The following is a 64371-nucleotide window of genomic DNA, read 5'->3' as shown; positions in this document are numbered from 1 at the left end:
CTAAAAAAGCCCTCCTTTTATTAAAAATAAAAAGTTTTATTAAGTCTAAGGATCAATGCAAATTGCTTGTATTGGCTTATTGTAACCGAGCACAATGCCTTTTGTTTGCTAGTCAGGTGGATCAAGGCTTACAATGATTGCATCAAAGCTATGGATTTGGATCCTGAGCATGGAAAGCTTTTATTTCAGCTTGAAAAACACTACACCATATGCAAGATTACTCATTAGCTTTCTATGTTGAAAACTGGCAAACGTGACTGTCTTGAAAAGACTAGCAGCTTTGCAGCAAAGCAGCTAGAGTAGTCTCAAACCTTTCTCGCTCAGAGTGGTTTCTACAGAAATACTTAATGAGTGATGACAAGGATTCGAAAGCCACGAGGATCATTCTGGTGGGCAATTTAATGGTCATGTCCTAGTGGAAAAACTCCTAAGACACTTACAAATCTTTGCAAGGAGATGTGGTAACGAAGCTAGTGTAGAGGTGGATGAGGTCCAAGGAGGATCTGCAATGAACATACACATTGCATGACTTGAATGGCTGACAAAAACAAGTTGGAAAGAAGGCGAATGGGTAATGAAGGAAGATGCCAAAATGGAGCCCAATTGAGGCAAAAATGCATGAAATCTTTGCAGATTGAGAGTGAGATGAAAGGGACCGATCAATTATTGCCTATCTCCAAGAAGCAATGTGGCTGCATGGTGGGCGTGCCAGTGTTTGGCAGAGGGGGAGAGAGAGAGAGAGAGAGAGAGAGAGAGAGAGAGAGAGAGAGAGAGAGTAGATGGAGTATTGAAAAAGAGAAATAAAGAATGGGTGTTACACTTCACAAGGGTGTGCGTGTGTGTGGCAGCATGCAGAGCTTGCAGATGACCTCATCAACAATAGGTGGAAAGGAAAGGAGGAGATAGGTTTCATGCAAACTGTAGTGTAGAAGTATGAGGTGGAGAGAGAATTAGAGAGAGGGAGTGAGATTTGGTTGGACTACAAGAAAAAAAAGATGGCCGATGGGTGCTTGTGTATGTGTGTGTGTGTGTCTGTGATGTGAGATAAAAAAGGCAGTGCCATGCCCATACTGTGTGGTCAGCAGCCGTGAACCTCACAAAAGTAGCATGGTGGTCAAAACAGAACTAGGGAGTGAGAGTGAGATGGAAAGAGAGCTCGTGGTTTTCCACGACATATGGTGAGGTGGTTGCTAAGTCCCAGAGGGGAACAATGTAGGGAAAAAGTCGGCAGGGTAGTACAACCATCAATAGCCGTCTTACGTTGTTGGTGCATACATTGGATGTTTTTTTTAAAGTGTTTGTGGGCCAAAAGAGAAAAGGGAGAGAAAGTAACTATAAGATGTCACTAGCATGGGGAGAGAGAGAGAGAGAGAGAGAGAGAGAGAGAGAGAGAGAGAGAGAGAGAGAGAGAGAGAGAGAGAGAGAGAGTGATCTATTGCTCTCAAGACATGCACACATCATGTGCCGAATAGACATGCAACGATAGGTGGGTGTAGCTATAGTAGGTAGTTGGGGAGGTTGGGCAGCAACCCTGTATGCTGAGATAACTTGAGGAAATAGTGTTGGATGGTGCCTTAAGATAAATAACAATGCGATAGTGGCAAGTTGAAAAAGGGTTGCCAGGGTGACTTGGAAGGGCTATAGTCTTTGTTGGTGATCGAGTAGGAGTGTTGCCATCTTGGCATGCAAGTCAAATGCTACAGTCGTGTGTGCATCTATACTTGACGTGTGTGCATCTATACTTGACAAGAGAGAGAGAGAAGAAGACACTTTGGCAAGGATATGTCACTCAACCTCTTGCACTTCGGCAAGGCTTCTACCATCGGGTAATATGACCTCGAAGGGGAATAGTTCTAAAGAGTCAGGGGGTGCAGTGAATGGAGTATTCACATATACATTCTCTAAGGGGATAGGGTCTACGTTGGTCATGAATGGAGAATTTACTTCCCCACCCCCCTCATTTACATCATTAGCTCCATGTTCGGAGTGAGTGGCTCTACTAAAGGTTTCCTTCAAGCGGCTAAGCACGCTCGACCCGGACCGCGGGCCCATGGCATGCATGTCTTGGCTTGAGCTATGGGGATTAGGCATTGGGAAACCCTCCATGACGTTGTAGTTAGAGGAAGAGTCACTATCCGCTATGTTCGGGTCTTGGTTTGTACTACCTTGGGTCCCCGCAGATGGCCTGGAACCTAAGGTAGGTGGATATTGAGAACTCGCATAAGTTGAAATTCTTTTTAGTTGCCCCATCTCTAGCACACGACCAGAGCGCAGATGCATGTGCCTTTGGCACCTTACAAGCGTCGGCGAATAACCTCGAAGGTTAACCGCTTATTTTTTTAGGCATCCGTTTTCTTATGTTTTTTAATATTTTTGAATGATCGGTTTTTTTATTAAAGTGTGTGATAGCTCAAAACGAGCGTGTCACTCAGAGGGTTGCGATGTGATTTACAGTACAACGTTCGGACACCTAAAGCTCCGTTGGTCCTCAAAAAAGTCGATTTTTAGCTACGTGTGAAGCTAAAATACGTAATTTTAAAGGACGGCTGAAGCCTGAGCCTGAGCGTGAGCTTGAACTTGGGTCTGGGCTTGGGTCTAGGAGATATTCCTTATCCCGGTCCTACCTTTAAATTATATGTATATATATATATATATATATATATAGATATTTGGGAATAAGGTCACCGCGGCCTGCACGCAAGCACACACACACTCTACCTACCTTCTTACAACTAATACACCTACTGTTACACACTAACACACTTCATTAGCTCTCACAGATCTACTTCCTACTTACTGTACATTACATTACACAGAACTAACAACCTTAATACTAACACCTTACACAGAGAAAACACAGTAACCTTTCAAAACTTCATTAACAAAGAAATACACAGTAGCAATACAAAATCCTTCTTCTCAACACACACAACTTCCTTCCCTACCCTTCCTACAATTGAAATTGCACCACAAAAGAAGCAGAGAGTGCCATTCAAGCTTAGTGTATGGAATTCCCCGGCAACGGCGCCAAAAATGTGCGCGTATGTCGCACTTGTCAATGCAAGGAACTTGCCGATACACTATGTGAGAGCCACAAATGGCTCCAAGCACACAACAAGCCTAAACTAGTAAGCTCAAAGATGGCGAGGGTGTGTCATTCACTGCTCTACGCTTGGTGTCGTGGAGGATTCCTCGCCGCGAAGAAGACACCGCTACGCCGCGCTCAACCGCCTCTCCGTCGTCGTGCCGCCGCGATCCCTGACCGCTCTCTCTCTCTCTCTCTCTCACGCACACACACACACACACACACAAGGAGATGAAGAAGAAGAAGATAGAGATGGAGCAAGAGCACTCTTCAATTGCACAAATGAGAGAATGAGTGATTTTTAGGTTTAGTTGACTTTTATATGAGCTCGCCCCATTCACACTTGGGCGCCCATGCTTAGCCAATTAATCCCTTGAATGTTCCAGTTAGAGTGCACCTGTCATCGGCGATCACTCTTACCCTTTTCCTATTGGACCGACAAGCCCGGTACCTGACTTTACCAAATAAATAATACAATGTCCGTTGTAGGTGATAGGAATGTGCGTGAGGGTTAACATCTAGACATAAGAAAGTTTCAAATATGACCTACGAGACCCACTATTAGCCCCCATGTCTACTCTTTGTTCTATGTTGGCTTCTAAATTGTCATGGTAATTATAGGTTTGTGGGATTAAGAGTTCCAAATTCTTGCTTGATCCATTTGCATTTTTTGGGTTGAACCTTTCTCATATTGAGATTATTGGGAGCCTAGATTCCCATTAATTGGTGTTTTTTTATAGGTACCTAATTGAGATTAGACACTCCTCTATAGGTTGCCCTTAGGGCCTTATCTATGGCCATCAATGTATAGTCATTATTAAGCCACTCTTGATACAAAATTTTAAGCAAGAATACGCTTTCTTTTGCATAAACCCATTAGTGCCCTTCTTGTATGTTAAAGTCTCAAGATTGGGAAATTATATTGTAATGTTTAGAAATTACGATACACCCAATAGTAGACCCCCTTCTGGTGTCGTCAGCTATTAGTCTGACCCTCATGTTTGATGATGTGAGAACCTCCTCAAGAATAGTTTCTAAGTCTAACTATTGGTTTGAATTGGGTTGATGTGGATCACTCATTGTATGTATAGGAGAATGAGACAAGTATTGTGATTGCATGCATTATGTGGATGATTTGATCGCTAAAGGCAATCATGAGACTGTAGTGAACATCTAAAGAGCCTCCTAAAGCAAGAATTGACTTTGAAATATTTGGGTGAGCTATGATATTTGAGTATTGAGATTTTCTGCACGAAAGAGGGCATGTGGCTGTCATAAAGGAAATAGGCATTGGATGTGCACACTACACTATGTAAGTGATACGTTGGATTATGCACTCTTCTATGAGGCTATATAGGTACATAGATACAGACTGGGTTGGTAGTCTATATGATTGGTGATCCATTGGAGTGTTTATGTGTTTGCTTGCAAGGGTCAATATCACATGAAGCAACAAGAAGTTGTAGTGTCAACATGTGCAGTAGTAGCATGTTTGTAGATGTTGCTTGGAGAGTTGGGCATATATGTATAGACGATGGTTTTTATTTACTGTGACAACCTTAACAACATATAGGTGGTGGAGAATTCAATGTTCTACAAGAGGACAAAGCACATGGAGGTTCACTACCACTTCATTAGAGGCAAGGTCTTGGATGGAAACATCAACCTTAGTTATGTCAAGATGGATGAGCGGATTGCATTCATCTTCACAAAGGCCATGGGGGGAGAGATGCTAAGGTAATTATTAGTGATGCTTGAAGTTTGAAAGATAGCACTGAGCTTGGGGCTGTGTTGAGGTATCAAGCACAACACATGGTTTTCCTAGATGACTTCTTGCCTACATTCATCACTAACATGAGGTAGCAAAAACAAGTATCATTGCCATTTGTGCTACATCTTGACATTACGACATACTATCTCTTGAGAGTGATGGCTCCTAGCTTGCTAGATTACTCACTAGCGGTTTCACATTGATCATTGTACATAGTCACTTTATTGTGTTGTATATTCACCTATATTTTGTGGGTATTTTGTAAACCGTATAGCTACTGGGGAACGTGTGAACCCGATCTTTAGCTTCATGTGCCAACAACTCATCAACCATGTCGAACATGTGCTCATCTTCAAACTTGAAGTGTCCCTGAGAGGCGTGTGGAGATTCTACCAAAGTAGAGCTAATGCCACAATCACCACGCGCCATGTCATTGCTCACGCGCTCTTGCCGTTGTCTTTCAGTCTTGCATGCTAAGCACCATCACCAAACACATACCAATGGGGAGTATCCTTAAGCAAGGGAGGGATGGTGCTCCCATCTACTTGAGCGCTTTTTCAAGGGAACAGAAGTCCCTCGTTCTCACATGCTCCAAGGCAATGCACCACAAGTGAGGGATTGCCCCTTTGCACTTGGCGCAAGGGCAAGGAATTTTTTCCTTGAGCAATCACTCCTGGTCAGGGCCGTTCGGAGGGCCACTATCATCCAAACACCCTACACACACGTGAAAGGTAACATATGCAAAGAGGATTGTAGAACATGCACTAAACTGGCACAAGCAACATAGAAAATGCTTCCTAAAGTTCACCACATGCCTTCGGAATCTTGGATCATCGACATACGAGGTCGTGTGTCACTACATTTGGCATGGAGTATGAGCGCATTCGTGCATTCATCAACGATTGCATACTTTATCACAATGAATATGCACATGCCACCTCCTATCCGTTGTGCGGAGAAGCATGCTACAAGACCAACATGAGTGGGACTCACCTATCCCATAAGGTATTGAGGCATTTTCCACTTATCCTTCACATTCAGCACAAGTTTAAAAGCGGGTCTACGGTGGAGCTTCTCACGTAGCACACCAACCACCACTCAAATGATGGAATGGTGCATGTCCCTATCGATTCACCTGCATGGAGGCACATCAAGACTCGGTGACTAGAGTTTCGGTTAGAGTCTCTGCACTTGAGGCTCATGTTGGCAAGTGATGGTGTCAATCCCTTTGGCACCATGGTGGAATGATTAGTTAGGGGCTCTTCAGAAATGTTTATTATGCAGTTGTGTGTCAAATTTGGTATACTTTGAAAAACACAATAAGTAATACATTTTTGATGAGCTTCATATCTAGGATGTGGTCCCTCGGCGTGTATCAACTACAAAATATGCCCAAGAAGAGCAGAGCGAGAAAGCAATTGCTTCTTTTAGGAAATTCACATTTTGCTGCTTTAGTAAATTTAGAGTAAATTATCTTTATGAGCTTCTTACTAGGGTGGTATCTTGGTATTATGTTTTGATTGAATTTTATGCAAAACACGAGTAGGGCGAGGAAGCATCTAGATAACTTTAGCGATTCTAGGAAGCATTTGGTCTCATCTAGAAATCTTTTATCCAATTGCTTTTAGGGAATGCAAAGTATAACTTTTATTGATGAGATTCTTGCTAATGATGTGAAGTTTTGAAATGCATTGATTGGGGGATATGCCCAACATGGGCAGAGGAAAGAAGCACCTGGTTGTTTTTACAGATTTTGAGCAAGTACAAAGAAGCTCTATTGACCAGTATGATGCACTTGCTATTCCAAACAAGTCATTGAGCAGCTTATGGTCCAAGAGGTATGATTGTAACGTATGTTCATCAGCATGGGCAAGGCCAATAAGAAGCTCAAGGTGGTTTTTGTTGGATAAAAATTGAGTGCCACTCTTTCAATGTGATCACATATGCTTGCATCTAGACGGCATGTGCTATAATGCAAGAAGTTGACATTGTTGAACATATGAATGGTGGGTCACCTGAGAAGGACACACATTTCAACAACACATTGATTAGGATCATAATACATAGCATTTCATAATGTTGAGGCCAGTGCAAGTTGACAACCTTCTCAAATGAAATGTCATTGCTTGGACTCCACTTATGAAAGGGTATGTTTACCAACCTGGGTAGGAAAAAGAAGCTCTAGGGTGTTTTGTCCAGTACGCACATCGAGTGCGGTGCATTTTGTACCGCATATCAAGCTGCTAATGATCTTCTGGTCCAAGATGTTCACTCTTGGATTGCACCTACTATAAGAAGTGTCCTGGACACTGCAAAGAAGCTCTAGGTTTCAGTCATGATCCATAGACCACAACAAGTAATGAAATTTTTCATCTAAGATATCTTTGGATTGCACTTATTGCAATGATGTTTGACATGGATATGACAAAGAAACACTAGGTTGTTTTTAATAGTATTTACGCGTGGATTGAGGTGCACTTGGAAGACGACAAAAAATCATTGACGAGCTTCTGGTCCAAGATATTTTCTCTTGGATGTGGTCAAGTGACGCGCTATTTTATGACACAGGAGATGACGAAATTATTATCATAGCTTGGTCAGAATGTATTGGCAAGTCAAAGGTTTTGAGATTGGAAAGGCAAACACAAAGGGTGTATACATCAACAGTTGAGATTATTGGGTGCCTTAATACATTGTGGCGAGAGGTGATGAGTCGCATACCATACTTGCAACCACATATTTGCTCTACATTAAATAATATCAATTGATTTGGTTGCAACTTGCAAGATCCCCCAACCCGTGACCTAGCATTGTGAATAGCCCTTTCCAAACACTATGTTCTGCCCTTGCATTGCGAACAGGCTTTGCCAAACATGATAGTCGTATACACACTCAACCATAGCTGTGAAGATTGCCCTGTACTCAGCCTCACAACTCGAAGTGGCCATAGTAGGTTGCTTCTTGCTCAACCATGATATACATGAACTGCCAAGCATGAAACAAAAACCACTTGTGGACACTCGCGTGTCAAAACAACCAGCCCAATCTGAGTCCGAAAAAGCATGTAAGTCTGGCAACAATGATCCCCCCTTGGGATAAAACAAGCCAAGATATAAAGTGCCACTAAGGTAGCCAAAAATCCTCTTGGCGGCCTGCCAATGCTTAGACCATGGGCTATGCATAAATCTGATGACCTATGAGATTGCAAATTGAATATCTGGCCTCGTGTTGCATACATAAATGAGGCAGCCAACAGCATTTTGGTAAAGAGTGGCATCAGTAGAATCGTCAGCATCATGTAGACTCAACTTCAAACCTGTTTCCATGGGAGTGGCAATAGGTTTGCAATCCTCAAGTCCAAACATACATAGCAATGTCTCTATGTAACTTTTCTGACACAAGGCAATACCACCATCACACTGCTTAAACTGTATACCCAAGTAATGATGCAACAGCCCCAAATATTTCATCTTGAAACTAACATTCAAATCAGCCTTAAATTCAGCAACATGTCTCTCATTTCGTCCAGTGATCAACAAATCATCTACATAGAGAACCACAATGAGAAGTACATCACCCTCATGCTTTACATACAATGTGCTTTCTGTTGGACTATTACGAAAGCCTCGTTTGACCAAATGAGTGTCAGCTTTCTCATATACCAAGCACGAGGAGATTGCTTCAACCCATACAAAGCCTTCTTACATCTGCACACTTTGTCCTCTTGTCCTTTTATGACAAAACCGCGAGGCTGCGTTACATAAACTTCCTCAAATATGTCACCATTCAAGAAAGTAGTAACAATGTTTGATTGATGTACATCACAACCAAAATGAGCTGCCAATGCACATAGAAAAAGCACAGTAGTCATACGACAAGTGGGAGAAAAAGTCTCTTCATAATCTATGCCTTTTTGCTGTGCATAACCCTTTGCAACAAGTCGAGCCTTATGGCGATTGATCTCACCATCCGGCTTTCGTTTCAACTTGTAAACCCACTTTGTACCAATGGCCTTTTTGCCAGGAGGCAAATCACATAAAGCCCATGTGTCATTTTCTATAAGTGCATCATATTCTGATTGCATGGCAGCCATCCAATTGACTGAATTCTGTGCTTCATCAAAAGATAGAGGCTCCTCAACATCATGTAAGCTAGACACAACCAAAGCATAACAATATGATGCATAAGATGCATGGCAAGAGCCAGAACGAGTACGACTAGACAAAGGTGCATCCAATTTACTGTCACGCAAAGTGTGCACCAGCCATTTTGGCATACCTCTAGCCTGCTCATTTTCAGCCGTTTCCTCATCAAGTACATCATGTACATCTGCATTAGTAATAGGCTGATCTGTAACATTTTCAGACACCCCCATAGGCTGTACATTTGCCTCATTGGAACTTACATTCGTATTTCCACCATTGAAAAGAGGCAACAAAGTGTCATAAATGTCCTGTGAGCTTACATTACTGTCTCTAATACATGACAGCAAGGGCTGAACAGAATCTTCGACGAACACTACATCCCGTGAAACCAGAATACGTTTTGTTTGCGGATGATACAACCTGCAACCTTTGCTTTCATCACTATAACCAACAAAAATACATTTGACAGCCTTATCATCCAATTTTTTGCGCTGTGTTTGTGGCACCAAAGCATATGCCAAACAACCAAAAACACGCATGTGCTCAATAGAAGGCTTTCTATCATGCCATGCTTCATATGGAGTAATAGAATGCAAAGCTTTCGTAGGACACCTGTTTAGTACATAAGTGGCACACATGATGGCCTCAAGCCAAAAAGAATGCGGCAAAGCTTGACTTTTGACCATACATCGTGCCATTCCTGTAAGTGACCTGTTTTTCCTCTCAACAAGACCATTTTGTTGAGGTGTATAAGGCGCTGTACATTGGTGTTTTATCCCACAACTAGCCAGAAATGCATTGAATTCATGAGTACATTTCAAGGCATTTTCAACCATAGCAAGAAATCGTTTGAAGCACATAAAAACTTCGGACTTTGCTTTAAGCGGAAATACCCATGCATGCCTGTAGTAATCATCAATGAAAGTACGAAGTAAAGGTAATTGCCCAAGGACGGAGTTTGCATGGGCCCACAAACATCACTATGCACAAGCTGCAACCTGCATGTGGCCCGAACCGAACCATCCTTTGGAAACTTAGAACGTTGCATGTTGCCCAACATACAGCCTTCACAAACATGTTTGACAGGTGCTTCAAAGAGGCGGCAAAGAAGCAACCATATCAGATTTCTGCAAACGCAACAAACTGGCAAAATTCAGATGATCAAAACGTGCATGCCAAAGTTTTGCATCTGAAATAGCTCTTGAATTTGCAACAGCATTTGCAAAAAAATTTCCACACTTGTCATACAAAGTGAGCTTATACAGCCCACGGCACAAAAGGCTAGATGCAACAATTTTTATCACCAAAACTGAGATCATGAACTGTACATCTGTCATCCACAAATTTGACTGCAAGTGCAATTCTAGCAAGTGTAGGTACAAACAAGAGATTCTTCTTGATCCCAGGTACATATAGTGCATCAAATAGTGTGAAGGAACTACCATTTGCAGCAGTAAGCACAATCTTTCCAATTTCCTGAATCGGATAAGAGGCATTGTTGGCACAAGTGACTGAATTCCCATGAGGGACAGAATCGAGAGAGGTGAACAATTCACGATGCGAGGTAATGTGCTTTGTAGCACCACTATCGAAATACCACACATGTGAATCTGCAGCAAATGATAAGCATGCATCATGGATAGCAGGATTGTAAATGCACTCTGTGCTAAAAGCCCATTCTGCATCAACATCAGCAACACATTCTCCTTTCACAGAAGACTCAACAATGGCTGCATTTGTAGTGGAACCAGCATTTGCAGTGGAACCACCCTTTTTGGCCTTCAACTTAGGACACGACTTGATCAAGTGATCATTAGCTTTACAATAATGGCAAAGCATTTTCTTTTTGCCCTTATCACCAGAATTTCCAAACGAATTGCTACCAGTAGAAGCATTAGAAACATAATTTTTTCCACTCGCAGCAGAACCATAAGAAGTGGTTGTATTGCTGGTACCACCCTTTCTCTGAGAAGCAATAAAAGCCTGTTCAACTGCATGCTGCCTAGTCCTGTTTTTTCTAGAAAGTGACTCTTGCAACAGCAATGTACATAATGCATCAAACTTGACAACTTCAGGATTTCCTTGGGTCATAAGTCTCCAAGTACTAGCAAAAGTCTAGTAAGGCATCAAGAACAGTCTGCACAAGGGAACTGTCTGAAATGACTTCACCTGCAGAAATAAGTTGCTCATTGATATCCTTGACACTAGCAAGGAAAGTGTCCATATCATCTTCCTCATGCATAATCTTTGACTCCATCTCTTTACGTAGCAAAGCAATTTTAGCCTCATTGCGGCTTGCATAAAGACCTGTTAGAATATCCCAAGCCTGTTTTGCAGATTTTGCTGAACAAATGTAAGGAACAATGGTGCGTTTCACAGAAAACGCTATCAATGCATGAGCCTACGCATCCTTTACATCCCAACGAGCTTGTTCTACCGTAGGCAAAACAACTCTAATAACAACAATCCTTGCAACAAGACCTGCAACATCCTCAACATCGACTACATCCTCAGAACCAGGACGTACATCAATGCCCTGCACAATGTTCCAGACGCCCTTTGACACAAGAACATGTTGCATCATGTAAGCCCACATAGGGTAATTGTCCCCATCCAACCTGTCCTCAGCAGCAAACATCTTGAAGACATCTGTGTTGTTGTCAGCCATGGTAAATGTTGCACCTGATGTGAAAACTGCGCGAAAAGAGGAGAAATGAAGCGAGCACAACCGTAGAAGACTGTAAGGCACCTGTTATGCAAAAAATGGCACTAACAAAAAATTTGCACAAAATGACAAAATAGCCTGTGCAGACCTGCCTGTAGTGGAAACGGACACCGAAATGAGCATGAATAAAAAATCTAAGCAAACTAAGCTCTACGAGCTGTCTCGAAATTTTTGTCAACTTGCTAATGCTTGCTAAACCTCACTATAATCGGAGAAAGTGAGTAGGCGTGTGCTGGAGCAGCTGGCGACTAAGCCCGGGAGGACGTAACCTGCTCGGATACCAATTGTTGGTATTAGGGTTGCAGAGAAATGCATATATCTTGGAGAAGATGAAGGAAGCTCAAGGCACACAATAAAGAGTGTGTTACTTTGTGTGCAATGGAAAGATAGATAGCCCTAGAGTGATGGGCGTATATACAATGCATGGGGAAAAAACCTCCTAAAGAGGGAAAAAATACCCCGGCGGTCCTAGTGTGTTCACACACATCACTACCACATGTATATGATAACATACTTGAGGCCCTCCTCCACTATGCCATCCTCATTATCACATCTAGTTCATGTAAGCTCTCTCTCTCTCTTGGGATAGTTTCCTACGACGTTAAGACTCTCTTCTTCTTCTTCTTCTTCTTTCTCTCTCTCTCTCTCTCTCTCTCTCTCTCTCTATATATATATATATATATATATATATATATATATATATATATATATATGTTTTCATGTTAGATGAAGCACATGAAAGGACAATACACATTGACGTCCCTTTGGACCGATGAAGGACATATGAAGGCGACAAAAATATTTTCTTCTTTTAATCGTGTTAGCTACGCTTCTTGGAGAGAAGTTTTCTGGGTACACGTTTGATTGTAACATTTTCACTTATATTGTAGGAAGAACGCTACCAATTGAGATTCTATATGCAAAGCAACCAAAGCGTGACTATCTAGTTGTTAACTTGTCAATGTTATCCAAATACATTTGATTGAGCCAGAAGGCTATCACCTTCTCTTTTTGGGAGGATAGAAAGAAAATGATACAACGTGCTAAATTGTGTATGAGAAAATGAAGGGGCTAGGTCCCAATGTTCTAGAGTTGATTATACTCCTAGTGAAATGCAAACAATAATTTTGTACCCAACACAAGCACGAACAAGGAAAGTGGTCGTTGCAAGCAACGTTGGAGAGGCATCTTTAAGAAATAATGGAATTTGCTTCTTAGTATATCTAGGTTTTGCTAAGAAAAACATCTATAATCCCAAGCTTGGGTTAGATTCATTTGTCATCACACCCATTTCTTAAGCTTCTGCAAAGCAAAGAGCAAGGCGAGAAAGCAAATGAAAGTACTATCACTTCTACATGGAGAGTGCATAATAGAATGAAATGTTTCCAACATCTTTCCTTGAAATTAAGAGAATAAATTTGGGCAATACAACTTTACAACTCAAAAGATGGGTATTAATGATTTATTGGCCTTTGATATTATGGATCCATCACCTCCTCTCGCTCTAATATCGACCATGGAACAACTCTATAGTTTAGAAGCCCTGGATAAGGGTGAAGGGCTTTCGACAAAGTTCAGAGTGCATATGAATTACTCATCAATGTGGACCTTGGCTACTTTCAGCCATCATGGCCATGTTATCTACACCGAACATTTGCTATAGGTCTTGAGAGAAATAGACATATGCTAACAAAAAAAAGAGAAAAAATTTTCTAGCAAGAGGGGACCATATGACCCTTTTACTATCTATATGAGGCACAGAAAGCTCAAAACCTTTGTGAAAATGTCTCCACTCTTTTTCTCTCTCTTGGTGTTTCTCACCATGATGCTATGCATGTTAATGATTCCATTTGAAGTTAATGTTACTCCTTTATGTTTGTTTCTAATCTTGACCTCATGCCCTATGTGCCAGAGCAAACATCCACAACATGCTTTGCAAATCGATCAGCAGCAACCTGTCCAAAGCCACCAACAAATTGGATAACGACAACCTCTCGAAAGCGACCAATTTTTTTTTACATCAAGAAGTAATAAAGGTCCATTATTGCATCCAAATTTTCATGTGTATGCATTGGCTTGGGTACAAACTAGACTACAGAGCATGGAACGGCTTCCGTCTTCATTATTTTTGGAGAGACACAATGCCAACTCTCCACCATACTTGTGTATGGCACTTTTAAATTTCTTGCACTAGTTGGTCTATGTTTTGTGTCATTTCCTCATGTCATAATGAAAAGTTTAACTAGTCTCATGGTTTTTCTTATAGCTAGTCAAAACATCATATTTGGCATTGCACACTCAAACGAGACACTTTTCACCTAACAGGTCGATAGACTATTTTCATTTGTGCATTTTGATATCACTTCCTTTAAATTACTTTAAACACATGTTTTCTTCAATTAGTAAATATTTTATGTAAACTTTTGATGGAGACACATATTTTTGCTACCTTTTGTATTAGTGTTATGTGGTACATAATGGTAGCTTTGATATTATAATCATTTTTACACTTGCGCCAACACATTGTACTGCAATTGGCAATGATCCAAGATTCAAAAAAAAAATCCACGAACTTTGTGCTTGCCACCTCCAGAGCAACTCTTAGCAGGCAGTGGGTCCTCCCTTGGGATGTGGAGTTTGCTGCTCTTTCCCCTGCTTCGACCAATTCCTCCTGCAACTCTCGGTGCTTTCAGCTTCCTGAAGTCCAACCTCCTTGTGTCTCCTTCATTTGAGCCCTATTAATCTCCTCTGCCTAATCACCTGCTCCTTATGCATATACTATACGTCTTGATTAGTTCATATGGCTGTCGGATGCGAAGATGGCTTTGCCAAAATAGTGAGGCAATTTTGCACATCACATCTTACTTGATTCTTCTGTTTTTCTTTGTTTTTAAATTGGATCTAATTACTTGATTCCTCTATTTATTTTTTTCAATCGTATCTTACTTGATTCCTCTATTTTTCTTTTCTTAAAATTGTTGGCACATGCCTATTGGCTCCTATGAAATAAAATTCAATGGATACTCAAAAAGATCCCCCCCTTCCCTTTTTGTCTAGGCTCCCTCTACGCTCGCATGCGCCCTCTACAACCTATGCTCTTAAGTCTGTGTCTATGGTTGCAACTGACTTGCCCTTGTCTCAACCGCCCTTGTCCCTTGCCATGCCTAGCATCTCCTCCATGGCTCCCGTCTCCTACTGTGGTCTTGCTTCCCCTCCTCTCCTCGTCCTCTTGTGCCTCCTTCACACCCTCTTCTCCCCATAGTCTTACAAACCTGCGCAAAGCTCTTCTCTCCTTTGCATTGCACCCCTTATGCACACCTGCTATGCATGCAAGCGGCACAAAGTGACACTCTGCATTTCCATTTGTAGACCATCATGAGAGGCACTCACGTACTGCATTGCCATGATACAACTATGTAGAGCAATTTATAAGACTAACTCTACTTAGCACCCTTCCACTAATGTTTTGTTTTTTTGCCCTTCCACTAATGATGGATTTTTTATTTTATTTCAGCTGGTACTCCTACTTGGCTCTAAATTAATAAAAAGCCTTCATGTATAATTTGCATTTCTTATCTGATGTTTTTGATCGTCTTGGCATGGTGAATAGAGTTTTTCAAAGTGAGAATGTGGATGTCATTGCGGTTGCTAGCTTTATTGAAACATAAATAAAGGCTTTAGAGGTGTACTTCATTGATGACCCCATTGTTGATATTAATGCAATTACATGATCTAAGAGTCTCCATTATGGGTAATTATTATAGAAGCAATGCAATAACTAGAAAAGAAGATGGCTCATATTTAGATGCATGCATTGACTTACAAAAAGCATTTGTGAGATGCGTCATTGAAAATTTAAAGCAAAGACTTTTTGACAATGGCACTACTAGTTGTTTTAAAGCTTTAGCACCTGCTCATTCCCCCAAAAAGAGAGAAACATTTTAAAAAATTTGAAATGTAGAAATAGAGAAGTTGAAAGCATTCTATGGGAAGGGGAAGACAGTGCGACAACTATGAGATATGACTCTTTGATTAGGAAGCTTAAAACCAAAAAAAAGAGTACCAATATCTCAAAATCTACGCCCCATTTGAGTAGCATAAGTGGAGTTTAAAAGATACATGGATGGCCATTGGTCGAAACTCCACCATGCGAGAAAAATATACTATGTTGCTTACATTGGCTAGTATTGCATTGCTTCAATGTTGTAGTATATCCTCTTGTGAAAGAGGTTATAGCAAACAAAATTTGATCAAGGTCAAGCTTCAAAGTCGCTTGAATGTAAGGACGGTGGAAGCTTTGCTAAGAAATTATCCTTAGAAGGTCCTCTTCTATGAGATTTTGATTTCTTGGATGTGATTGAGAAGTGGTCCAAGATTCAAAGTCACTTGAATGTAAGGATGGTGGAAGCTTTGCTGAGAATTTGTCATAATAACTAATATCTAATTCTCCTAAATTATTTTCTCATGTTAAACTGACCATTTAATATGGGGAAGTACCAGGGGAGAAAAAGCTAGATTATTGGTAAGGCTAGCAGATTGGTCACACTAGGGATCCAAAGGAGGGAAAATAAGGATCCAAAGGGGGACCATCTGTTGCAGAAGAGCAATGCGCAAGCAATGGGCTTCAAGGACCTAAGGTTCAACCCATTAAGACTTCCAAAATGCTAAGGTTCCAGATTTCAAAGGGTAAGTCCAATGGTCAAACCTTAGGGAAATTGGATGCTTTGTAAGTGTACACAAAGTCTTCCTAGATCCCTACATAGGAGGGGGCGAGCCCTTTTAGTAGGGTATGAGAGAGAAACACACACACACACACACACACACACACACACTCTTGCAATCCCTTTACACAAAGGGAATAGGGGACACATGTCAGCTCCCTAGCCCAGTTGCCCCCAAGGTACACTCAAATCCTATTGGATGGCCATAGAGGTGGACCAATGAGAATTAGGCTAGAGTACATTTAGTTTAATACATTTTAAAACACTTGATAAAAGAACCAATAGGAACTAAGCTCTCTAGAAGACTATTGGACAGTCTCCTCCCAAGGGGTCTAATGAGCATTCAATAGTCCAATGGCTTGCCTGCTTCCTATTGGCCAGAAGACAAATGGGTCCAATGAGAGTTTAATTGCATTCTTTAATTACCTAAAGCTCTCACAAAAGGGGAAGGGGGACGCATGTCACAATGCTATCACTTATACTTCTCAATTATGATTGGCTAAGCTTTGCAGGGTCCAATGGGGTGCCAACATGATTAAATTGCAAGAGGGGTCGACCAAGAGAGAGAGGGGACCGATTTTGGCAAGGCATTATCACACACACACTCACACAATCTCATGTGTGAAGCAAGAAGACTCTCTCTCTCCTTCTCAAGCTTTAATGGAAAGCTCATCATCTACTCCAAGCTTGTGAGAAGGGAGGCCTACACCAACAATTCTTAGCTTTGTGATGCAAATCCAACCAAGAGCCAAGCTTCAATGCATGCTCATCTCCTCTACCATTCTAATAACTAAGCTATGCTAAGCTATTATGAGTGATTATGAGAGGAGATATACTTCTTTCTCGTAAGACTACTCCTTCTTCCTCTCAATCTACTCTCATACCCCGCTAGCTCTCACCATCTTTGAAGGTGTGTGAGGTCTTGGGTCTGAGACCATGAGGGAATTGATGTTGTGTTTTATAAGTGTGTGCATGGTGCTTGAAGCTTCCATCTTCATTGCACCAGCAAGTTATTGAAGGAGCATAAAGTATTGTATTGTAAAATGTATCCCTTGATGGGGGAAACCTATAATACAAAGCCTTTTGGAGGGGGGGACCGGCTCCATGTAAATTCGGTCCTCAACTGTTGTAATTTCTCTCTCTTTTGAAGAATTGTTCATGCCTATCTAACTAGGTATTATGCTTTTTGTTGCTCTCTCCATCCAAGCACTCTTGCTATGCTCATTAGGAATATATTCTAATAGAATGCTCACTATGTTTATGCTATTTCCGCTACACACAAGTTACTAGGCCATTAAATGTTACATTGGTATCAGAGCACAAGGTTTCTCTTTTCTTGCTCAAGAAGGGAGGTCCTCAAGCTAACTAAAAATGGTTGGAATTATTAATTGCAATTGAGTAAGTAGAATAGGGATTTTTCAGCCTTGTAGTGCGTCTGCTTCGTGCAGATAACGGGGCATCACCGTCGAGAGCTATGGTCTTAATAGTGGAGTCCTACGGGGCTTGCCTACGACTTAACCACTATTGAGCTATTAGAAGCTTGACAGGAGCCGATACTATTTGGTGTTGAAAGACCCTCTCTTTTATTCTTTGCAATTAATGATATTCGAGCCACGAGTATAGGAGCTTGAGTGCTTTTCTAAAGGAGTAAATAGGAGTAGCAACTAGGGCTTGAAGTGCCAAAGTACACCTAAAAGTTGTTAGAATGGCTGACAATAGTAAAGAGAATGAATTAATGTTGATAGATTTGATTTTGCTAATGACAGGCTACTAATGATGCCCCTATGCCTGTTAACTACCTTGTTTCTAGGCTTCAACAAGCCATGGGCAATCCATCCCTCCAAAGTGAAGTGCAACAATAGCTTCGTGCTCATGGGATTCTCCAAACTCCTCACCAAGAAGAGAGAGTACCTAGGAAGCCTCCTTCTGAGACTTCCAAAAGAGGCCTCTCTCCGATTTGGGAAGAAGAAGAGGATCCGTACGAAGGGCTTAAAAATTTACTACTGTATGATGGATCTCCTTCCCAAAGGAGAACTCAAGAGCCCCCACCAAAAGAACGAGAAAGAAGTGAGTTCCTGTCACCTCGACGGAGACGGCTCCACAAAGACAGCGGGCAAAATGCTCTCCATCACCTCCTAAATAGAGAAGACCATCGCACACCTCTCCACACCATAATTCAAAGAGGGATGATAAAAAACAAGAGAAGAAAAAGGCGAGAAAGAGGTCACCCTCTTCTCCATCTTCTTCATCCTCTTCCTCTTAGGAAGAAAGTGATGGTCCATACAAAGAGGAACAAGGCAAGAAAAAGGCGAGAAAAAGGTGACCCTCTTCTCCATCTTCCTCAAATTCTTCATCTTCTGAAGAAAGTGATGGTGCAACTTTTGAGCCACCAAAAAGAAGATGCCATACGAAATCCTATGCTGCGTGGAAGAGGTCATCCAAGCTCAAGAAGTTCAAAGAGGGAGGAAATAACATCTCTTTCCTTACCTACAATGGCACCTTTGGTGCTACGGACAAAGTCTTGGCTTTCATCCAACAATTTGATGCGGCGTTTGGAGATGAGTGATTCACGGAGTCCTCTAAGCTACTCCATGTAGCTATGCATTTTCAAAAGTTCGCCAGGCAATGGTGGTCTAGCCTACGGGCAAACGGTGAAGCCCCAAGAACATGGAAAGCTTTAAGAGCTTCCATCATGAAGCAATTTCTGGCCACCGATGCCAAAGATAACGTACTCACCAAATGGTGAAGCTTGAAGCTCTCTCCCTACGAATCCATTCACAAATATGTAGACAAGTTTTGGGACTTACATCTCAAAGCCGCTGTCGTCAAAAAGATGGATTTTGAAGAGAAAAAACAACAATTTTATGCGGGATTAACTGAAGATATGGTGGAGTATGTCAACTCCCAAAGGCCACACACCATATCTGCGGTCATACACCATACCGTGGTGGCTTCACGAATCAATTTCCAAACAAGGGCTAAGAGAAATCTTAAGCCCATGGAAAAAAAGGGTTCCAATGAGCCTAAGGGGAAGGACAATGTCCAAAAGTCTCCTAAGGGCAATTCTAATAACAACAAAGCTAAGGAGAAGGGAGTTTACAAAGGCAAAAACAAACTCTCTCCTGAAGAGCTTGAGCATTGTCGCAAGGATAACCGTTGTTTCAAATGCGGCGAGTAAGGGCATGCGTATCGTGCTTGCCCCCAAAAGAACATCCACCATGAGCCTCCTAGAGCTACCTTGGTTGAAATCCAAGAAGAGGAAACTCACCACAAAGGATCTCCTCTATGCCATGCTTGGGGAAAGCTACGAGAACATAATGCTTTTATTCTCTTTGACCCTGGTTCTACTCACAATTTCATGTCCACATAGTTGGCCACCAAGTTAGGCATCCAAGCCTATGAGATGGGAGATGTCCTACCTGCCGATGGTGCTTTCAAGGGGCAAGAACCTTTAGTCACTCCCTTAATCGAGAAATTGAGGCTCCATGTCCAAAGCTATGTGGACAAAGAGGACTTCTTTATCTCTCCTCTCAAGCATGAGGATGTAATCCTAGGGGCACCATGGTTTGATTGTATGGCTGCCAATGTTAAATTCCCTGAAAGGAAAATCTACTTTAGGTTTAGGAAAAAAGATATGTACATAGATACCAAGGAGTTGGGTAACACCATACCCATTGTACATACGCAAGCTTTTAATAAATCAATAAAGAGCTCTATTTCCGTGTACATGATTTTTGTTAAAGATTCTCAAAATGAACCTAATGCTTTAGCAAAAGAAGATATAAACAATCATAAGGAATTAGGGTTATCCAATTTTCTCAAGGGATTTCAAGATATTTTGATTGACGACATCCCTTGTGAACTACCTCCTAAACGAGGCAATGATGACCATGCAATTGAACCTTCCAGGAAGTTCACTGCCTAATAAACCTCCTTATAGAGTTTCTGAAGCTCAATAAGAGGAGATTGTGCAGCAAGTGCATGAGTTAGTTGAGAAGGGCATGGTTAGGCCTAGCTCATCTCCATTCTGCTCACTTGTATTATTAGTGCAAAAGAAAGACGGCACATACCGTATGTGTGTCGACTATAGAGCACTAAATAGGATCACTATCAAAAATAGGTTTCCCATTCCACGGGTAGAAGACCTATTTGATAAGCTGCAAGGGTTGACCTACTTCAGTAGGATTGACCTAAAAAGCGGCTACCATCAAATAAGGATAGTTGATCAAGACATTGTAAAGACTACATGTCACACTACGTTGGTCTTTACGAATACATTATCATGCCTTTTGGCTTGACCACTGCACCAACCACATTTAACCGCTTGATGGAGAAGCTATTCAGGTCTCACCGAACCTTTACTGGAGTGTTCTTCGATGATATTATCATCTACTCTAATTCATTAGGAGAACAGAAGCAACATCTCCAGGTAATATTTCAAGTCTTACGAGAGAATGAACTTTATATTAACTGAAAGAAAAGTGAGTTTTTCTTACAAGAGATTCAATATTTAGGTCACATTATCTCTCAAGATGGCATCCAAATGGATCCATCAAAACGTTAGGTATACATGGTCTGCCAAGGAGAACAAGGCTTTCGAAAAGCTTAAAGAAAAGCTTATCTCTCAACCTGTGCTTACATTGCCGGATCTCTCAAAGCCATTTGAGGTCCAATGTGACGCTTTGTGGTGATTGCCTTGGATCTGTTTTGCTCCAAGAAGGGCATGCCATAGCCTATGAAAGTCGAAGGCTCGACCCTGTTGAGCAAGCTCTAGGCATATATGAAAAGAAACTCTTTGCAATTCTACATGCCTTAGACTCGTGGAAGCACTATTTACTAGGGACTCCTTTCATTCTGCGGACGGATCACCAAAGCCTTAAGTACTTCATGACGCAGACCAAGCTCTCCAACAAACAAATGAGGTGGGAAAATTTCCTTTCGCAATTTTATTTTCATATTGCTTACATTGCTGGCAAGCATAATCAAGTAGCCGATGCACTCTCAAGATGGCTGAGAGTGAATGCAGTTTCCATAGAAACTCACTATGATCTATCTTCTATGATAGATGAGTATGCTATTGATCACGATTTTAGAGATGTGATTTCAGCCCTTGCACTAGGGAAGAAAGAGGAACCATTTACTTTACAAGATGGTTATCTTCTCTATGGCAATAGACTATGCGTTACCAAGTCACTACATGAGAAAGTAATGTATGAATCTCATGCTCCTCCTTATGCGGGGCATAGAGGGATTCAGTCTACCCTAAAAGGGATTGAAACATATTTCTATTGGCCTACCTTGAAAGCAAACATACAAGAGTATGTTTCTAAATGTGTGGTATGCCAAAAGACAAAGTTTGATAGAGGGAAGCAACTTGGATTGCTTCAACCTTTGCCAATCCCTAATTCACCATGGGAAAGCATATCCATGAATTTTATCTTTGGATTACCTGATTCTATCCATGGGAATATGGGAATATGAACGATAGTATACAGGTTCAACAAACAAGCTCGTTTTATACTTGTCAAAAAGACTATTAAAACCCATCAAATGGCAACCCTCTTCATATCACAAATCTTCAAGTACCATGGCTTGCCGATGTCCATAGTGTCGGATAGAGATCCTAGAATGACCAATAATTTTTGGAAGGGTCTCTTTGAGAATTTAGGGACAATGCTAAACTTCTCTTCGGTCTATCACCCGCAAACGGATGGCCAAAGTGAAATAGCTAACCTAACAATTCTTGATCTACTAAAAGCCTACGTAACGGAAGTATATCAAAGGTCCCAATGGGAGAAGTACTTACCCTTAGTGGAGTATGCCTACAATAATACTGTACATACCTCTACGAGAAAAGCACCTTTCAAGGTAATTGAGGGAAGATCAAAAAGTCCCTTGCTACTTAAGGTACACGGGAAGATTTTCATTGCATATGAGTATGGCCAAGACCTACAAAAATCTTTCCAAAAGATTAAGATGCTATCTCTATCTCACAGCAAAGGCAAAAGGCTGCTGCTGATAAGCACAGAAGAGCCCAAGCCTTTAAAGAAAATGATTGGGTCTTGCTTAAATTTTCCAAGGCTCGATTAAGGCACACAACGGGCAAGAATCCTACGGGACACCAAAAGTACTATGCTAAGTTAGCAAAAAGGTACTATGGTCCCTTCCAGATTCTTAGACCAATCAATGAGATGGCCTATCAACTCAAGTTGCCCTGTCATTGACTCATACACAATGATTTTCATGTGAGCCTACTAAGCCTTACAAAGGAGAGCCACCAAGAGCCAACTATTGAAGGCCCACCGGAGATCGAGGACCAAGAAGAGGTGTTGCAGCCCGAGTCCATTCTCCGACATGAAGACAAGGTATTGAGAGGCGATAAGATTATTAGAGGGTATCTTACTAAGTCTAAGAACTATCCTTTTGAAGATGCTAGATGGATGCAAGGCATACAATTAAAGGATAACCTAAACGTTGTCAATGCTTACAATGCTTCCCTAGAGTAAGCAAATGTACACATGTTTAAAATGAACAAAGTTTTTGTCTTATAAGACTCTCTTTTTCTTTTTTGTGCACAAATGTTAAGTAGTATGCGTGCTTAGGATCAAGTGTGCGGAGACGACGTCTCCCAAACACTAAGTAGAGTTTGTCACTCTACTATGGAAGATTGATAGGACTAATGCGCATACATGCTTGTGGCAGCTTAGGCTCTCAAGCGCCAAATGGATTAGTCATCCATTTTGGAATGATGTCGTAGGTAAGATAGGGATCCTCTACCCGCTAGAAAAAGGACTAATGAATAGGCCTTATCTTCTCTACCCCATAGTCGAGGACGACTATGATTTCAAGAGAGAGGTAATGTCATAATAACTAATATCTAATTCTCCTAAATTATTTTCCCATGTTAAACTGATCATTTAATATGGGAAAGTACCAGGGGAGAAAAAGCTAGATTATTGGTAAGGCTAGCAGATTGGTCACACTAGGGATCCAAAGGAGAGAAAATAGGTCCAAAGGGGGACCATCTGCAAAAGAGCAATGCGCTTCAAGGACCTAAGGTTCAACCCATTAAGAGTTCCAAAATGCTAAGGTTCCAGATTTCAAAGGGTAAGTGCAATGGTCAAACCTTAGGGAAATTGGATGCTTTGTAAGTGTACACAAAGTCTTCCTAGACCCCTACATAGGAGGGGGCGAGCCCTTTTAGGAGGGGATGAGAGAGAAACACACACACACATACACACTCACTCTTGCAATCCCTGTACACAAAGGGAATAGGGGACACATGTCAGCTCCCTAGCCCAGTTGCCCCCAAGGTACACTCAAATCCTATTGGATGGCCATAAAGGTGGACCAATGAGAATTAGGCTAGAGTACATTTAGTTTAATACATTTTAAAACACTTGATAAAAGAACCAATAGGAACTAAGCTCTCTAGAAGAGTATTGGACAGTCTCCTCCCAAGGGGTCTAATGAGCATTCATCAGCCCAATGGCTTGCCTGCTTCCTATTGGCCAAAAGACAAAGGGGACCAATGAGACTTTAATTGCATTATTTAATTACCTAAAGCTCTCACAAAAGGGGAAAGGGGGACAAAAAAAACGACTAGATATATTCCTCTAGGGACTCCGACTGCCCTGCTCATATGTAGTTTCCCATGCATAAACTGTTTGTTCTCTGTTAAAAAACTATAAACAAAACATTTCACTTGCACAGAACCTTGGCAGATTTCACTCAAAAAATCGATTGACTCCTACTCGCTCCACTTTTAAAAAAGCTATTAATTAACGACGAATATTCGGCTCCCCTCACGCCAACCCCTAACGAAACTCCTATGTACCTTCCTCCCCCTGCATCGCTGCACTACCCTGCTTCCATAGTTTTGCAGCGGCTCAACCCCTAGCCTCCATCGCTATGCTCCACACTTTCTTTTCGTAGCCTCACCTCCTGTCATGCCTGCCCACATTTTCAGCCTGCTTGCGATTGCCGCACATACGGATTGAGAGAGAGGCGAACAGCCTTGTGCGCGAGAGAGAAAGAGGTGAACAACGTCTCCGCGAGCGAGAGAAAAATGCACCCTCCTCCATTGGCCTGTGCTCCTTCTCCTGTCGCCCTTCAACAACGAAGCCTTTCCTCTCCCCAAGGCGCTACTTATGCCCTTCCTCCAGGAACTGTGTGAGAGAGAAAGAGCAGGTGCTGCAGCACTGCTGGTGGAACTCGATGTAGTCCTCATGCACAAGTTGCAGATGCTAGCGCTACTCGCTCTACATTTTAAAAAATCAATACTTCATGAGATTCCCTTCGTATCCCCCCACCCCCTTTTCTGCCTGCCTACGGACATGCCTCGCCCCTGCACCTCTCCTGTCTTTGACGGCCCCTTCCCTCCCTCAGCAGCCCCCGAGGCAGACGCCGCCTTGCTTGATGTGCTGTTAGATCCACTGCAACGAACACACTGTCATGCAACTCGTCAAGGCCTGTGGGGCCTCGCCTCTGCAACACCGCATGGAAGCCCAACTCGAGACACCGTCACCTCACCCTTTTACCTCCGTGGAAACCAGAGAGAGAGAGAGAGAGAGAGAGAGAGAGAGAGAGAGAGAGAGAGAGAGAGAGAGACTGACTATGCTCGTCTGTCTAGTTGTGCATCCTCTCCACGAGAGAGAGAGAGAGAGAGAGAGAGAGAGAGAGAGAGAGAGAGAGAGAGAGGAGGGAAAATATAAGCATGGCCTGCACGTGGCCAACCTCGAGAAAGAAAAGATATTGCAGGAGGAGATCTGTCTTAGATTCTCCTCTTCTTTTTAAAAATCGTGACACCTACTCCTTCTCGAGTCTGGGACTCTTCAAATTTGCAGGTGACGTACATCCATACGTTTCGCCAATGCGTCCTCGTCCATAAGTGTCACGGGCGCAACTCGAGGGATCAGCGGCTGAGAATCAATCGGCCGTTGATCGCCCACCCATTAAAATAAAAAATTGAGGGTTCCAGTCGTCGCGAGCACCTCTTGAACCCACAACCTCCCTCTCACGAGCCTGGAGCTCTATCCGCCTGCGCTGCTACGCGTTGATGCAAAGCATGCGATTTCGCGCAATCAAATACTAGCCCCCCCCCCCCTGTTGCGTCGATTCGACGGTCCAAATCACGCGCATCGCCGCTCGCTTGCCCCTGCCGTCGAGGGATCCCTCGAACTGGACCCCGTGTTATTTATAAACGAGGCCAATGCGTCTGTCAGCCGTCAATATAGGCAGGTGCGTATTGACTCTTCAAATTTGCAGGTGACGTACATCCATACGTTTCGCCAATGCGTCTGCATAAAAGTCAGCCGTCAATATAGGCAGGTGCGTCTGTGTATTGGGGGGAGAGAGAGAGAGAGAGAGAGAGAGAGATGTCGTCCACAGGGAGTAGAGTGCTGGTGATCGGGGCCACTGGAGGGCTAGGTCGCCATGTTGTGCAGGCCAGCCTCGCCTGCAATTGTCCCACTTATGCGTACGTGCGGCCCTCTGCTGTCAATGATCCGGGGAAGGCCACCCTCCTTCACTCCTTTCAGTCTGCAGGAGCCATTCTCCTCCAGGTTCTGCTCTTCCTTTTTTGTTTACGAGTACAGAGGAATATGTTCTGTATGCATTTTTTAAAAGAGCAGAAGAGAAGCTTGAGCTTCATGAATGACAGGTAATGGCTTCAAGTCTTTTCGCAAAATATTTAGAAACAGACAAGATAATGATCTAGCACACAATTATGTAAAGATATTGCTCAAAATGGGAAGAAAGACTAGTAGATGCCATAAACTGAGAACCATTTATGGTGTAGGGAAAGGTCTCTTGGTGGAGACCTTTTTCAGAGTACAAGTGACCAAATGTCGACCAGCGGAGGGCGGAAGCCATTGTGGCAGTTTGTTTCTTGGGGAAAGGTCTCAAGGTCTCTAGGAGACCTTTCCCGGCTGTAAAGGTTGGGGGGATGGGGCCAATAAGAACGCGGGTAAAGGTGTGCAGTGATCACTTCTGCACAGGTGTGCACCGGTCTGCTGCTAGATGTACGGTGACAAAGGGCTGCCCAACGACCCCCGACCATTATGGTACTGAACAGCACTTAAGTGTTCCAACATGTAACTCGTGTCAACAGCAGTAAATATGTCATATATTGCAAGAGACACCACAATTGAGAACTAGACAAGCCATGGACTTTGTGATCATTGCATAGTGACAACTTGAAATGGAAACGGTAGAAACGGAAATGGAAAAACCGGAGTTTTAGAGTTTTGACCTCGATCGAGGGTTTAAAAAAAAAAGGAAACCAATATAATACTCAAAACAAGAAGCCTAGAAAGATAAGTCAATGATTATAATTTCATATTCTACAAAACTTCAGAATTTACATGTCATATGACAAAAACTCAGAACCTTCAACCTACGGTCTACAAAAAACCTACTGTCAGGCATCTCCCCTGTGTGCAAAATGTGTTGGTAGGCACTACAGAGGTCTTGACCAAGCACCTTCCAGTACTCCAAGAAGAAACTCATAGTCAAACCATCCTCCCGTGGGTAACTATACCTCGGGAGTGTCGTGAGGGCCTCCTGTAGCTCCTCAATTTGGAGCAAGCGCTTAAGCCCCTGCCTTTTCCCTTAAAATTGACCCTTAAACAAAAAGGTTTGAAATGGAGTTTCTTAAGGTCTGAAACCATGAGGAAACGGCGTTTTCGTTTCGGGCTCCCGAGGGCCGAAATGCCGTTTCTTGTTATTGGATCATTGTTGGTCATAGGCCTGATCCCATATACATATGCAAGAGGACCATTTCCTGCTCGCAGAGGATCATCTCCGTGTCGCAAAACTTTTACTCAAACAAAACAGCCAATATGCGTCATGGAGGTGTATAAATGAAAAAATGGCCTACGACCATTAAAGTTCATGGAGTACACAACAACAAAACATGTCATATACTATAAGAGACCACAATGCAACTTACAAAATGGATGTCATGCCGATTCTATGTTGAAACTATAGAAGTTCTAGACTCCATGATCATCAATGGTCATAGATGATAGGTTCGAAGCAAGAGGACTGCCTCCTTTGAGGAGAAGCTCTCTTTGTGTAATGTACAATGGAAGTGATTTATGGTGATAACCCAAGATGCATACTCAAGGTCCCTTTTATTTCATGAGAGATGGGCAATAGACTAGAGAGAAAAGAGAGATACTGTGAGCGATAGAGAGGGGGGGCCCTTGGAGGGAGGTTTGGGACCTCATCCGGGTGTTAGTCTGCTTTCTCTCGCTATCACTTTACTAGAGAGGTATTTGCTTTATATTGCACAAATGCTGATACAACGGTCCTAGATGCTGAGATGTTGATGGGATCTTGCGTCGTGCGGTAAGTGCTTGGATCTATGAGGCTGAGGGCTGAAAATACAAAATGCTAGGCTGGTTTGACTTGGCTGAGCAATTTGACAACGAAGTTATGATGAAGATCTAGGGCTGAATCTACAAAATGCTGGCTGATTAGGGTTGCTAGGGCTGATCTGGTACTTGGCTGAAAATGCTGACGGTGCTGATGCAAAAACGCTGGTTGGATCTGTTGTTACTTGGCAAAAGCGCTAAGAGATTTGCTACATGAGGGCGATTGCTGATGGGAAAAACGCTGGTGGGCTGAGGTGATGGTGGAAAAATGCCATGGCTCAGGGTACTGATGGGCTGGCTGCCCATGGGGTATCGAATTCTGATGATTGAATGGTGACCCTGGGGGTTACCTTTATAGGTAATGCAAGGCTGGCTTGAGCAATGCTTATTAAAAACCCACGACTTGCTTAATGCTGAATTATTAAGTCACTGACCTACTAAGAAGAGGTGCTTCACATGCAGATACTACCTAGGCTTGGATACTGATGCTAGAGTATGCGAGCACTCCCAAGTGCCTACGCCTAGTAGACATTGGCTGTGCTCATGTGCAATCAGAGGGTATGCAACTAATCTAAAGTGCTTGGACATGCACGTCCTGCGTATAGGCTCACATGGGTGCCAGAACACTTTCTAGGCTGTCCTAAACCCTAGAAGTAGGAGTTAGCTTGTCCACAAGCACATAGGGTTAGATGTGCACGTGACACCGTGTGCACAAAATGCCCTTTGTGTTATAGTACTATCCTCAAACAAATTGGCCATTGTGTGTCACAAAATGGATTGAAGTAGAAAAAAACGAACTTTTGTATGTACGGTATGATCTGTACATCTCGATACCCGCACGGTAGTGTATGGATGGTCTGTGTGATTGTTTGTTGTTGCCTCTAGGGATTGGTTGGTCTTTTGGCCTAGTTGCTTTGATACTCTTGCTCTTTCTCCGCAGTCTGCTTGGTTGCCTGTTGGTTTGATTCTTGTGGATTTTTCTTTTTCCTATTGTTTTGTTTTTCCCTTGGGGTGGGGTAGGTTTTCCTAACCAGGTCTTCTGCAGCAATAACTTCCTTCTTAGCCATGGTTCTTTCTTCTGCCATCCTAGTTGTGTTACTCCTCTAGCTGTTCAGTAGCCACCTAGAGGAAGCGGATTGGTTTATCATATGTTTCCGGTGGTCTGGCCGTCGGGCTGTGTATTTGGTTCGGCGTTTGTTCATTTTCTCCTCTTTGTGGACGATGGGAGGATTTGGGTGGAGGTTGAGAGGTAGGTTCTCTTTTGGCGTGTCCTGTTTGGTGGGAGATGTTTATGCAAGGGTTCTTGGCTCCTTGTCCTACGCGGTTGAAGATGCTTAAGCAAGGTTTCTCTCTCGGGCGTTTCTCAAAATCTTCGGCATAAGCTCTCTTCATGGTGTGGATAGAGGATTTAGCTCTCGATGGTCATAGTTAGCCACCTGTTAGTCCGAAAGACCTAGCAGGTTGTTCTCTTCTTCAGAGTGCTTAGCACCTGCTTGGGTGCACTTTTCTATGTGTGTCGTTGATCCAAGAGATTGTTTCTGGCTCGATAGAATGTCGTTAAGCTTGGTGATTGCATCTTCAAGAGTATCCTCGTCTGTGCACCATGGCGGATGGAGTCCGTCAATTCGAACCTTCATGCCAATGGATTCTTGTAATGCTGCTTCTACTTCAATGACAATCTTTTCATGTGTTTCTCCATGGCTTCTTCCTGGGCTACTTTGATTTCCGCCTCATGTGCTGGAGCTTGGCTCTCGATGTCTTCATTTCCTCAAGCTTGCTTAAATGCTCCTTGAGCTGAGCATTCTTCTCAACGAGCTCCTGAACTTGGGCCTCTAGAGTCGTGATTCTCGCATCTTGGCGAGCAGACGGGTCCTTCTTTGGTGCTGCCGCGACCGCACGAAAAGTTTTGCGGGTGCGAGCGATTGGCATCGGTCATTTTACTCTGAAGGTGGGAACAATCCCGAGAGAGAGAGAGAGAGAGAGAGAGAGAGAGAGAGAGAGAGAGAGAGAGAGAGAGAGAGAGAGAGAGAGAGAGAGAGAGAGTCCTTAACCAAGCAACCTTGGCATTGAATAAGTGATGTGTATACAATGGGGGCTGAGGGTTGCTTATATAGCAACCTCAGTAAATTGCCCTACCCAGACTGTGACAAATAAGTAAAATAAATACTCAAAAGCCAAATTAAATAATGGGATCACATTGGGCAGTTCACTTGAGATGCCAAAACTCACACCCTCTTTGCAGCTCTTAGTGGACATCAATAGTGAGACCAAGTCGATGAAGAAGCTACCATGGACACCCCAACAACAACTCCTTGCTTGATACACCTCAGGTTTGCTACCCTCAACTTTGTACCTTGGAAGAATGCCATCTTGAGGATCGGTTGCCTTTTAGAAAATTGAACTGTAGACAACACTACGTCCAAAAATCCCCATTTGTGGACTATGAGCACATCATGTCCAAAAATAATACTCCAAGATAATGAATTGTGGGACACATCCTGTCCATGATGCGACCGACGACAATGGATTGGTGCACTCATCCATAGTGTTTAAGATACATCTGATTAATTCCCTACCAGATGCACGTGCCTTCAACTCCGACCCACGTGTTTAAAACACGGATAACTTGAACTCCAACACAAGGGTCCACATGAATTATACGGAGCATTGTTTGTCCCTCTCTGCCACTCACAAGCCTCTCTCTGGCTGAAGCTAGTGGTGGCAATTGCCCCTCGACTAGAAATCCGGTGTCGTGGCCGCTGTGGTGCGCCGGTCTATTTTGTCAAATATTTATTACCGTAATCTCTGTCCAGCTTGCCTTTGTCTTTGTCTATCTGTGAGTTCCTGCTCTTGCCTTTGGCTTCAAACTCCTGACCAAACAAAGCGTCATGTCACATTCATAACAACTGTGGTCGGACCTCGTGGGTACCGAGGCAGCTAATTGAGTACTGGTACTGCCATCCTTGTCAAGCTTACCTTTGCCTGAACTCGTCCATTTGCTTTTGGGTTCACAAACTCGAGCCAAACAATCTGCCGATTTCCTTGACAACCTTGTCAATGCATAGGTCGCTAACTGGATGGTGGTTGATCTGCTATCCATAGCCATTTGTTGTCTTTGGTCGATGTTGCAGGCACTCGAGAAAGGGGGGCCATATTGAAGCTGCAAGATTTGGAATTTGCAGGTCCTTCTCGCACTCCAAAGGGCGGCCGTACAATCTCCAATCTATTTCACACACTTTGCACATGGAGCTTGTTGCTAAATTGGCTTTATCTAACATAAAAATAATTTTAAATGAATTATTGGATTTATAAGTGAGGGGTTTTCTCGCTCGGAACACCAAGAAAAATAATTATTGGAATTTTAAGTGAGAGGGTTTTTCTCACTAGAGACATCCGAGTACAGAGTATTCCTAGTGCGTCATTTAGAGTAATGACGGGAGCACTATGAATGGGAATATCTGTAAGGCCACTAGGAATGGGTACTTCCGATGCGTCACATTGGATTGGTGACAGCGGGCATCAGACAGAAGTATCCAACCATCCCGGAACGGACATCTTTGATGCGTCATAGGATGGGTGACATAGAGCATCGCGAAGGAGATTGTACCGTAAGTTTGGTAGGAAAGGACTAGGTGATGGGTATTCTTGATGCGTCATAAGGTGGGTGACAGGTGCATCGGAAAGGGGATATCCATAGTCAGGAGGAAATTCCGAACTGTGTTAGAATTGTGCACAAGGAAAAGCAAGCACTTGAATGAAGATGGGTTCAGAGGAAACTTTGAGGAAAACAGACGCTTTCTGAGAAAGCGGGATTGCTTTTCGGGAAAGCAGATGCTTTCCCGCGAGGAAGTCTATGTCTGCATTGCAACTATGCATGTGATTGCATCTGGGGACGCCTGGGAAGTGCTGTGAAAGCATTGTTTTTAACTTATAAGGTTTTACTGAGTTTTTGGACAGATTCAGACCATTTTTAAGGTATTAAGTGGGCAGCCTATGATTATATAAAGCAGCAAAAACCAGCCATCAATTTCTCTCTCTTTTTCTGACAGTGTAGCGCAACCAAAAAAAGAAAAAAATTGAAAACCGGTCGTGATTTTTACGCGAGCAGCCCATGCTCTGCTATCTTTGCCGTGGCCAGGGAGCTATAAAAGCATCACACGCCCTCTCCCAAAGGGAAGACCAATCTTTGCAAGGAGGAGATGCTGGTGCAGATTTCAACCGCAAAGAAGACGTTTCCGGTGATGCCCCATGGTTGCCCCAAGTGTACCAGATGTCGTCAAGAACCAGTGCGCGAGTTCCCTTGCGAAGAAGTGCCCACGGAGCGTGTTTTCATCGCGACAAGTTGTTGTTTTTCTCTGTTTTCAGCCCATAAACGTCGTAGATGGGGCTGATTTACGAGAAGGAACCAGAGAACACACCTCTTTTGTGTGTAGGATTGGAAGAGAGGATTTTTTATGTAGAGATCTCTTCCGGGGAATTGCTTTTCGAGAACCGAGCTGCGTTTCGAGCGTCGAGAATGTGAAGGTAACGATTTTCATGTTATGATCTCTGAGTATTTGATTGTAGGTGTACTTCCTCTTTGTGAGGGAGTAGGAGCAGAGGAAGGCATGAGCCTTTGCAGGAGAAAGCGCCCTGAGGAACTAGAGCCAGATCAGCCCAAGGGTTCTACACCCGAGTTTGGAAAATAGATCCACGGATCGGAGAGAGGTAGTCTCTCAAGTTGTGATCCGGAAGTGAGGATTATCAAGTAAGGACTTTGCGTCCGGAAAAGCAGAGTTGTTCTGCAAGAAGAGGACTTTGAAAACAGAGTTGGAAAAGAGTTGCAGGGATGCCATGCCCTGAGTCTGGAAGGTGAGATCCAGAGGCGAGAACCTTGATTCTCGAGGATTTGGAATAAGGAACGGAAGTTCCTTGGAATAGGGTTTTGCCCTACGAATAGGAAGCCGAGGCTTCCAGGAACCATCAAGTCTTATTCTAGAATGAACGTGGTAATACGTTCAGTTCAAGTGCTTGTATAGACTCCTCCTCAATAATAAAGATACTATTACGGGGCATCTTTTGGGTCCCAGTACTGTGTCGATTTTCTCACTCTCTATCTCTATTTCTCTCTACATCCTCTGGCTTTAGTAATTAAGTGATAAATTCTATTTATCCGAGTATATTTTATATTGCTATGCGCTCCTGTTTGTGATAGTGGTATCAAAGCATGGTCTCCTCTCTCTCTCTCTCTCTCTGTAAAGGAGGACGACTCTGGGGAGATACGGGAAGAAGCTATGACAAGCCAAGAGAGAAGTAAGCAGGGGGAACCCTAAGTCCTGCAAGGAAAAGCTCGCAGAGTTGGGAAAATTTTTCTCTTTGCAAGAAGTCGATACAAGACTTAGGATTCTCTGAGAAGGTGACAAGAGCATGATGCTCAAGAACCTAGAGAATCCAAGGAGCGGATAACACATGAAGATGCAGACCTATGCCAAGGTGGGTCATCTACCAGTCGGATTTCTTTCTGCTGAACGGAATAAGATGAATCAACTTCCTTTTCAGGAACTGGACGGGAGTTTGTTACTCTCTCTTGAGCGCCTTTTTGCGCGCAAGGATATTCCGACACGAGAATCTCTATTTGAGATGTGTTCGGTAGAAGGAATTTGAGTTTCTATATGGAGAAGAGGTTTTCTGATGGTTGTTGATCATTGAGTATGCTATGTGCTTTTACCATTACAGTAGAAACTTTTGGTTGCGGTATATGTTTCTCCATGAGCAGGTGAAGTAGCATTACACGCTGCTGGAATAAATTCGAACTATTATGTTCGTAAGAGTATAACTCGCCAACCGCTTTAAAATGGTAAGATGGCACACTTTGTCTGCCACAGGAAGATTCACGTGAGCTTAATGTTCTCGTCATGGCCGATGCGGGAGGACACAAGAGGTTTAATATCATCATGATTAATAGCGCAAAGTTATGCGCAAGGACAGAGACCTAGATTGATTTCTAGGAGGATTATTCTTCTCGGCATTGAGAAGGTGGAATTGAGCTAACAGATTCTCGGAAAGACGTGAATGACGAGTTCTTACGTGGCTCCTTACTTTGATGATTGGTGAAGGATATCCTAGAGGTACTAGAGGAAGGACATGAACCGGTAAGGTAAGTATTGAATTATTGAATTTTCGTTTAATTTAATTTTTAAGTTCTCTTTTGAGAAACAACTAGCTCAACTCACCATTGAGCAAGATTTGGAATCTTTTCGATTTCTCCTCGGCAGTTCAGTTGGATCTCTACAGTTGAGGACAACTGTTTATAAGTGAGAGGAATGTTGCTAAATTGGCTTTATCTAACATAAAAATAGTTCTAAGTGAATATCCTTGCACGCAAAAAGGCGCTCAAGAGAGAGTAACCAAGGGCAACTTATTGGATTTATAAGTGAGAGGGTTTTCTCGCTTGGAACACCAATAAAAATAATTCTAAATTAATTATTGGAATTATAAGTGAAGGTTTTTCTCACTAGAGGCATCCGAGTACAGAGTATTCCTAGTGCGTCATTTAGAGTAATGACGGGAGTACTATGAACGGGAATATCGGGAAAGCAGATGCTTTCATGCGAGGAAGTCTATGTCTGCATTGCAACTGTGCATGTGATTGCATCCAGGGACGCCTGGGAAGTGCTGTGAAAGCAGTGTTTGTAACTTATAAGATTTTATTGAGTTTTTGGACAAATTCAGACCATTTTTAAAGGTGACTGGCTGCCCACTTAATAAGTGGGCAGTCTATGATTATATAAAGCAGCAAACCAAGAACGGGTACTTTTGATGCGTCACATCGGATGGGTGACAGGGAGCATCGGAAAGAAGTATCCGACCATCCGGGAATGGACATCTCTGATGCGTCATAGGATGGGTGACATAGAGCATCGCGAACGAGATTGTACCGTAAGTTTGGTAGGAAAGGACTAGGTGATGGGTATTCCTGATGCATCACAAGGTGGGTGACGGGTGCATCGGAAAGGGGATATCCATAGTCAGGAGGAAATTCCGAACTGTGTTAGAATTGTGCACAAGGAAAAGCAAGCACTTGAATGAAGATGGGTTTAGAGGAAACTTTGAGGAAAACAGACGCTTTCTGAGAAAGCGGGATTGCTTTTCGGGAAAGCAGATGCTTTCCCGCGAGGAAGTCTATGTCTGCATTGCAACTATGCATGTGATTGCATCCAGGGACGGCTGGGAAGTGCTGTGAAAGCATTGTTTTTAACTTATAAGGTTTTATTGAGTTTTTCGACAGATTCAGATCATTTTTAAAGGTGACTGGCTAAAGCAGCAAAATCCAGCCAGCGATTTCTCTCTTTTTTTGACAGTGCAGCGCAACAAAAAAAAAGAAAAAAGGAAAAAACTGAAAAACGACGGCGATCTCTACGTGAGCAGCCAATGCTCTGCTATCTTTGCCGTGGCCAGGGAGCTATAAAAGCATCACATGCCCTCTCCCAGAGGGAAGACCAATCTTTGCAAGGAGGAGATGCTGTTGCGGATTTCAGCCGCAAAGAAGACGTTGCCGGTGATGCCCCATGGTTGCCCCAAGTGTACCAGATGTCGCCAAGACCCAGTGCGCGAGTTCCCTCACGAGGAAGTGTCTACGGAGCGTGTTTTCATCGCGACAAGTTGTTGTTTTTCTCTGTTTTCAGCCCATAAACGTCGTATTTGCCCTAGGAATATGAAGCCAAGGCTTCCAGGAACCATAAAGTCTTATTCTAAAACGAACGTGGTAATACGTTCGGTCAAGTGCTTGTATAGACTCCTTCTCAGTAATAAAGATACTATTACGGGGGGGGACCAGCCCATCTTCTGTCCCAGTACTGTGTCGATTTTCTCACTCTCTATCTCTATTTCTCTCTACATCCTCTTGCTTCAGTAATTAAGTGATAAATTCTTATTTTTTATATTGCTATGCGCTCCTGCTTTACTTCTCCTGAACTACTCCTCAAAGAGTACATTGATGTGAGATCCATTCTCTTCGTCTCCAAGTTGCTCTGCACGGCTCGACACGGCCTCTTTGAACTCCATGCCTTTAGTGGCTAACACTGGCAGCATTTTAAAACGCTGTCAGTAGGCACCTCTAGCACAAATAAAGCATGGGCCTAGTGGGGGGATGGTTGCCGGCGAACGGCATTTGAAACGCTGTCGCAAGAGGCCAACAGAGATGAGCCGGCTAGGCGTTTTAAAATGTGCACAGGGGAGGGGGGGTTGATGCCGTCTTGGGTTGCCGGTGCCGCTGTCCGCGTTAGCGCAGAGGCTAGCGTTTTAAAACTCTAGCACCAGGTCGTCAATCACGGGCATGCAATGGGGGGCACCACTTTCCACAAGCAACAAGGTGGGGACTATCTTCACGGTTCTTCTCCGGATACTATGCCTTGCTCCACCAAGGCTCTGATACCATGTTAGAGTCGACGATGCGGAAGCATAGAGAGAGAGAGAGAGAGAGAGAGAGAGAGAGAGAGAGAGAGAGAGAGAGAGAGTCTCCCGAACCAATCAACCTTGGCAATGAATAAGTGATGTGTATACAATGGGGGCTGAGGGTTGCTTATATAGCAACCTCAGTAAATTTCCCTGCCCAGACTTCGACAAATAAGTAAAATAAATATCTAAAAGCCAAACTAAACAATGGGATCACATTGGGCAGTTCACTTTAGATGCCAAAACGGGGGAGAGAGAGAGAGAGAGAGAGAGAGAGAGAGAGAGAGAGAGAGAGAGAGAGAGAGTTGAAGTCTTCTATAATATTTTCCAGGGGAGTTTGGAGGCTCACGATAGCTTGGTAGAAGCAATCAAGCAAGCAGACATTGTAGTTTCTTGTGTGGACCCTGCCAATTATTTGAGTGAGCTGAAGATATTAACTGGTATTCAAGAAGTGGGCACAATAAAGGTATGTAACATCCCTGAATGTCTGACCATGTCTGGGTTCTGTACACTTCAAGTATGTCATGCATGAAAGAATATTTTGTGATTTCAGGTCTCTTGAGTGATACTTTTCCTTGAAGCTTTTGGTCCTTAGTGATCAGTGTTGTGACTCTCAATATATCAAGGTTGCATTTTGAAGACATTTGAAAACAAAGAAAAATGTAAAAAAAAAGAAAACTTTTAATGCTTTTTTTAAAAAGAAAACTCGGACTGTTTGACAATTTTTTCAGAGGTTCTTTTTGATGTTTGTGGAGTTATTTTACAGTTTTTCTTGGCGCTTCCGTGCTCTTTGCATAGGAGATGATGGATTTTGTACTTGTAATGTGACATGTGATCTTTGTGAATGGAAGTAGACCTCTAGATTTGTTTTTTTTTATAATTATAAACTAAACTCCATTTCTAAACGTTCTTTATGGGAGCCAACATTTTAAATCACGTTCATTTGAAATATCCGAAACTATCTTGCAATATATATGGGTATAGTGAATGCAATGGCTCTTATTTCACATTGTGAAGGTCAGTGATGCTCGTTTACTCTCACTCTACTATTTTTGCATTCTGCAATTGCATTTTGTCCATAATTTATTTTTCTCGTAAAAAATATGGTGGTGTATATCTTCGAAGGCATTCGTGTATAGAAGATGAATTAGGATACAAATAGAACAGGATACATGAAAATTTAATTTAGCTCTTGGAGGCTGTGAGTTTTGTGATTGAATCCAAGCTGAAGCCTGACACTATTATAATTAAGGTTTAATTGAATTTCCAAATTAAGGAGATATTGATTAAGATGTTTATGCAAGCTGTACTAATTATTCATGTATACTGGATTATGCAGAGGTTTGTATTGTTCGATTATGTGGCTGCGCATTCTGTGGAGTTCTACGGTGCGCTAAAATCTGCAATTGAAGCGAGAGACAAAGTGATGACCACTGTGATGGGGTCTGGTGTGCCTTTCACATGTATAGTAATGTATGGTTTTGCAAGCTACTATTTAGCTAGCCTTGGTCAGCTTGATTCTCGTGCTCCTCCCACAGACAAAGTCCTCATTGCCGGGGATGGTGATCTCAAGGGTATGCTCTTCTTCCTTCAAGTATGTCAAGAGATGGTTCTATTTGTTTGGCTTAAATGCCTCTGAAATTGAACTTGGGTTGCTATGCACCCAAACAAACCTCATGTGTGTTACATTTGTGTTTGTTCCACCACATCAAAAGCTGATAGACCGCACAAATTTGTTGCACACTTTGATTTTTTCAGGGCTAATTCTGCTCTTTTAATCAACATCAAGGCTTGCTTGCTTTTTCTGGGTGTGATAAGGAATAGGCAACAATGTTTCTATTGATCAGTTTAAGAAAAGCCACTAACATTTTTGATAAGTCAATTATTGAGAATTTTAAGTAAGTGTTATATAGCCCCGCTTATCTAACATGCTAGTCTGCAAGTGCAGACTCACCTAACATTATGAAGGTAGCTACACTCCCACCAAATTAGATCTAAAAACGACACCCATAAGTGGTTTAGTGGTTTTTAGACGAAGGCTGGGCTCAGACGAGCGCTACCGCAGACTTACATATCTCACTACCTCCACTCCCTATGTTCACACAGGGCGGTGGCACTGCTCTATAATTTAACAGCGCAAAAGGATCTCAGCGAATGGTAGATAGCTTAGGGGCGTTGTGTGTGGCTGGGAATGCAGCATGCAGGGCTCAACATGCACGCTCTGTATTTTGCACTGCAAAGAAGCCCAGTAGTAGAGTTCTTCCCGGGGCTGGGGGGCGGGCGGTGGCTCTAACTCTTACCTCCGCCCCGTCTGAGCCCAGCCTAAGGTCAGATGGAGGTATACGTCTCATGGAGAGACATGATTGTTTGTCCCAGAAGGGAAAATCTTCAGAACTTTTTCAAGAATTGCTGACATATTATCTGTTTAATTTGATAATATTAGACAACAGGAATTATCAATTTTAAGTTAACTTTGGAATGTGTAGAAGGTGATAAGTGAGAAACTGATGTCCCTGTGTTGTGCAGCATTCATGGTCTCAGAAGAGGATATTGGTATGTATGCAATCAAGGCTGCACTGGATTCCAGAGCAGAGAACAAGAATGTACATCTAAAGCTACCTAAGAATCATCTCTCTCAAAATGAAATGGTTTCCGTATGGGAGTCCAAAACTGGCAAAACTTTGGAGAGGGTCTATGAGTCTGAGGAGGATATGAGGAAGTCATTTCAAGGTATTCGACGTTTTTTGATTTTTGACCCTTTTTTTAATTGTAAATGTTGCTGGGTATTATTGATATATGATACAAATTTGAGTCTGTTTTGTAGAAAAGCCTATGAGTGTGTCATGAGTGACATAATAAATTGAAAAGTTTTGGCACCATCAAAATGGCCCTACTGGCTCCACTCTTGAAAAATTCATTAATAAGCTAGATTTCATATAGACTAAGGTCTAAGGAAGCTATTTGAAAGTTCAAAGGATAGGATGGGAGGAATGAAAATGAAAATGCAGCTTGTACTTTCGACCTTATCTCCCATTTTCTAAGGTTCTTTCACCCACATTTTGAATTGATTTTTTCATTTTAGATGGATTTGGGGGGTGGGGGGGGCAGGCCCCACTTAGTAGAATATAGCAATTGAATATAGGTTGTATTATTATGGAAAATGAATGGAAGCAAGAAATTACACGACGTGTCTTATCTAATATGACCTCTTGGCAGATGGCTCCGGTGCAACATTTACGAGGTTGTTGAAACATTTTACATTTGCAAAGGGAGGTCACAATCAGCCCCTCAACAACTCCAATGAAGTCGAGGTCTTAGAGCTCTTTCCAGAAGTTGAATATATCAATGCTGATCGATACTTGGATCGCTTTGTCAAATGAGGCGAGCTTATCATCATCTCTTCTTATCTTGATAGGGAGGACCATTTGCACATTTAAGGATAATGTATCAGTGCTTGGGATTCCCTAACTAAGAGCTTGACAATTTGAGGCATGAAATTAAGAGCAAATATTTTCAATTTACCGGGGAAAATTACACAAATGAGTTTTACCTTCAAGACTTATGTTGAATGTGTGTCACTAAATTGGAATTGATAAAACTCAGAAAGGGCAATTCTTAAATAAAGTAAGAGACAATTGAATGAAGCATTTTCAAACATCTATCGGATTTCAGATTCTCTCTCTCTCTCTCTCTCTCTCTCTCTCTCTCTCTCACACACACACACACACACACACACACACACAACACACACATCTACTGGGATTGAGGCGAGGAAAACCCATGGAATACATTACATGCTGTGATTTAGAAGCAGTAAAAAAGGAGCTCATAGTGTAGAGGGGAGAGCTTATCCAAATCCCTAGCAAAAGCTAGAGATGGGTGAAGGGAAGTTTTGAAGAGAAAAGTGGAATCCACATGTACTCAGAACATAACAAAAACTCGTGCTTTCCATACTGTCCAAAGCACCTAGAATTTGACCCAATAAAAAAATTGTGCATACGGTCGAAGGAACGGCGGAAGCATCCCAAAAATCTAGAAGTATCGGCCAAAGTGTACCCCATTAAACTGTTTGGGAAGGCAAGGAGAGCAAGTGAGGAATATTCTCATTGCCTGCACCACAACGAACGCATCTCGTTGATGCCAGTCTTCTGGAGCAATACATCTCCATAAGAACAATCGATCTTTCAAATGAAGTTTAGCATGCCACACCTTCATAACTCTTTTGCACCACCATGTAACACCTTTATCCATATGCCAAACCTTATTATAGTGTTCCTCTAGCCAGGGAGACAACTACAAATGATAGTATACCTTTTTTGCAGTCAAAGAGAGGATCGAAGATCCGTCATAATGCCAATCACCAAGCCGATCCTCCAAAATAAGCGGTGGAATGGGAGATCTAGAATCAACAATGTCGTTGATGATCTGCCATGTGTTTCTGTAATACATCCCAAGGCCAAAAGTCAAAGCCGCTTGTTGAAATGAAAGTACATGCCCATCAACATCTACAACATCTGATACCGCATCAAATCCTTTTTGGGAAAGAGAGTACGCCTGTCTTGGAGCCCGTTGAACAAAATTTTGATAAAAAACCAAACTCCAATTCAAACTGTCAAGTCTAAGCGAGTTGCCATTCCCAACATCCCTACCATGCCATGTCAACTGCTTTGTTACTTGTTTCCAATCCGCTATCAAGCTGGAAGCAAGGGGACAGCCTGGAATTGTAGCTTCGGCATCCCAGTAAGAAGGCTGCCAACAGCCAAAGGCAGGTCTGGAAACCGCATGAGAGCACAAGAAAGCAAACATCAACATCCAAGGTTGCTTTTGCTCACGAGTACGAATAGTATCGTAGCCTTCCTTGCAATAACATGCGAACACAAGTGTAGGATATTCAGACCACCACACTTCCTTGGAGTACATGGTTTATCCATAGCAAGCAATCACAACCCCTTTTTATGAGCGGAAGTAGACCAGAAATGATTCAAGATCTGAGACATCAAGGTCCAAAGTCGACGAGCCGGTCAGTGCAACAAAGGTAAGAAAAACTACATATATGCTATCAAGATGGACTAGACTATTCTAAGGCGCACATGTAACGGACAAGCAGACAATTTCCAATACTATAACTTGGATCTAATCTTGTGCTCAACCCAATCCAAACATTTAGAATTGCTTACCAACCAAGCCAACAGGTATCCAAGGCACCTCACTATCTGATCAGGCTTTTCAATTTCACCTCGCCATAATACACAGTGCAATTTCTTTGGTGTAACGACGGAAGCTTAGATTTTTGGAAGTTTACATGAAGCCAAACAACCAACCCATAAATATGCAATGCATCCAAGATACAACGAACATCATCCGGATGATTCCTAGGCCAAAACATGGAATCATCCGCATATGCTTGCTCCACAAAATGATCACCGGAAGGTAATTTCAATCCATGTAGACAACCAGATGCCGCTAATGAGTCCAAATAAAGCAACAGTGGATGATGGCAATAGCACATAGCATAGCACTCAACGGACATCCCTGCCTCTTTGAACAACTAAGTTTCCAAGACTCTGTAAGCTCATCATTGATTATTCTAGAAGATTGACCATTTTTGTAGAGAAAGTAAACCACATAACACATTTTCAACCCAAAACCTAACCCCGCCATGATCTGTGCAATAAAATCCCACTGTACAGTATCAAATGTTTTCTCTATGCTAACTTGCATAATGAGCACCTCTTAGCTAGTATATTTTGCATACTCGATGCCAATGAAAGCATTAGCAAGATTATCCATAATCTGCTTGTGAGGAATATATCCATATTGAGTGGCATGAATGGTGGAAAACAAGTGATCTTTAATCCGTGTGGCAATCATATTTGACATCAATTTGTACATGACAAGCATAAGGGTAATAGGCCGCCACTTAGAAAAGGATTCACAAAGCACCTGCCTAGGCAAAAGTTTCACAGACCTTCTTTCCACGATTATGGTAAGGATTGCGTAGCCCATGCATGGTTCATCATAAAAAATAGAGGCTGTTTCAAAGATTCCCAAAAGTGGAGGAAAAACTCGACCGTGAGACCATCCCAACCCAGTGATTTCCACCGACCAAGATGAAGCAGACTACTAAATAGTTCAGCTTCAGTAAAATCAACCTTAAGCATGCCTGCATCTTCCACAATCACAACGGGATGTACATACGATAAGAGCAATTGTCTAGCATGCAAGACCTTTTGCGAAGGAGTTTTAGGAGCTGCAAGCACTCGCCGAAAATGATCCACCATGCAATGAGCTAACTATATTTTACTAGAAGTCCACCGTCCAACATTGTCCTTCACTCTTCTAATATCCATAGCTTGTCGCGAATGATGAAAATGCTTAAAAAATTGTTTTGATGAGCAGCCTTTATCCATAAGAGCAAATTGCCTTGATCGTACTTTCTATTTGTCCAGTTTTCGCTTGTTAGTATGCATCAAATAAACTTTAGCAGCACATAGGGTCTCTTTCTTAGAGACATAGAGCTATCTAGAATCTACAAGAGTTTCAAACTTTTGGCACGCATTATTGATATGCAATAACCGTTTACGGGGAAGAGGAGCCTCATCTAAAGATGCATCAAAATAAATCTACATCCAAAGAGGAAAATGATCAGACAATGTAAAGGAACGATCAACCCTCATGGTACATGTAAACATGTCATATTGTTGGGTGTCCAACAAGTACCAGCGATCCAACCATGCTCGATAGCTTGGATGCGCAACATGAGCAAAAGTATAACCTCTGTCTGTAGATCTGTCTGACCATCTTATCCCAAGAGGAACGCTGAGAACTCAACAAATGCGAATGACCAAATTTATTGTAAGTGATTGCAAGCACATTATTAAAGTCCCCACACCAGAATGCTTTCGACCGCCAAGGGTATTTAGTCAGATCTTGCCAAAGGGCTTCTTTGGGCGGTAGCAGTATAGGCATAGATGCCAGCAACTTCCAAAACATTTCCTTGAACAAGACATTGAACAACCATCCATCGCCCCTTTGGGTCATTGTGTGCCAAGATTGGCCACAACTCATGAGTCACCATCATCAGAACACTGGAATAACTACCCATGCTAGTGTAAGAAATCCAAAAACCCACAAAATATGAAGATTGACCTGCAAATTCATGTTCATGATGCTATCCAACAACAAAGAATCCATATGTATTCCTTGTGAAGAAGGGAATTGCATATTTCTTGGCACAGATACAGGACTAATCAAAGAATCTTTGTATGAAAGAACCACTCTATCTCCTGCTTCAATCAGCGTTTTGTTACCATGAGAGGCAGATGCAGATTGCCCTCTGCTTTTCCCATCCAAGGTGGGCACATAATTTCTTGACAGTGGTGAAACACGCATCTTAGCCACTCTTCTTCGAGTTTGCCAACCGTCTTTAGAATCATCCACTTTTGCTTCATCCTTAGCATTAATCCTCGCATTTGGCAGAGTCTTGCTTTTATCTTTATCCTGTTGAGATTGCTTGTTTCCATTAAGGTAACCCAGTTTTGTCTTCATCGACGAGGCATAGGGAGGAACATCATTCTTTGCAGATAAAGGAACAACAGAAGGGGACAATTTTAACAGAGGTTCTGGACATTCTGATTGCCAAATTTACCACAACCAAAACAAGCACCCGCAAATTTCCCCATGTAACATTTAATGGATTGAAAAATTGTGTGTAGTGGAAAATAGCATGAACATAGTGAGCATTTCATTAGAATAGATTCCTAATGATAATAACAAGAGTGCTTGGGTGGGGAGAGCAATAAAAAGTATAACACCTAGTTAGATAGCATGAACAATACTTCAAAAGAGAGAGAAATTAAGCAATTGACAACAGTTGAGGACCGAATTTGCATGGAGCCGGTCCCCACTCCAAAAGGCTTTGTATTATGGTTTCTCCCATCAAGAGAGACATTTCACAATACAATTCTTTGTGTTCCTTCAATACTAGCTAGTGTAATTAAGATGGGAACTTCAAGCACTAAGCAAAACACTTATCAAACACAACAGCAATTCCCTCACGGTCTCAGACCCAAGACCTCACACACCTTCGAAGATGGTGAGAGCTGGCGGGGTATGAGAGTAGATTGAGAGGAAGAAGGAGTATTCTTACGAGAAAGATTTACATCTCCTCACATAATCACTCATATTAGCATAGCTTAGCTTAGTAATTAGCATGGTAGAGGAGATGAGCATGCATTGAAGCTTGGCTCTTGGTTGGATTTGCATCACAAAGCCAAGAGTTGTTTGTGTAGGCCTCCCTTCTCACAAGCTTGGAGTAGGTGGTAAGCTTTCCATTAAAGCTTGAGAAGGAGAGAGAGAGAGAGTCTTCTTGCTTCACACATAGATTGTGTGAGTGTGTAAGTGAATAATGCCTTGAGAAAATCAGGCCCCTCTCTCTCTTGGTAGACCCCCCTTGCTAATTGCTCATGCTACAGCCCTATTGGACCTCCCCAGGCCTAGCCAATCGAAATTAAGCAGCATAAGTGATAGCCTTCAAATATGTTGTCCCCCTTTCCCCTTTTGTGAGAGCTTTAGGTAATTAAATAATGCAATTAAAGTCTCATTGGTCCCCTTTGTCTTTTGGCCAATAGGAAGCAGGCAAGCCATTGGGCTGATGAATGCTCATTAGACCCCTTGGGAGGAGACTGTCCAATACTCTTCTAGAGAGCTTAGTTCCTATTGGTTCTTTTATCAAGTGTTTTAAAATGTATTAAACTAAATGTACTCTAGCCTAATTCTCATTGGTCCACCTTTATGGCCATCCAATAGGATTTGAGTGTACCTTGGGGGCAACTGGGCTAGGGAGCTGACATGTGTCCCCTATTCCCTTTGTGTACAGGGATTGCAAGAGTGAGTGTGTATGTGTGTGTGTGTTTTCTCTCTCATCCCCTCCTAAAAGGGCTCGCCCCCTCCTATGTAGGGGTCTAGGAAGACTTTGTGTACACTTACAAAGCATCCAATTTCCCTAAGGTTTGACCATTGCACTTACCCTTTGAAATCTGGAACCTTAGCATTTTGGAACTCTTAATGGGTTGAACCTTAGGTCCTTGAAGCGCATTGCTCTTTTGCAGATGGTCCCCCTTTGGACCTATTTTCTCTCCTTTGGATCCCTAGTGTGACCAATCTGCTAGCCTTACCAATAATCTAGCTTTTTCTCCCCTGGTACTTTCCCATATTAAATGATCAGTTTAACATGGGAAAATAATTTAGGAGAATTAGATATTAGTTATTATGACATTACCTCTCTCTTGAAATCATAGTCGTCCTCGACTATGGGGTAGAGAAGATAAGGCCTATTCATTAGTCCTTTTTCTAGCGGGTAGAGGATCCCTATCTTACCTACGACATCATTCCAAAATGGATGACTAATCCATTTGGCGCTTGAGAGCCTAAGCTGCCACAAGCATGTATGCGCATTAGTCCTATCAATCTTCCATAGTAGAGTGACAAACTCTACTTAGTGTTTGGGAGACGTCGTCTCCGCACACTTGATCCTAAGCACGCATACTACTTAACATTTGTGCACAAAAAAGAAAAAGAGAGTCTTATAAGACAAAAACTTTGTTCATTTTAAACATGTGTACATTTGCTTACTCTAGGGAAGCATTGTAAGCATTGACAACGTTTAGGTTATCCTTTAATTGTATGCCTTGCATCCATCTAGCATCTTCAAAAGGATAGTTCTTAGACTTAGTAAGATACCCTCTAATAATCTTATCGCCTCTCAATACCTTGTCTTCATGTCGGAGAATGGACTCGGGCTGCAACACCTCTTCTTGGTCCTCGATCTCCGGTGGGCCTTCAATAGTTGGCTCTTGGTGGCTCTCCTTTGTAAGGCTTAGTAGGCTCACATGAAAATCATTGTGTATGAGTCAATGACAGGGCAACTTGAGTTGATAGGCCATCTCATTGATTGGTCTAAGAATCTGGAAGGGACCATAGTACCTTTTTGCTAACTTAGCATAGTACTTTTGGTGTCCCGTAGGATTCTTGCCCGTTGTGTGCCTTAATCGAGCCTTGGAAAATTTAAGCAAGACCCAATCATTTTCTTTAAAGGCTTGGGCTCTTCTGTGCTTATCAGCAGCAGCCTTTTGCCTTTGCTGTGAGATAGAGATAGCATCTTAATCTTTTGGAAAGATTTTTGTAGGTCTTGGCCATACTCATATGCAATGAAAATCTTCCCGTGTACCTTAAGTAGCAAGGGACTTTTTGATCTTCCCTCAATTACCTTGAAAGGTGCTTTTCTCGTAGAGGTATGTACAGTATTATTGTAGGCATACTCCACTAAGGGTAAGTACTTCTCCCATTGGGACCTTTGATATACTTCCGTTACGTAGGCTTTTAGTAGATCAAGAATTGTTAGGTTAGCTATTTCACTTTGGCCATCCGTTTGCGGGTGATAGACCGAAGAGAAGTTTAGCATTGTCCCTAAATTCTCAAAGAGACCCTTCCAAAAATTATTGGTCATTCTAGGATCTCTATCCGACACTATGGACATCGGCAAGCCATGGTACTTGAAGATTTGTGATATGAAGAGGGTTGCCATTTGATGGGTTTTAATAGTCTTTTTGACAAGTATAAAACTTTTTACTTATGTTTATAAATTTAGCTTTGTTTCTAACCTGTCCACTATCGTCCATATTCTTGTATTCCCATGGATAGACTTAGGCAATCCAAAGATAAAATCCATGGATATGCTCTCCCATGGTGAATTAGGTATTGGCAAAGGTTGAAGCAATCCAGGTTGCTTCCCTCTATCAAACTTTGTCTTTTGGCATACCACACATTCAGAAACATACTCTTGTATGTTTGCTTTCATGATAGGCCAATAGAAATATGTTTCAGTCCCTTTTAGGGTAGACTGAATCCCTCTATGCCTGAGATTCATACATTACTTTCTCACGTAGTGAGTTAGTAGCACATAGTCTATTGCCATAGAGAAGATAACCATCTTGTAAAATAAATGGTTCCTCTTTCTTTCTAATGCAAGGGCTGAAATCACATCTCTAAAACCGGGATCAATAGCATACTCATCTATCATTGAAGATAGATCATTGTGAGTTGCTATGGAAACCGCATTCACTCTCGGTCGTCTTGAGAGTGCATCGGCTACTTGATCATGCTTGCAAGCAATGTGAGCAATATGAAAATGAAATTGCGAAAGAAAATTTTCCCACCTCATTTGTTTGTCGAAGAGCTTGGTCTGCATCATGAAGTACTTAAGACTTTGGTGATCCGTTTGTAGAATGAAAGGAGTCCCCAATAAATAGTGCTTCCATGAGTCTAAAGCATGTAGAACTGCGAGGAGTGCCTTTTCATAAATGCCTAGAGATTGCTCAACAGGGTCGAGCCTTTGACTTTCATAGCCTATGGCGTGCCCTTCTTGGAGCAAAACAGCTCCAAGGCAATCACCACAAGCATCACTTTGGACCTCAAATGGCTTTGAGAGATCCGGAAGTGTAAGCACAGTTGAGAGATAAGATTTTCTTTAAGCTTTTCGAAAGCATTGTTCTCCTTGTCAGACCATGTGTACCTAACGTTTTTCTTTGTTAGGTCATATAATGGTCAGTGAGAACTTTTGTATGAAGTGTCTATAGTATGCACACATAAAGCTTCTTAGTTCATGAAGATTCCTTGGTTTAGGCCATCCTTTTATTACCTCTAACTTTGATGGATCCATTTGGATGCCATCTTGAGAGATAATGTGACCTAAATACTGAATCTCTTGTAAGAAAAATTCACTTTTCTTTCGATTAACATAAAGTTTATTCTCTCTTAAAATTTGAAATATTACCTAGAGGTGTTGCTTGTGTTCGTCTAATGAATTAGAGTAGATGATGATGTCATCAAAGAACACTCCAGTAAGGGTTCTGTGAGGCCTGAATACTGAATAGATTTTCCATCAAGCGGTTGAATGTGGCTGGTGCATTGGTCAAACCAAAAGGCATGACAATGTATTCGTAAAGACCAAACGTAGTGCGAAATGCGGTCTTTACAATGTCTTGATCAACTATCCTTATTTGATGATAGCCACTTTTTAGGTCAATCCTACTGAAGTAGGTGGACCCTTGTAGCTTATCAAATAGGTCTTCTACCCAAGAATTGGGAAACCTATTCTTGATAGTGATCCTATTCAGTGCTCTATAGTCGACACGCATGCGATATGTGTCATCTTTCTTTTGAACTAATAGCACAAGAGAACAAAATGGAGATGAGCTAGGCCTAACCATGCCCTTCTCAACTAACTCATGCACTTGCCGCATAATCTCCTCTTGTTGAGCTTTGAGAAACTCTATAAGGAGGTTTGTTAGGCGGTGAACTTCATGGAAAAAGTTCAATTGCATGGTCATGATTGCCTCGTTTAAGAGGTAGCTCACAAGGGATGTCGTCAATAAAGACATCTTGAAACCCCTTGAGAAAATTGGATAACTCTTATTTTTTTTGATTGTGTATATTTTCTTTTTCTAAAACATTAGGTTCATTTTGAGAGTCTTTATAAAAAATCATATACACGGAAATAGAGCTCTTTATTGACTTATTGAAAGCTTGAGTATGTACAATGGGTATGGTGTTACCCATTTCCTTAGCATCTATGTACATATCTTTTTCCTTGAACCTAAAGGAATTCTCCTTTCAGGGAATTTAACATTGGCAGCCATGCAATCAAACCATGGTGCCCCTAGGATTACATCCGTAGGCTTGAGAGGAGAGATCAAGAAGTCCTCTTTGTCCACATAGCTTTGGACATGGAGCCTCAATTTTACCGATTAAGGGAGTGACTGAAGCTTCTTGCCCCTTGAAAGCACCGTTTGGGGGTAGGACATCTCCCATCTCGTAAGCTTGTATGCCTAGCTTGGTGGCCAACTTTGTGGATATGAAATTGTGAGTAGAACCAAGGTCAAAGAGAATAAAAGCATCATGTTCTCTTACCTTTCCCCAAGCATGGCATAGAGGAGATCCTTTGTGGTGAGTTTCCTCCTCTTGTATTTCGACCAAGGTAGCCCTAGGAGGCTCATGGCGGGTGTTCTTTTGGGGACAAGCGCGGTACACATGCCCTTGCTCGCCGCACTTTGAAACAACAGTTATCCTTGCGATAACGCTCAAGCTCTTTAGGAGAGAGTTTATTTTTGCCTTTGTAAACTCCCTTCTCTTTAGCTTTGTTGGAATTGCCCTTATGAGACTTTTGGACATTGGTCTTCCCCTTATGCTCACTGGAACCCTTGTTTTCCATGGGCTTAAAATTTATTTTAGCCCCCGTTTGAAAATTGATTCGAGAAGCCACCTTAGTATGGTGTATAACCGCCGATATGGTGCGTGGCCTTTGGGAGTTAACATACTCCGCCATTTCTTCACTTCAGCCCGCACAAAATTGTTGCTTTTGCTCTCCAAAATCCAACTTCTTGAAGACAGTGGCTTTGAGCTGTAAGTCCCAAAAATTCGTAGCAACTCTAGAGAAAGAATTCTTTCTTGCAGCTTGTCACTATGCCCACCTTGCATTCTGCACAAAAACTTCAAGGCATCCAACTGCACTTGTATAGGCATAAGAGCTTCCTTTCCATAAACAAGTTCATATGGTGTAAACTGTGTTTACACTCTATACGCAATTCTATAATCCCACAAACACTTTTCCAAGTCCAAGTACCACTCTTTAGGATGCTCTCTAGCATACTTTGATAGCATCTTCACAATTTGACCATTGCAGTTTTCAACCAACCCATTGCATTGTGGGTAGTAAGGAGAAGAATGCCTATGCTGAATTTTTAATTTCTCCATGAGAGCAGCAACAAGTTTTCCCCTAAACCCTGGTCCACGATCAGAAATGATAACCATAGGAGCTCCAAACCTGCAACACACCTGTTCATATAAAAAAGAGGTCACTCTTCCTGCTGTTACATCTTTTACTGCTCTTGCCTCCACCCATTTTGTCAAATAGTCCACAGCCTATACCTTTTAGCATTGTTGGTCCTTGGCATTAGACCTACAGCATCTACTCCCCATTTTGCAAATGCATCAAAAGACATTATAGCTTTTTGAGGCTCAGCCAAAAGCTTCCGATTTGCAAACACTTGGCATTCATGGCATGACTTGCACCAAAAATAAGCATCTCTCATCATAGAGGGCCAACAGTAACCTGCTCTCAAAACACGAAAGACAACCTGATCCTTGCCTTGATGGCCTGTTTCTTCATGGCAGTGCTCCAAAATCAAGCCTATCTCTTCTTTGTACGACACTTTTCTCAAAATGCTATCCTTGCCATAAAGCATGAGATCCTCACCTACCAATGTGTAGTTTCTTGCTTTTGCAACTATTCTCTTACGTTGAACCTTTGACATGTCCTCTGGACATTGCCCTTTACCAAGAAATACTTCTACATCTTGCAATGATTCCCTTCCTGCATACAAGGCTTCCTTGACCTTTAAAGGAGCTACCAAGGCATCCAACTTGTCCCTAGCCAACTCATCAGCTTCTTTATTTTGCTCACAAGGAACATGCTTAAAATGTATCTTCTCAAACTCATGCAAAGCTTCTTGATGCCATAGAACCACTTCTTCAAATTGTCTTTCTTAACATTCCACAAACCAAGCAACTGATTCAAGACTAGCAATGCATCCCCTTTTGCAATGACGCTCTTCAGTCCAAACTCAACACACTGCTTCAACCCAAGGAAAAGTGTGTGGTACTCGGCCTCATTGTTACTTTCAGCTTCATCAAGATTGTAAGCTCTAGAAAAGATTACATCGCCTTTTGGGTTCTTAATGACTACCCCACCACTTGCCTTTTGAAGAACTTTCTTGTATGCACCATCAAACATCATTGTATATGCATCTGTAATATCTACTTCCTCTTCATGATCATCCTTGTCAACCCTTGGGTAAGATGGAAGCTCCCCCCCCCTTATGTACCACTATGTCTGCCAAGTGAGCTTTAACAGAATGATCCACTTTAAACTCAAACTCATACTCTTGAAGCTCCAAATTCCACTTTAAGATGTGCTTGCTAGGCTTCAAATGTTGTACTACATCTGGCAAAAGATTCGATGTGGTGAGCACATAGAACTTTTGGGGCAACAAATAGGTTTTAAACTCGCTTATATTCTTCATCTTTCTCTCAAAATAAACTGGTTTAAAGTTCCTTCCTTGCTTTTGTAAGAGAACCGACCCAAAAGCTACTGACCCCACACTAATAGATACATAGAAAATAGAATGAAGTTGGGAGGACTCACTGTTGGAAAAGCACACAATACCTCCTTGATGCCATCAAAAGCCTGTTGCATGTCTTCATTCCATTCAAACCCTTGAAATCTTTGACTCAATTTTTGGAGAGGATACACATACTGACATAGCATCTAGAAAAAACGTGACAAGTACCTGAGCTTATGCACAAATGATGCCAAATCCTTTGTGTTGCTGGGCGGATCCATAAGCAATAAAGCCTTAACTTTCTCTGGGTCAACTTCTATTCCATTTTGGGAAACCACATGTCCTAGAAAATGGACTCTGGCATGAGCAAACTTACACTTCTTTGGGTTGAGTTTCCCACCCTCTTGTTGAAGCCTTTCAAAACTCAACCTCAACTTCTGCAAATGTGTGACCCGTGAGCTATAACACCCAATGTCATCCATTAAAACATGAATGAACTTACCCAAGTAGGGACCAAACACTCTATTCATCCATCCTTGGAAGGTAGCATATGCATTAACCAGCCCAAAAGGCATTCTTTTGTAGGCAAAAGAACCCCAAGGAGTAATCAAGGTCGTCTTCAATCGCTATCAAGATCTGAAAGTAGCCAAAAAATCCATCCATGATTGAGTAACGTTCATGACGTGCAACCTGATTGAGGATTTCATCTAGAAAGGGTAGTGGATAATGATTCCTTTTTGTGGTAGCATTCAAAGGTTTGAAATCGACACATATCCTAAATCTTCCGTTCTTCTTGGGCACAATAACAACTGGAGAGACCCATTTGGACTCCTCCACTCGAAAGATGAAATCTGCTTCCAAAAGCTTCGTCACCTCTTCATGAAGTGCCTTCTCATAATTGACCCCCAACCTCCTATGCTTTTGAACCTTTGGCTTGGCACCTTCTTTTAGATTGATTCTATGATCGACTCCTTTAGCTCCTTGCAACTCTGTATATTCAGTGGCGAATAGCTTTGGAAATTCCTTGAACATGTCTTCATACTCGTTTTTTTCTTTTTCTATCAAGTCCTCTCCTAGCATGCTCCTTACATTCACTTTGGCATTCTCTACAATTGCTTTTGGACTATCCTTCTCCTCCTTGACCTTCACATCATGCATCGATGCTTCCTTTTCAACACTTATCCCAAAAAGATCAGGACATAATTGCATCAAGCCTTCCTCTACACTTTCTTCTGATGATGTAGACGAAGCATCACTATCGTATGATGTGGTTTCCGTCGAATCCGTATCTTGCATCTCCACTAGGGGCTGTGTACGGCTCTCGTGTGTCTTCATGTTGTAGACAATGGTCCTTCCTTTCTCTTTGTCGGGGATGGTGATCAAGCCCGTGCCCCATTTGAGGAGAGCAGGGTACAAGGAGATCATGGGAAGTGACGAAGTGGTCATCCGCCGACAATTGCCAAAGTGTCTTCTTCTCTCTCTCTTGTCAAGTATAGATGCACACACGGCTGTAGCATTTGACTTGCATGCCAAGATGGCAACACTCCTACTCGATCACCAACAAAGACTATAGCCCTTCCAAGTCACCCTTGCAACCCTTTTTCAACTTGCCACTATCGCATTGTTATTTATCTTAAGGCACCATCCAGCACTGTTTCCTCAAGTTATCTCGGCATGCAGGGTTGCTACCCAACCTCCCCAACTACCTACTATAGCTACACCCGCCTATCGTTGCATGTCTATTCGGCACCTGATGTGTGCATGTCTTGAGAGCAATAGATCACGATCTCTCTCTCTCTCTCTCTCTCTCTCTCTCTCTCTCTCTCTCTCTCTCTCTCTCTCTCTCTCCATGCCAGTGGCATCTTATAGTTACTTTCTCTCCCTTTTTTCTTTTGGCCCACAAACACTTTAAAAACAACATCCAATGTATGCACCAATAACGTAAGACGGCTATTGATGGTTGTACTCCCCTGCCGACTTTTTCCCTACATTGTTCCTCTCTAGGACTCAGCAACCACCTCACCATATGTCGTGGAAAACAACGAGCTCTCTTTCCATCTCACTCTCACTCCCTAGTTCTGTTTTGACCACCATGCTACTTTTGTGAGGTTCACGGCTGCTGACCACACAGTATGGGCATGGCACTGCCTTTTTTATCTCACATCACAGACACACACACACACACACACACAAGCACCCATCGGCCATCTTTTTTTTCTTGTAGTCCAACCAAATCTCACTCCCTCTCTCTAATTCTCTCTCCACCTCATACTTCTACACTACAGTTTGCATGAAACCTATCTCCTCCTTTCCTTTCCACCTTTTGTTGATGAGGTCATCTGCAAGCTCTGTATGCTACCACACACAGGCACACCCTTGTGAAGTGTAACACCCATTCTTTATTTCTCTTTTTCAATACTCCATCTACTCTCTCTCTCTCTCTCTCTCTCTCTCTCTCTCTCTCTCTCTCTCTCTCTCTCTCTCTCTCTCTCTCTCTCTCTCTCTCTCTCTCTCTCTCTCTCTCCCCCTTTGCCAAACACTGGCACGCCCACCATGCAGCCACATTGCTTCTTGGAGATAGGCAATAATTGATCCGTCCCTTTCATCTCACTCTCAATCTGCAAAGATTTCATGCATTTTTGCCTCAATTGGGCTCCATTTTGGCATCTTCCTTCATTACCCATTCGCCTTCTATCCAACTTGTTTTTGTCAGCCATTCAAGTCATGCAATGTGTATGTTCATTGCAGATCCTCCTTGGACCTCATCCACCTCTACACTAGCTTCGTTACCACATCTCCTTGCAAAGATTTGTAAGTGTCTTAGGAGTTTTTCCACTAGGACATGACCATTAAATTGCCCACCAGAATGATCCTCGTGGCTTTCGAATCCTTGTCATCACTCATTAAGTATTTCTGTAGAAACCACTCTGAGCGAGAAAGGTTTGAGACTACTCTAGCTGCTTTGCTACAAAGCTGCTAGTCTTTTCAAGACAGTCACGTTTGCCAGTTTTCAACATAGAAAGCTAATGAGTAATCTTGCATATGGTGTAGTGTTTTTCAAGATGAAATGAAAGCTTTCCATGCTCAGGATCCAAATCCATAGCTTTGATGCAATCATTGTAAGCCTTGATCCACCTGACTAGCAGCAAAAGGCATTGTGCTCAGTTACAATAAGCCAATACAAACAATTTGCATTGATGCTTAGACTTAATAAAGCTTTTTATTTTTATTTTTACGCGGGCTTTTTTAGGGGACGGGGGGGGGGGGGGGTCCACTTCGAATGTCTATGCTAGGAATTGAACCTTGCCTGCACCAAGAAATTTGCAAATGAGCAATGAAGATGATTTTGAGGATAAGGTGTTGCATCAACTTACCAATGGCCCTGTATCTCTACTTTCCTATAAGCCTCCACCTCACTTTATTCCATCCTCATAACTTATTTTGGAGGAAAGTTGCATTCTCCTTTTATTTGCACATAATCCATGATTACGAAGGTGTTTTCAGTGAGTATTGACACTGAAGGATCCTGTTATCTTAATAGAGATGCTTAAGCATGACTCATGAGTGAAAATTATGATTTGTTTTTAGTTATGAAGAAACCTAATCTTTGTAATGTATCCTTCCAAGTCTCTTAGGTGTATTACACCAGTCTGTCAGATAGATTATCCCATCCTACGAGTAACTCTCAATTTAAGTAGGCTTTTACTTTTAACTTCTCTTGGTTTCATGTAGTCCTCAATTCAAAGAAGAGAATATTCACTAGACTCCTCTAGATGATAATGAATTTTATTTTCTCTATGATGCTTAGCTTGATCTCTATTTCACCACTCTTGCTTTTATATGATGTTTAAAACATACTTTTGTTTAGCCAAACGACTTTAAGGCATTGAACATGTCTTTTGTTTTTCCCAAGAGAGCATTTTAAAGGCAAGTGATTGTTTGCAATGGTCTTTATATTTAGGGAGTGTATACAGAGATGAGCCATGATGGTGGCGATGGAACATTATCACAATATTAACACGCTACACCACACAAGCAAACAAAAGGTGTAAGTTCGTTGAGTTCACTTTAAATGATTATGTTTGGTTGCGTATTGAAAAGATTCATTTGAAGAACATTGAAAAACACCCCAAGGTCAACTTAGCCCCTCGATTTTATGGACCCTTGAAGATCATCAAAATCATTAACCCCAATGCATACAGACTTGACATTCCACATCACTGGCACATACACAACTCCTTCCATGTTAGTTTGTTGCAAAGATTTAAAGGTACCCCATCTATTGCACCTATTTTTGAAGACCACCACATATTACTTTGCTATTGTTATGTACAACTGAGATAACTTGCTTTTGTTACCTCGGGGTATGTTATGGAATGGATTATGAGAAGGTTGACATTAACATTTATGGTCATGTGTGCGTGATGTAGCAATAGTCGTGGGCAAGTGGCTGACAGCAGCTAGCAGGACATGGAATAATCCAATAATACATAGGGTTTTTAGTTAGTACAATAAAGTTTCTTTATCTCCAAAGTAAATATCTTCATTTATGAGTTGACCCTTTTTATCAATTAATATAAATACATGCCTAGAGGAAGCCAGCTCACTCTAGGCATGGGGGGTGATTGCACCCAATGCGTGTGCCTTTCTCCTCCCCTCACATGGAATAATCCAATAATACATAGGGTTTTTAGTTAGTACAATAAAGTTTCTTTATCTCCAAAGTAAATATCTTCATTTATGAGTTGACCCTTTTTATCAATTAATATAAATACATGCCTAGAGGAAGCCAGCTCACTCTAGGCATGGGGGGTGATTGCACCCAATGCGTGTGCCTTTCTCCTCCCCTCTCTTCTCTTCTCTCTCTCCGTGCCGATGTAGCACTCCGCTTGAGGAGGTGCATCCGCACGCGCTCCCTCTCTCTCTCTCTCTCTCTCTCTCAAAATTGTGCATAGCTTCGATTATGTGGCGTACAGTATGCCAAGTATGCAGATATTTGTGTTTATTGTTTGTAGCATATTATTATTCCATGTTCTGCACGGCTCTGTGCGCTTCCATTTGTAGCAAAAAGAAGACCTCAAACTTCCCCCAATGCAAAGATGACACCATAAAAAAAAATTTGTTGAATGGAAGGCTTGCTTTGTACGCAAGAACATGCTCAATGGATATCCATCTATCAAAGAAAAATTTGTGCAAGGATAGTACCATGAATTAATTTGTGTTAGTGAATGGTTTCCTCCATACGTCTAAATAGGCTCATTGGATTGCAAAATTTGTGCAAGGATAACACCATGCAAAAAAGAAAATTCTTCATCGGCTAGTTTTTGCCTTACCCGAGAATTGAGCTAGCAGGCAGGCCTCTTTGTCTTCATATATCACACAAGGATGACAACATGCCAAAAGCAATGATTGAAAATAACATACTTTTAACCGCACAAGTTTAGATGACTTGGTATAGGTTCCAACACAAATTAGAGAGGAATGAAGAAGATTAGGAGTAGTCTATAGCCACATTCTCAAGAAATTTTTCTCAAAATGGGTGAATGGGTGAATGGGTAGGGAAAATGGTCAAAAAAACAAATGGGTAGGCAAAATGGGTGAATGTGAAGATAGTGCAAAATGGAAGGAATCTCTGGGAAGAATCCAATCGAAAACTAAATTCAGAGGAACCCTTCCCTTTATATGGATGTAGAAAATTCCCTATGCAATGATATGTATGACACAAATACTTAGGAAAAATAGTCATTGAGTGGAAAATCTGACCATTTGGGCCAAATTTTGATGGGCATAAGTGTGGGACTATATTAAAACCAAGGGTCTCCTAAGCAACATCTTTTTCTCCTTCCCAAAAATTTTCCTCAAATTTTGAGCTAAATTTTCTAACCACGATGATGCTAAGAGGATATGAAGGTGCATCGTACTTTATGTTGGTCTTCTTTAAGTTTCCTCTATGTACAGCTTTACATCCATCTCTCTACATTATCCCACTTACATGGTAAACCATGGACTAAAACGAACTATTAGGTGCCATTGGGCACCAATAGTACGATGGTTTTCTCTCTGCAGGATTTTAATGTTAACGAAAAACCCTCCATGTACACTTTATCACTTACAAGAGGTGAACCATGGACCAAAAGACACGATTAGATGCCAATGACCACAAATAGTAGAATTCTCTCCTCGTTGCACAATTTCAATGTTAATGCAGAGCCCTCTATGTACACTATGATTGCATATAGGTTTTACCATAATCCAAAAGACACCATTAGGTGTCAACGGCCACCAATAGTAGGATGTTGTCCTCTTTGTGTGATTTTAATGTTATTGGACAACCGTCTATGTACATTATAATCACATACAAGGTGAACCATGGACCAGAAGATATCTTTAGGTGCCAATGAGTAGCAATAATAAGACGCTTTTATAATATGTTTTGTAAGATATGACGGACGGTGGGATAATTAAGAAGCATAGTGCTAAACACGAGTTTCTTCTTTTCTAGGCAAACCTACTAGAAGGAATCTAGAAAGCATGGACATTGAGGAGGTCAAAGTGCAGGTGGTGACTAATTGATGGCCTTACTTTATGAAGTGAAGCAGTTATCAAAGTTTGCCTATAGCAAAGATATATTCAATGTTCCCTTTCACTCGGAGATCTTTTTTGAAGGGTTCAATAATGTCATCTTAGACCTTCAAAAGGTATACATATACCTTACAAAGGAGCACAAGGTTGGGACCTTTGTACATTTCACTAGGTCCAAGGGACTCCTCCTGGATTATTGAAAGATGATACATAACCCTTTGAAGATGATGAAACGCAATGGTAAGCCCACCATTTGCAAGCGCAATGTCTAGGATAGTGAAGCTTTGATTACATATTGCTACTATTGATTTTGTTTAGACAGATTGACATTGTTGATACTGACAATTTTTTGGGAAGAGAAAAGGGATCAAGGACTTTGGATCTTAAGAGGGGCTAGAGTTTGGGATGTTTGATTGAGAAGTTGAACAAGGAGACTATTGATATCTACCATTGGAAGCTCTCTTCATCACTTCATCTCCCCATGCTTGCAATATTAATAGGATTTGTCTAGGGTGGTTGGCTCACATCCAATATGCCCAAGAGTTGACAAAATGATACTTGTTCAAGAACAGGAGGCCATTATAATATCTGGACATTCTTTAGGATTTATGGGATCTACAAGTACATACTATGGTAGGCTATGTGCTTGACCTTATTGGTGATATAGGCAGGCAACTGCAAGGTTACATGAAGTAGGAGATTTGAAGTAGAGGGGAAGAATTGAAAAGGAGGATGTTGGCTCAAGGAGCCAAAATTGTTCATTGTAATGTTTTCCCCTTGCTTCTTTGTCTCTCCCTAGTGATAAGTCATTGTAACAATATGGCCGATGAGCCTTTACACTATCTCCAAGGGGTCTTCAATGAAGTGGGAGTGGTTTGACTAATGACCAAACTCGGGGGAATAAACTTTTGGATCAAGTTCAGTTTAATGGCAACAACAACAAACACATGTATCTTTGATTCGAATCCGTCATGCTGCCAATTTTTGAGGCCCTTGAAATTCCTTGAGATCCCCGCCAATTGCTCTTAGAAGTTGATCCCACTGTCCACGGGCATTTACGATCGTTCATGAATTGATAGGGAGGGTTGATGAGAGAGTTGGCTAGCAAGAGGCATGACTAGATAATCATTGAAATCATTTTGAATTGCGATATTATAGGCAATATCAAAAAATATATATTGGAATGTGACTAGCAAGTGGTTTGGGAAAAACCAATTTTTGGGCCCTTAGCTCCAAGGGCAACGTAATAAAATAGCCACAATTTATGCAAAAATTGAACCTATTTTTCGGGAGTTGTACTAAAATCCTCAGATTTTGACCTTGAAAATCCTCAGATTTTGACATGTGAGCATCATTGATAGTGAGCAGTGAAACTGCAAACATGAAAAAACACACGCCTTTCCTTCGAAGTGTTTAGAGACCATCTAATCTAATGTTTAGAGACGCCCCTCTCTAGATTATCTTGGCATCTTCGTTACACTCGGGCATGCCCGACCACACACCACAATATCTAAAAGGATGAGTTCATCGAGGGATTCCTTCCAAGTGTTTAGAGACCATCTAATCTAATGTTTAGAGACGCCCCTCTCGTACGTCATGGTATCTTTGGTAGTAAGGTACTCGTAAGAAGCTTTCATGCATGGGAGAGAGAGGGGAAGAGAGAGAGGAGAAAAATATTTGCTATATAAATAACATAATAACTCATGCTCCTCATTGGGTGGTCGTGCCGGAGTCGTTATCGGGCATGACTAGAAATTATGTGGGCTTCGCTCGCGCAGGTTCGAGTCCTACCGACCACTATTTTGAAAGCAGGATGTTACTCTAAGCCATTTGAAATGGCCCGGTTTTTTCTCAAAATGTATCTAAAGGACCCCTTTTGTAAATGTAACATCGTTAAACTTTAAGAATTTTGCTAGATAAAATACCCCTTATTTGGATGTCAGGAAATACCCCTTCTCTTTAGGAAATTTTGCAAACTAATCGGAATTTTTGGAAATTCAACTCTATTTTCTTTATTTTTTAAAGTGAAAGTTTCCCTTCTCCCCCTCTCTTCAACCGGCCGGCTGATTTTCATACATGAACTCAATGCTCTCTCTCTCTCTCTGTAGAAATCTGTAGGTGTGTGCACATTTGTAGAAATCTGTAGGTTTTGTGTATATTGTTGTCAACATGGTAGTATTGGCTTAAGCATGCATGTAAGCTTTGTTTGAAAACCTGAACATCAAGATTTGTTTAGAGCCTGCATTTATCACGAATCATGTTAGCATATAGTAAAGAAAACGCATTCATACAAAAACAACTCTCCTAGTGTCTATCAACTGGCCCTCCTCTCCATAGTAGTACTCTTAATACACCCTTTTTTCCTCGGATTATGAGTTTTGGAATAAGACCAAACCAATGGTGGCTGAAAGTGCAAATCTCGGCAATGTTTTTGGATCAAGGCATGGCGGTTGCATGGTTTCTTATGTGAAACCCTTCTCTTTCCGTCTTGGCGTTCCGGGCTCGAGTTGGATGTATGTGGTTGTGAAGGCTTGGATGTGGTTTGGTGGTTGCGGATGCAGGTATGATGGGTGCTCTTGAGATGTATTGATTGCTGGCTTGGCGGCTATCAGTTCTCCTTCGGAGGACAAATCCTCGCCCTATCAAGGTGTGGACTATCTCTAGTGACGGTTTTGGTTCTTACGGGTCTTGATCATGGGCTCTTGGGTCTGCTTGGCGGGCCGTGGTAGGTCTGGTCATATGATTTTCTTTGGGCGGGAAGGGCTTCCTTATGAGCCCGGTTTTTGCGAGGTGATGGAGCTTGCTGCTCCCCCCTTATGCGGCTCTACTTGGCGGCTTGCTCTTCTTTTGTTGTGGTCTCTCCTTCTGTTTCGGATGTTTTGCTGCTCGGGGCATGGTGGTCTACTGGTGGTAGAGGTAGGCATCATGGTGGCACCCCTTGTGGTATGTTTCAATTCTCAGGTCTCTCTAGGTGCTATTTTGTGGGGGTGGCCTCCCTTGTTTGTTTACTATGTTGTTTTTGGAGTTATCAGCTTGATGCCCTGGCTCGGGAGGAGCAAGGCTGATGTTTGGTGGTGTCTCTCCATTTTCTTTGCTTGGATTTTCGATTGGTCTTTATGGTCCATGTGGAGCTTTAGGAATGATTTTTATGTTCCTTCAAACTCCAAGAAACCCATGTCAATTCTTTGTGGTGTCTCATTGTGGAATATTTTGACTAGACTTTAGCGATGTTTTATCAACATTTCTTAGTAACTTGTCCTCTCAACCCTCTCATTTGGGGCTTGAGTTTTGGTTTGCAGCATGTCATTGTTTCGTGTGCACGAGTGTAAGGGTGGGTGCGTTGTTTCCTCTGCAGAGTGTAGGAGTGTCGTTTTTTTTTCCCTACATTGGCCTTAGTTTGTTGCTCATGTACAGTTAGTGGATGCGCTGCTGCTGTTTTTTGCTTTGTGTTTTTGGGATTTCTTATGTAGTGTGGGAGGGGTGTGTTAGTGCTCAATTTTCCCTTCATGGCTACAGAAGCGGTATAGAAGCGCAAGAAGCAGGTGGACCTTACTTCAATGGATGTTGCGAATATAATTAAAGAATGTCTTTGTGAGGATTTTGTGGATGCCCGAAATACCTGGGAAGGTTCAGAACCCACTACTAAAGTGGTGATTCCGGTGCAGCAGTTAATGGATCCAATAGCAAAAAAAGGAATTTTGTTATTCTATTTTTTCGGGTAAAATTCCCTCTACACAGGATGTAGGGTAGTGGATCGACCCTTTTGGTTAAAAGACAAGTTGTCAGAGGGGTGTATTTTGGTGCAAGAGGCTTTTATGAGGTCTTGTTAGCAGATATGGAAGCTCGCTCACAGCAATTGGAAATGTTGCCTCTGTTTTTTAATATGCAAATGACTCATGTATTGCCTTGGGCACTTACTAAGGATTACCAGAGTTTGATCCACCACAGGTGTTTACTTTGGGTGGAAATGGTGGGATTTCCACGTACTTGGAAACATTTCCTGCCTCTTTTGGCGGCACAATTAGGCAAAGTTATATGCCCTCCTAACCTGGAAACTAATTCCAATCGATTTTGTGTGCTATGGGATACAGATAAACCCACTCCTACTGGAATAATGGTCACTTATGGGGATCCTGTGGTGGGCAAAAGACCTTTTAAACTCCAATGGGGTGTCGTAAAAACTAATATCAAATTCTTCTAAATGATTTTCTCATGTTAAACTGATCATTTAATGTGGCCGCTCACAGCTATTGGAAATGTTGCCTCTGTTTTTAATATGCAAATGACTCATGTATTGCCTTGGGCACTTACTAAGGATTACCGGAGTTTGATCCACCACAGGTGTTTACTTTGGGTGGAAATGGTGGGATTTCCACGTACTTGGAAACATTTCCTGCCTCTTTTGGCGGCACAATTAGGCAAAGTTATATGCCCTCCTAACCTGGAAACTAATTCCAATCGATTTTGTGTGCTATGGGATACAGATAAACCCACTCCTACTGGAATAATGGTCACTTATGGGGATCCTGTGGTGGGAAAAAGACCTTTTAAACTCAAATGGGGTGTCATAAAAACTAATATCAAATTCTTCTAAATGATTTTCTCATGTTAAACTGATCATTTAATGTGGGAAAGTGCCAGGGGAGAAAAAGCTAGAATATTGGTTAAGCTGGCAGACCAGCCACAGTAGGGATCCAAAGGGGGGGGCATCTACAAAAGAGCAATGTGCAACAATGGGCTTAAAAGTCCCTAAGGTTCAGCCCATTAAGACTTCCAAAATGCTAAGGTTCCAAAATTCAAAGGTTGTGTCCAAAGGTTAAAACATTGGGAAAATTGGATGCTTTGTGTGTGTCCCAAAAGTCTTCATGCATCCCTACATAGGAGGGGGTGAGCCCTAGTTGTAGGAGATGAGAAAGAAACACACACACACACACACACACACACACACACACACACACACACACACACACACACACAAGCTCCCTTTACACAAAGGGAAAGAGGGACACATGTCAGCTCCCTAACCTAGATGCCCACAAGGTGTACTCAAATCCTATTGGATGACCTTGGAGGTGGACCAATGAGAATTAGGCTAGAGTAAATCTAGTTTAATCAATTTGAAAACACTTAATAAAAGAACCAATAAGAATTAAGCTCTCTAGAAGACTATTGGACAGTCTCCCAAGGGGTCCAATGAGCATTCAGTAGCCTCATGGCTTGCCTGATTCCTATTGGGCAGGAGGCAAAGGGGTCCAATGAGAGTTTAGTTGCATTTATTTTACCTAAAGCTCTCACAAAAGGGAAAAGGTGGACACATGTTTGAAGGCTATCACTTATGCTGCTTAATTTCGATTGGCTAGGCCTGGGGAGGTCCAATAGGGTTGTAGCATGAGCAATTAGCAAGGGGGGTCGACCAAGAGAGAGAGGGGCCTGATTTTCTCAAGGCATTATTCACTTACACACTCACACAATCTATGTGTGAAGCAAGAAGACTCTCTCTCTCTCTCTCCTTCTCAAGCTTTAATGGAAAGCGTACCACCTACTCCAAGCTTGTGAGAAGGGAGGCCTACACCAACAACTCTTGGCTTTGTGATGCAAATCCAACCAAGAGCCAAGCTTCAATGCATGCTCATCTCCTCTACCATGCTAATTAATAAGCTAAGCTATGCTATTATGAGTGATTATGTGAGGAGATGTACATCTTTCTCGTAAGAATACTCCTTCTTCCTCTCAATCTACTCTCATACCCCACTAGCTCTCACCATCTTCGAAGGTGTGTGAGGTCTTGGGTCTGAGACCGTGAGGGAATTGATGTTGTGTTTGATAAGTGTTTTGCTTAGTGCTTGAAGTTCCCATCTTCATTGCACTAGCTAGTATTGAAGGAACACAAAGAATTATATTGTGAAATGTCTCTCTTGATGGGAGAAACCATAATACAAAGCCTTTTAAAGGGGGGACCGGCTCCATGCAAATCCGGTCCTCAACTGTTGTCAATTGCTCAATTTATCTCTCTTTTGAAGTATTGTTCATGCTATCTAACTAGGTGCTATACCTTTTGTTGCTTTCTCCACCCAAGCACTCTTGTTATTCTCATTAGGAAACTATTCCAATGAAATGCTCACTATGTTCATGCTATTTTCTGCTACACACAAGTTGCTAGGCCATTAAATGTTACATTGGTATCAGAGCACAAGGTTTCTCTTTTCTTGCTCAAGAAGGGAGGTCCTCAAGCTAGCTATAAATGGTTGGTATTATTAATTGCATGTGAGTAAGTAGAATAGGGATTTTTCAGCCTTGCAGTGTGCCTACCATTGTGCAGTTAACGGGGCATCACCGTCGAGAGCTATGGAAT

The 64371-nt window shown here is 42.1% G+C and overlaps 1 protein-coding gene and 1 pseudogene across 1 annotated transcript; both read left to right on the top strand.

The window, feature by feature from the left end:
• The first annotated feature begins 12445 nt into the window (after positions 1–12445).
• On the top strand, positions 12446–13580 carry LOC147437917 (putative pre-mRNA-splicing factor ATP-dependent RNA helicase DEAH5 pseudogene; annotated as a pseudogene).
• A 12191-nt stretch (positions 13581–25771) lies between these two features.
• On the top strand, positions 25772–39798 carry LOC147437916 (phenylcoumaran benzylic ether reductase IRL1-like). The gene is made up of 5 exons (XM_086487321.1): positions 25772–26010; positions 36590–36724; positions 37598–37832; positions 38785–38988; positions 39475–39798. The coding sequence occupies exons 1-5, from the start codon at positions 25825–25827 to the stop codon at positions 39636–39638; spliced, it is 924 nt and encodes a 307-aa protein (XP_086343447.1). The 5' UTR covers positions 25772–25824; the 3' UTR covers positions 39639–39798.
• The last annotated feature ends 24573 nt before the right edge of the window (positions 39799–64371 follow it).

This window comes from Adiantum capillus-veneris, chromosome 17 (genome assembly GCF_014529385.1).
Source record: "Adiantum capillus-veneris isolate H3 chromosome 17, ASM1452938v2, whole genome shotgun sequence".
NCBI lineage: Eukaryota > Viridiplantae > Streptophyta > Polypodiopsida > Polypodiales > Pteridaceae > Adiantum > Adiantum capillus-veneris.
Note: the sequence above shows the minus strand (reverse complement) of the source record. Positions and strands in the feature narration are given on the sequence as shown.

What these genes read in the sequence shown, in the direction of transcription:
- LOC147437916 (XM_086487321.1), top strand. Translation starts at nt 25,825, where the DNA reads ATGTCGTCCACAGGGAGTAGAGTGCTGGTGATCGGGGCCACTGGAGGG. An exon ending in AAGAAGTGGGCACAATAAAG is followed by an intron (nt 36,725 to 37,597) that starts GTATGTAACATC and finishes TGGATTATGCAG; the next exon opens with AGGTTTGTATTGTTCGATTA. An exon ending in TATGAGGAAGTCATTTCAAG is followed by an intron (nt 38,989 to 39,474) that starts GTATTCGACGTT and finishes ACCTCTTGGCAG; the next exon opens with ATGGCTCCGGTGCAACATTT.